Source organism: Micropterus dolomieu, linkage group LG10 (genome assembly GCF_021292245.1).
Source record: "Micropterus dolomieu isolate WLL.071019.BEF.003 ecotype Adirondacks linkage group LG10, ASM2129224v1, whole genome shotgun sequence".
Lineage (NCBI taxonomy): Eukaryota > Metazoa > Chordata > Actinopteri > Centrarchiformes > Centrarchidae > Micropterus > Micropterus dolomieu.
Window position 1 is genome coordinate 6,697,356 of NC_060159.1, and position 71,003 is coordinate 6,768,358.

The 71,003-nt window shown below is 41.2% G+C and overlaps 1 protein-coding gene and 1 long non-coding RNA gene across 3 annotated transcripts; one reads left to right on the top strand and one right to left on the bottom strand.

The window, feature by feature from the left end:
• The first annotated feature begins 17,578 nt into the window (after positions 1 to 17,578).
• On the top strand, positions 17,579 to 57,937 carry flrt2 (fibronectin leucine rich transmembrane protein 2). Of its 2 annotated transcripts, none has more exons than XM_046060779.1 (2): positions 17,579 to 17,952; positions 51,782 to 57,937. In XM_046060779.1, exon 2 carries the CDS (start codon positions 52,226 to 52,228, stop codon positions 54,206 to 54,208), a length of 1,983 nt encoding a protein of 660 aa, XP_045916735.1. In that variant the 5' UTR covers positions 17,579 to 17,952; positions 51,782 to 52,225; the 3' UTR covers positions 54,209 to 57,937. The 2 variants fall into 2 exon arrangements, with proteins under 2 accessions (XP_045916735.1, XP_045916736.1); XM_046060780.1 differs by lacking the exon at positions 17,579 to 17,952 and adding an exon at positions 48,908 to 49,414.
• Positions 26,401 to 29,574, bottom strand: LOC123977803. Its single transcript, XR_006826764.1, has 3 exons — positions 29,482 to 29,574; positions 28,121 to 28,300; positions 26,401 to 26,588 (listed from the first exon to the last, which is right to left on the bottom strand). It is a non-coding gene; the product is annotated as an uncharacterized LOC123977803 (long non-coding RNA).
• Positions 57,938 to 71,003: the final 13,066 nt, after the last annotated feature.

Genomic DNA, 71,003 nt, shown 5'->3' on the forward strand with positions numbered 1-71,003 from the left:
TCCTTTCTCACTTATTTCTAACTGTACTGACAGGGAACAAGACAAAGTACTTAACAAGTGTGAACTGCCTGAAGGGTATTACAGGACATGACTTTGCCCAACTGAAGTGTATCAACAGACGCCCTGCACAGTCGAGTTGTTGCCCTTCAACTTTGTGTCTTTCACATTTTCCACAAACTCATATGCGTTGTCCACCACTACAGTGATGGTAGAATTACTCCCTGCCCAGCTCTGTGGCAGTGAGGATTTAGCCTCACAACTTTGTTCATCGGCAGGTACGGGAGACACAGGAGGGCGCCTGCTAAACGGTGGGTGACCGACAATAATGATGCTGCTTTCGGTATCACTCTGTGTGCAGCTCGAGGCCGCCAACTGCGACGGCCTGTCTCAGCATTTCTTCTCCATCTGTGGGAGCCCACGCGACCTGCCGGGTAAGTTGGGGTTGGGTGGGAAGAGGCAAGGAATAAGGTGAGAAGAGGAGTGTTAAATGTGGAAGAAATGTTTATGTCCAAAGTTTGTGGATGGTCAGAGAAAAGATTAGCCTCTTGTGACGATCCTAACTTTTTACACATTCCAGTGCCATTCTAGTACAGTTTTTTTTCAGTTAGCATCTTGAGAAGCTGACTGTGAATGTCAGACCTGGTAACATGACATTGTCTTCAGGTTTCTCCTATATTTTCTCTTTGCTTGCCTGTCTTATCTTCTCTCTCGCTCTGTGAATCCAAATGAACTCTCAAACACAGAGATAACCTAGTAGCACAGTATCATAAATGGGTTTATTTATAAAACTATCAGCCGCAGGCATGTTGCTATACAAGGTAAACACATGAAGATCAGGCTTGACTGGTATATGGTATGTTGCCACAATAGGTGAGATAACATCAGGATTTTTAATATTAAAGCTGCAATAATTTATTTTCTGGCCTCTTGGGGGCAACAGAAAGGCAATGACATGTCATCACTTCATAGTTGTTGTATAAGGGCAGAAGTGTTTCTAGACACCTGATGAATGTCCAGTATTTACTCTATTTTAGCTCTGTTTTGGCCGCCAGCAAATGCTGAGGTAAAAATCAGATGCTTTAGCAGCTTAAAAACTCCACTATGTTAATCTGCTAGCTGCTGGACAGGTAGCATGTAGGGTTTTTATGCTGAAAACAGCTGCTGCTGTTGATTAGAGTGTGACTGAACCAAAATAGGGAAATTGTGGGATATAAAACCCAATAATAAGCTGAAAGATGCTAAAACGCTCCATGAGAGCTGAGAAGAACTGCAGAATTGGATTACAATTCCCCAAGTGTGCTGCTACAAGTTACCCTTTCACATTTACACATGGTTCATCCATTGTTAATATAAAAGTCTCTATGGCAACATCATTTTAAGCTAAAGCTGCTCATGGTGAATTCGCGTGCTCCTCGGATAGTCCCATTTCCCGAGTTGTGAAGTTGGTCTTCTGACTTCTGTGTGTGTTCTTGTGCTCTGAAGTCGGAGTGTGGAATTAACATGGACGCTACTACAAAGATGTGTTGGATTAACATTATCAGAGAGTATAAACAACATGCAAACGTCTAGTTCACTCTACATGGACAGCAAACTAACCGTTATAACCATATTAGAAATTACATGTTTGCGAAATATGTATATACAGTTTTGCACAAATCAAAGTTCTGTATCCTTATTTATGTCCCATGTACACTTTATTTCTCTTTTTATAATAAATACAGTCATTTTTACAATAAAGATTTAAAGAGGAAAAGAAGATTCTGACTATTCCGACACCACATGAATGACTCACTGCACACCCCTCCCTTTCTAAGCGCGCAGGAGAAGCTATGGTGGCCGACGCTCTGTCAGCACTTATGCTAAATAATACATGTGCTCCTCCATTTGTCCAAATTTCCATTCTTTTCTCTGTCTTCTAATACACTAGTCGACTACTACTAACGTTACTTGTTCTTGTTCTTCTTGTTACGGATTCAACATAGAGACAAAACGTGCTGGTGAATGTGTATTGCAACAGTAACACAAGTAGAGAAGTGTCATGAAATTAGTGTCTGACCTGAAGCAAATATCTAATGTTTAGACATTAGCTAACATTACCCACCAAAAGCTACAGGTCATATTAGACCATGTCAGGCTGTAGCAGCTAAACCCCTGAGTGTGATGAATTGAGTAAAGGTGTGTTGTAATGCTTACTAATTCATTCTTTCATTTGTAAGAGGAATAATGTCTTTACGAAGTTACGTAGTCTCACTTCAAAGTACTTCTCTGAGCCTTGGCTTTTAGAAAAAGTGGTTTAATATAATTGGGATAGCCTGGATTAGACCATGAACATACCATGAAGTCTTCAAATGGAACAGCTGGCCCCTTTTATTTCTTAAGTAAAGTATGAGCCCTAATGCAAATTCCAATATTATAGGCCTAGTCTGAGCCAGAACTTGAGCTTTCTAGCTGCGTTTGTCAATTATGTATGTGCTGCAGGAGCAACTTTGGGAGACACACTGTTGTTCTACAAGTAGGCTGACAGCTTTCAAAACCTGTGGACATTACCTCTTTTCAGCAAGACAGCTGTTGAAAGTTGAAAGTTAAAAAATTGTTTTGGCTTCACAGAACTATTCTGTCACTTTCCTCTGGTAATAATAATGTAACTGGGTTCGTGGTCAAATGCAACTTAAATGTTCTGTTGGGGAGCAGCCACCCCCATCAACACACTGAGTCCCGAACACAGTTTACCATAAATTCACTATTTTATTTAAGAAAGGTTAAAATGCACAGATAACGAACAGTCATAACACACTTGAGCTGTCTCCACATGAAACAATCCCACTAATATACTGGGTCCATTTGCGAACAATCAGTCCGTCCTTGTGATTCTCCTGGCCGAGATCATCCAACACCAACTCACAGGAGACTGTCAGGCGGCCCTGCGTAATACAATAGTGGGTGCAGTTAGGAGAGCACACCTTCCTTTAAGTCTCACACTCTATAGGCTATTTCTTTACGTTGTAACTTTTGCCTAGTGCTCTCAAGGCTTGGTTGTTAACACAAATCAAACACTGCAAGTATAACTCAAACAAACAAACAAACCAAACAAAATAAACCAGCCGAAACTCCAAAAATGACTCAATTGCTTGCAAATGACCCAAGTCCTACAGGAGGTTGATATAGCTCAGGAGCGTCTCTCTATTCTCTCTCTCTCTCTATATATATATATATATATATATATATAGAGTGTAGGAGAGGTACTTATCTGGTGTTCCTCCCCCTCCTGCATCGATGCCAAACCCCCACATAACATTGGGGGTGTCCAGTCACTGAGCAGACATGATAAGGGGTGTAGCTCCTAGCCCTACGCACCCACACCCATGTCACCCGACAGTAATACCTGGGTGAACTAAGTAAATTAGGTGAATTTTCTTGATGAAGCTAATAAACGCGTCCAAAAATGAATAGTCAGTAGAAGGTGATTTATTATATCATAAATGTTTTCTTCCCCAAATATGTTTCAGTGTTCAAACATCCTGCTGATGATCAGTGCACTAAATCCTTTCATTGGCCAATATTTGCAAATTAATTTGATAATTTTTCATTAATCCTAACTACTTTTTAGTAATGTTTTCAGTTCTTTTAGCTGATTAAAGAAATTTGCTAAGTTAACAGTTTGGGAAATCACACAAGGATTTCCTAGCAGTGATTTCACAGTAATGTTTAAAATAAGATCCAAAGCATTTGCATAATTGTGTTTACGATGTAAAAATGTACAATAATAGCTGCTTTCACAGGAGCATGCACACCCGGACCATGTAATTTGCTCCTGTGCGTGTGCGTGCGTGTGCGGCAGAGGCTGGTAAATTGTTTATCTGAGTACAAAAGTGCAAAATGGTCGACACCACTTTGGACAACACCATGAGCCAATGAAGCGTGATAATAAAGCAACAAAGTCGGCAAGTGAGTGGAAATAAAAAAAAGGGGGCTTGAAAATCAAAGCAGAAAGCCTAAAGAAACCAAAATAGGCGGCTTGTGGAGAGCCTAATGCATCCCTGCAATAAACAAAATTACAGATCAGCTTGGCTTCTTTCGTACATTTCTGGAACCGCAAAACCTGATTTCCTGTTTATCTAGATGGAAGATAGGGGAGAGTTAAGGCGTAATTTGAATCCACATTTCATCCGACTTTAACAAGAGGTTTTTCCGGACTTGACATCTGTGTGGTGACAAGCACATGGCCAGTTATATGACTCATGAGTGTGCGCGTGTGTCATACTGGGTTAGGGGTTATACTGTGTGCATACTGAGCGTGCGAGCCAGCATCTGTCAGTGTGGGATGTATGGGTGGATGTGTGTGTGTGTGTGTCTGCATTTTTAACACTGACATTCAAGGTTTATTGTAAGAGCGTGTAGACAGGAAAACCTGCAGGGCACTTTCTCATAGTTCCCCCGATGAGCCTTGCTGTGATTAAGATGGAGGAGTGTGATGTGAACAAAGGAGGAAAAGTTGTTGGGAGTCAAACTGAAAGGAAATATACTGTGGAGGAGATGGGAGATCAGATAGAAAACAAGCATGTATGAAAGTACATCCAGAAGAAACGCTAATCAGAGCAGACGTGAACCTGATGAATGAGGTCAAGGCAGCGATAACAAAACACACTATTTCAACACTGGAGAGCTTGAGTGACCGGTGGATTAGCACATAAAGGCTGTACAGTGATGGTACAGCCATTCAGACCATTGTGTTCTTAGCCATCCACGGTGATACTTGTCCTTGCCACCATATCAAAAGCTTACACTGTCTTTAAAATAAAACTTTCTGCTTTTTAAGCTAGTCTTACTCTAAACTGAAAGCTGTTTTTCAAATAAGTGAAAGCAACAGCATTTTTATTTATTAATCTTCCTTAAAGCTTTTGAGATGATCTCAAGAACTTTCACTTATTTTCCTTGTTGGATGTTTTCCAACCTCACAGGATGGCATGTTGTGAAAATGGTCCAAAGGCATAAATCTTGCACATAAACCTCCTTAATTAACTGTCTTCCACAGAGGAGGTTAATATTCCACAAATTGCAACCTTGGAGTTCATGTAAAAAATAATCTGCAGAGGCAAAGTCAGAGTTAATTACAGTGCACAGGACCTCACAGAGCTGCTTTTGTTGTGTGACAGGGGTTTACGCAATCATTCAGAAATGCAAAAGGTGAGCTTCCCTCAGGCCGAGCCTTTGACAGCTTCAACTCTCACTGCTATCAAAATACATCTAATTTTTTCCTGAGTGTGGGCCCACGGCTAAACACAAGGCAAAGTCGCCCAGACTCCCGCATGAAACATTATACAATAGCCAATAAATTTTGAACCTAAGGCTTGGCCTTAAAACCTAAACGCATAAATGTAAGACGACCTCACTTGTCAGGAAACACCCTTTTAGCACCGGCAGGATGGAGTGGGTGTGTGGGAAGGGGTTGTTGAAGTCAATCAAATAGACTTGGAAAGGATTAGGCCTTTCCAAGGAGGAAAACAGTCGGTACTTAGTGTTCATCAATAAGTGGGTCTGAAGCTGTATTGATGTCCAGGTTCAGAAACACTATATAATCTATTACAATATAATGATACAATTATTTTTATAGAAGCTGTTTTAACCTTTTACCAAATACGTTTAGCCAACTGTTTATCTTAGCTGACTTATCTTGCTTGCTAACTACTTTTCATGCAGTCTCTATGGCAACATCACTTTAAGCTATTACAGCTGTCTCAGGCCGGTAGGAGGAGTGAACGGTGAAGTCAGTCTACTGTAGCTGGCAGCCCTCTGGTTATTAAACAGACAATAAATATACTAAAATTTTGAGCCACTCCACTTTGTAATCTTATTTGGATTTTTAATTTTCTCCTGAATACAAATACAAGGACGTATTTTTTTAATCATCGTAATTTGAAAGCTACTCCACAGTCTTTCCACGTACGCCCTGGCAGCTGCAGAAGTACCCCCTGGGGCACAAGTACCCCTGGTTGGGAATCACTAATCTATCCACCAACTGAGTAAACTGAACCTGACTCGTAGCTTCACCCTCTGGGAAGATCGACGAACAGCAAATGACATCAAATCGCTCCGTGCCACATGTTCCATGAACTTGACTGTATTGATTGGTTTATTAGACACAGCTGTCTTTTAAGACTCTAATATGGGAGTGGTGCAGTCGTATACAGCCACAGGGCAGCATTCTCTGTGTGAACAGCAACAATAAATCTGCTGCCCGCTCTTTATCTCAGCAACGCCACAGCAGTTAACAGGATTGGAGAGTGACAATGTAGCATAATTACATTAATCTGATTACAAATTATGCTAATCCTATTACAAAAGAGTGGTAATTGAGTAAAATAGAGATACTTTTTGACAGTTGTTTGACACATTTGAATAGCTAAAGACGCACTGATTGTTATATTTCATGGTTGCAAATATTGTCAAAAACTATTCAGATTATAGTCTGTAAATGTGACAATTGTCATAATAAATCTATTTACCTTTTTGTACAGTTTTCTCTACCAAATCCCTGCCCAAATAACATTAATCTAACCCTCCTGTGCTGGAATGATCTAATAATCGTGGTACCGAGTAATGTGTTAGCAGGTAGTAGCGATGAATTTCATTCTGAGAGTGACCTTGCTCCGTTTCAGCCAGCAGCTGCTCAGTCTGTCAAGCTTTTCTCCCTGTGCCACAGCAGCAGCTGAGGAGCCATTTTGGGGCCTGATGCATTCAACAGCTGGTGGTGCCAAGCCCAGGATGGGCGTAGGAGGAGGAGAGAAGAAGGGGAGCGCGAGGTCGTCTGTCTATCGAGCCGTGGAAACATGGGACACAGAGCATATCGGACGACAGGCGCGCAACCACATGGCAAAACAGGAACACTACTTCACTCGGATCACTCTTCCCGGAGCTGACCTAAAATCACATTTAAACAGCAGCTATAATCGTCCCATTACTCAAACTACTGTGTAATGCATGCCATGAGAACACTGCATGTAACTTGCCCATATGCTGCATGTTTAAAGAACGCCAGAGCCGGTTTCGGTTCACGGCACTGTTCCCAGGTATGCATTTGTGCGAGCGGATTTTTGAGCCATGAGCTTTACAACAGCAATGAAAAAAGAAAAAGTGGATGGTATCCCATTCCTTCTTACGATCCCAGGATGTGTTTACATAAAATCAACCTTGGCGGTGTCAGGTAATGGAAAAAAATCTCTGCCGGTTTGACTGTTTACACACACTAGAGGATATGAGAGAGGGAACCGTTTAGGAGACAACCTCTGTCTTGAAATATCTCAAACCTCTTTGCACTTCATTGCAACTCGCTCACTCTGTAATGACGATACCCATCCACAGTCAGATGTTCAAAGCTTTTCCCCCCTTCTTTTCTGATGCTGTTTGGAGTGTTGTGGTGTGCGCAGAGCATAGGTTTGGTTAAAATGAAGCAGAGTACGCCACATGAAGGTGGAGTTTCCTGTAAAGTTATTTTTCTCACATGTAAATCATCCCACATCTCTGAACTGACATTCAGGAAAGAAATTCACTCTGCCTTTATATTTCGCTCAATCCGCGCAACCTGCTGTGTATGTTCAAGTTTCTCTGTCTCCTTACAAGTTATGCTTTCTGTGTACTCTTTGTGCTGTCTGTCTGTGTGTGTTTTAAAGAGAGTCTGCAGAGATGACAAGACAGCTGAACAAATGTAGAAAGAGATAAACATTTGGACAGGACACACCAGGTGTATTGCGAGTAGTATCCAGACGGCGCCGTGACGAATCAGACTGTGAGCGGTTACAGTTTGATTCGTTTTGCATAATTTCCTCTTTGAATTGGATACAATGCATTTCAGAATATGGATGTAAATTTAGGAAATTGTCAACATCTATCAAAACAATTCTGCACAGTTTTTGTTTGATAAGATCATGTAAATTTCTCAATAATCAACTGTACATGCGTGCCATTATTTTATCACATACATCCCTCTGTGTGATTATCCGGGGCTTGGCCTCCCAATCAAGAGATATGGCCCTGCTCCTGATATAAGATACATCCATTTGTTACATATGTGTAGACCAAGATGCATTTATCTACAATACGATATAGATTCATGCATATAAACATCCACACAATCTGTTTAATCTCGTCTGTTGTTTATATCTTAAATCAGTTTTATCAATTAGTTGTTTTAACCTGAGTTTAAAACACTTAATCACAACAGATGCTGTGAACTAGCCTCTGCTAAATGTCTTATATTTATCAGTATTGTCCCTGTTAAAAACACAGAAATATGATTGAATAAAACTTGGGTCTTACTTTTGTACTTTTGGCCATCATTTTTATTGGTTATGATGACTTTATTCTCACCAAAGTGACTGCTTAGATCTGAGTACATAGTGGTGTCACTACAATGGAAGTCAGACAGGGCAAGAAACATGAGCAGTCAGATGATCAGAAAAGTTTTAAACATTCCAACAGTTTAGTCATATTATCTAAACCACTTTATTTGAAAGTCAGCACACCTAAAAGTCTGGCAATAATCTCTAACTGGATGATTATACACAGTGTATGGTAGGTGAAAGTTGAACCAGGAAGTAGGTCTGTAAACTCTAATAGAAGTTTACAACAAATGGTTAAAGACAATGTGAATAAGAATGAGGATAATTTAACATGGATAAAGCCTCATTTCCACTGCATGGTACGGCATGACTTGCTTTTATTACTATATACTTTTCCTGAGTTAATTTTCCACTGCAGATAGTACCCCACACTATAGGCAGGATTTTTTGTGACACGGTTAATCTGCACTTCGTCAATTGACCACGGCATGGTTTTTGCGAACTGGCAATTTTAAAAAGTGTTTTAAAAAGATTGCAGTCACTATTGATGGCGGCAAGTGACGACTTTAATGACAATTCCCTCTGACCAACAAACAAATGGCCTGCAGTGCTTTGACTCCACCTTTTATTAACGGTTCAGCTTGCACCGAGGTGTTTTTTATGAAAACCAGAAAAGAAGGGTTCAAAGTGAGTCGAGCCATGCCGTGCCATGCCGTACCATGCTGTTCCATGCTGTATTGTGCAATGGAAATGAGGTATTTTAGTCTATAGTGGCTTAAGCAGAGTAGTGCTTTGAGCTAAATGCTAATGTTTAACATGATCACAATGACGACATGTTGATGTTTAGCAGGTATTTGTTGTACATCATAGTTTAACTGAGGCTGTGAGAAATGCAATTAGCTCTGCAGGTATCTGGTCATAAACAAAAGTATTGGATACAGAAACTTTGAGTGCAAACAGGAATTTATGAAACATTCTTTTTAAAAGAAAATAAATTACGATTCTGAGCAGTACCTGACTGACAACACTGCTCATCCTTGCTCAGCCTATAAAGTGTCTTCACATCTATACATGAATCTACAAATATAAAACCTTCACTGAACATGTTCAGTAATTGGCATACTGTATGGGAGGCAAACCTAGGTGTCATGGCTGACCTGTAAAACACAAGTACAAATTGTACTTAATCCCCTGCACAATGAGTAATAACGACTCATATATGATTGTGTATTGAGTAGGTTTTTATTATAGCCCCTTTTAAATTGTAGCTTGAATTAAAAAGAGGGCATATACAGTAGATAAGAGAAACATAATTAGTGCAATAGAAGCCAGTTGGAGCTATGGTCTGCTCCCCATCTCTTTAATCAGTAACAGTGCCCCTAGAGCAAATACAGTACCTATTTTATTTCCTAACATGGTGTGTATTTGTATGGACCATCAAATTACCCCTTAAAGCAATTACTGAATCGTAAATGCTGTGTAAAGCATTTTTCTTGAACAAAATCCTTCCCATTTCCTTCATTTGGACCGATAACACAGCCGAGGCAAATATTTTTACGATGATTCGCTGCGATTAGCCTGCATTTCCAAGAGGTTAGACGATGCTGCCATATCCTTATTTGACACACTATACACCTCCTCTGGTGCACCCAAGGTGTGCCAATGAATATTTCAGCAAGTCAAAATGGATATTACTCCTGAGTCAGACATGCTGGCACAGGCTGCGGCGCTACAGGTGGGGCATTAGTGCCAGGCACGCTCAGAGCACAGGGGTAATGTATCGAGACATTATGGGCTCGGGTCACTTTATTTATTTTTATTTTTTTCCCTGTTCTGATAAGAGAAGGTCACATGTGGGAGATTTAGCTGCATTTAAAGAGGAGTTCAGAAAGATCATGGCAGCTTTTGCTCAGCTACCCCCAGTATCTTTAGCTCTAACAGACAGATGCAACACCGACGTCTGCTTTCAAATGAGTTCGGATCCGGACACTCCTTAGCATAACATTTGCACAATATGCACAATATTGCTTTGTATTTACTAGCATGTATGTTCCCCTCTTAAGGATTGTGCAGAACTCAATTACTTTATGTTAATCTAGATTTTTCAAACATTTCACTAAGCACTGAAAATCAAACTGCATCACATTCACCCACATGTATGATTAAAATATGGTATAGTGGGCCTGCTATCACTGACTTAAAGCTAGATTGCAGGTTATTCAGATTGTAGCTTCAGCTGCTTATGTTTCATCCAGAAGGTTTCAGGCAATAGAGTCCTCACATGGCTCATCATAAGATAAGCTCTGCTTACAATTCTTGATTTTCAGCTGAGACCCCTCTTTCCACAATTATAAAGCCGTGCACAGGAATTGCCTTTAACCAGTCACTGTACAAATACTTTGACATAAACCATGCATGAAAGAGCTTACATCTTCCCCCAGCAGTATTTAATGAAAGAGAATGCACAAAGGAAACGTGATGCCGTGCTTTTATATAAAACCCTGAAATCAGTGAAGGTTTAACAAGTGATAACATTGGACTTGGTAAACTGTGTAGCCAGAATCTTATAAGGATGTGCAAACCACAGCAGCCATTATTTGGACATGAGAGGCATATTATACTTGGCTGCTGGCTCTGAATTTGCAAGAGGCACTTTGACTGCAGCTACAAAGGGGCTATGAGACCTATTCATGGTTTTACTCATCCCTTTCACTCTCATTCATGACAATACGTCTTATCGTCGACTATCCATCTCCTTTCATGTCTGTCCTCAGGGATCAAACCAGTATTATAAGTAATATGTCATACATCATGTGGTTCTGCCCATTTATTTTCCATATGACTATGTCAGTCAGGCTCAAAAGTAATAAACCAACGCGCCTGGTAAAGACATCTGCAAAGTAAATAAGGCCTCCTTTCTGACACCACAACTGTGTGCCCATGACTGCTGTCGCCATGGTACCGCCTGTCAGGATCCTTGTCACCAGTGTCGTCATGGCAGTGTGGGTTGATGTTAATTGCTTCTGTGGGTGTGACATTTGGTGGTCGGGCAGAGTGGGAACTCCATGAGCAGGGGTGTGGTAAATGCGTCAGTCAGCTACTGTTTAGGCAAAGTTCCAGGACAAAGTCAGAGGGCAGAGGATGGATTATTATTTTTTTAAGTCTTTACTTGTAAAGTACAACTTAGATTCACAAACTTGTAGTTCAGTTCATTATTTTTCTTTCTTACTGTACTTTTTTATTTTTAACCATGCTAACGACATGGCTCTTGGGATGACAGTGTACGTCAGTTGATCTGTCTACCACTTTGTGTAGATTGAAATATCTCAACAATTTATGGATGGATTTCCATTAAACTTTCGTATAGACATTTGTGGTTCCTATTTATCCTACTGACTTTGATGAATTTTTCTCTAGTGGCACTATGGGGTTAACGTTTTTTTTTAATTGAAATATTTCAACAACCATTAGATGGATTACCACAAGATGTGGTAGAGACATTCATGTACCTCCAGCTCCCTGTGTATTTGGTACCCCTCAGTATGAATTTTCTTAACTTTGGTAATACTTTAACTTGTCATGACCAGAGAAGAGTAAAAGAAGTGGACGTAGTCACCCATTGGTTTGTGGACTGCCATTTTGAAGCCTCAAGTATGGCATTTTGCAACCAGGCATGACCACATTTGGGCGAGAGGATGGAGCTAGCTAGCTTGGTTAGCAAGGTGTTTACCAGGAGGATTATTTTGACCATTGAAAAACAGACTTAAAACAAAATGTACTCACCAGAGAAAATAAACAGCCAACCCCTATTAAACTTGTTCAGCGGCGCTGGTTAGCTTTACACAGGGCAGTGGATGCGAGTCACTCTAGCCTGATTGACAGGTCGGCATGGTAGCGACTTGTCAATCACAAGGTTGTCCTACTTACTAAATGAACATCATGCTGTTTTGAAGAAGACTTAAACTGACGACTGAGACCTTAAATTTATTATGAAAGATAAAGTTAACCTTTTGTCATGGCACTTCCATTAGCCTCAGCCGTAGGCTATTTTGTGTTTATTGCTATTAGCAAATGTTCACATACTAACATGCTAAACTAAGATGTTCAACATATACCTGCTAAACATCAACATAAGGGTTGCCACCCATCCTTTAAATACGGAATTGTCCCGTACTTGAGAACTAAATAGTGCATCCAATTTTGAATCGATACGTTTGTCCCGTATTTACAATTGGCACACCCGCAATGCCATTGTTGGTTTGATTAATACCGTCAGGTTCAGGGCCAGTCGGAGTCAGATAAGGGTGGGTCTCTTGGCAGGGACTCTGGTGGAAACATTGATTTGTTTTTTAAGGTTGAAGTATACAGTCAGACACAAAAACATTCATTTAATGAGAGATAAGAGAGAGATTTGGGCTGTTTAATACACATTTAATTATTAAAATATAGCTCCTATGTGAAGAATATACACAACTAGCCAAAGTGTTATGCTTCAACAAATCTAAAGAATTGCATCCTTCAATACAATAGAATTAACAAGGCTGAATAAAAAATAAATACATAAATATATTTACTAATTATATTAAGAAATGTTTATGGTTGTTGGTTGTTGATGGTTATTTATGTGTAGCTTCATTGTTTGGATGGTATTACTGCAAACAATGACATATGTTTGTCAAAATCTGTGTAAACACCACCCTTTACAATTATTCAAGTTCATTAGCAGTTTCTCATCCTGTCTATCAATAGCCACATCATAAGCATGGCAGCATCCGCTGGTTATGTGGAAAGGATATTTTCCAGAATGACCAACAAAGTGACAGCAAGAACAGGTGCTCTGTGGAGCTCATTAGGAGGGAGCTCTTGATTACTCTCAACTTTGAGCAGTCCTGTTACTGTAGCTGTGAAAGACAAACCGCTACTCAGTGCTGCACCAGTATTGTACTTCTGACAAGAAAACACTTATAAAAGGAAGTTAACCTAGCATGCTCCAATACTGCACACAAGTCCTGCTACTTCTGGTCCACTGATGTTCATGATGTTCATGGAAAATCCTTTGCAAAAGTCTTTTTTGAATTGAATATCAAAGCATTTGTTTTAGCCTATTTATAGCTATGGATATGTTGATTCAACAAAAGTGTTAAGTCAACAAAATACAGTTCACACATCAAAACATGTTTTAAATAATGATTTACCACCACTGGCACACCTGGTTGCCGGGCTCCAGAGGGTTGCGGCCCCTTATTTTTCTGTACTGAAGGTGGCAAACCTAGTCAACATCTTCACTGTGAACATGTTAGCATGCTGACATTTAGCATTTAGCTCAAAGCACTGCGCTGCTTAAAGACCCTAGCAATAGCAAATGTAAGCATGCTAACATGCTAAACTATGACGGTGAACAAGGCATCATAACATCAGCATGTTAGTATGCTAACATTAGCTTTTAGCTCAGCCTTACAGAGATGCTAGTGTGGCTGTAGACTCATCTTGGAGGAGCCTTGAACTAAATGTATTCATCCAGAGAAGTAACGTGGTATTAAAAGACAAGAGCCCCTTGTAAGCAATTGATAGTGGTTAGTTCGTGTTGTGGGGGAGCCGTGGTAGAATGTGAAAGACATTTTTCCTTTCACCACTCCATCTCCATCTTTCTTTATGTTTGTTCAATTTGGTCTGTTTCTCTCTCAGGGGAAACAGACCTGAGAATGGGACACATCTGGGGCTGGACAGGTCTGGTCTGGACTGGTCTTAATGTGTAATGTAGTGTAGTGTAGGTTGGACTGGGTGCTGGAGAGAATCACTACTGTTTTCTTTTTCAGAAGCGTGCCCTGAGCAGGTTTACATTGTAGCTGTGCCATATGCTCTACCTAGGAAATGGGCTTTATTAATACGCACGTCAGGCTTTGGTGACTTATGGGCTATGTAAGCCAATGTGAAGGTGCATTGTCGGCAACTTTTCACAAATAAAGACAGGGTAAAGGGTGGAAAAACATGGAAAGAAAAACATTCTCTAGGGGCCTCTGTGGAGCAGGGGACCGACTGGTTTCAGGTCTGTCACGGGAGAAAGGGCTGTTTTAGCTGAGCCTCTGCGTTCCAGGTGTTGCTTTTTAATTGGCAATTCCGCAAGCAATAAAGCATTTCACTTACTTTCGCTTGTAAAGTGCTTTCATTCCATCTCCAAATGATGTAATTACCCCGCCGTCCCAGGCGAGAGGGCTGCAGGAGAAGAGAGGCATTTGCTCTCCATGCTGCTCGCTCTCTCAGCAAGAAGCCTGGTGAAGGGCTTCCTGGAGTATGTTTTCATTTAGGAATCCAAACACCATAAAGTGAGGTAGTGGTTTGCACAATAAACGTACACTTTAATTTAATTTTGAACTCCCCCTGCGCTGTGTGTGTTTGATATTTATGAAAACAAAAAAATACAAAAAACATAGGTTCTCTTTGGCGTATGTTGGGCGGCAGGGGACTTTTGTCCTTTGTTCCTGCACACAGATGGCGATTGATCTTGTTGGTCCAACATTTTCATAAAGCTGCCGGAGCTTTTTTTTTTTTTCACCGCAGTTTGAGATCGACATCTTCAAAAGAACAAGTCGATGCTTTAATGCATTTTGGCATTCATTTGTGCTGCGGCGCATTGCTTGTTCACAACTTCACCAGTCTGTCCAGTGCCAATGCAAATAGGTTTTAAAACTTCACTTTCTTTGCCCCTTGTAGGAGGTTCTTTTTTGTAAAGGACGAGAGGTCTACAATTACAGCTATGCTAATGAAGTCAGCTAACCCAAGGAGTGATGTTATCATATGAAATTTAATGGGGAAGGGGAGATTTTAAGAAACTTATTTTCCTGTTTATGTAGTGTGGAATTCCCACTGAGACACAAAAAGGTCAAAACCAAAGCCAAGTGTCTGTCGGCCAAGCGTGTGGAGATGTGTAACACTAACCTGAAGTCATTTGACTAAAACGGATCTCATGATCCACCTGAGGATTGTGAACCCTCAAGAACAAGTTCAGCCTGTCAGCTTGTGGCATGGAGTGAGCTCTGAAATCTGAACTCCGTTTGATCAACATCGCCCACAGATGGGTGAAAAATAACGAATTCCTCTGAAGCTGTATGACCAAATAACTCAGTGTGAATGTAACAACACAGAGGAGAAAGTCAAAGGGAAAGCATTCTTTTTAAGGCCTACCTGGCAACGTTTTTGCATATCAGACCTCCCCAGTGCCTGTCAGTATTCCAGCAGTGGCAACATTGCCAAAAAACACAAAAACAAGCTGTTCGCTATCACTGCCGTTCCCATGGGAACAGGCCCGCAGAGGGTGTGCCCGCTCCGACACTCATCTGCACAAACAGTATGCAAGCCTACTCCCCCAGCTTAGGGGAGTGGGGGTTGCTGCTGCACAGTCTCCACTAACCCTCCAACCTCTTTCTCCAAGAACCAGGGCCCCATACAGAACCCTGCTATCAGTGTAAGTGATTAGCTGGCCCCGCTTGTGAAAAGTGCCACAAGGGGAAAAAGGATCAAGATTCCTGAGATGTTGGGCCTGCAGTGCTCACTCGCACACTTCCCCCCCTTAATAAAGACCACACATTCCCAGCGGTGCAGAGCTCCAGCCGCCCAGAGCTGCAGTTCAAAGCTAGCCAGAGTTGCAGAAGTGAGTGAGAGAAGTAAACAGCAGAGGGGCGACTGGCAAAACAATAAACAAACACATGCCGAGGCCGCTTCAATTAGCCGCAGTTATTTTTGCATCAGTTGTTTTTTTGTTACTATGAGAGAGGGAAAGTCAGTTTGGCGATCGTTAAACGCGTCACTTTGTTCTCTGCTTTATTTTAAATTGGCTTGTGTTGTCAAGTTAGCCATCACTGGGAATTAGCACCTCTCCTCACTCCTCTGCTGCATCGCCACAGGTGGCACAAACACCGTATAATTAGTGAGTGTACCCGCAATGTTTTTACATCGGGGAAGCGCATGCAAATGTGCCACAAAACGTATCAAAAGCTGGTAACAGTTATGCATTTACATATCGGGCTACAGCTCTAAATTAAACTATACGGTCAAAAGTTCAGAAACAGAAACTGTAAGCTAAAGGTGTTTTTTTTTTTGTTTTTGCCATGTATAGCTTTTAAATATAGATGGATTAAATAAAAAAAAACATGAGAATGGCAGCGTGGGAATATGAAACCCTATGTATAAGAAATATATTGTTTGCATACAGTAACAGGGACACCTTACAGTATGATGTAGTCCCCTATGAAAAAATACAAACGCATGACAAAAGAACATGTGTGTTTAAAGCATTGACAAATTACATTTAAAAAGAGCAACAACTCTTTCCAGAAACAGTGCCCCAGTTACTCTGAATAATTAACAGAACACACCGTCAACTTCCAGTTTCCATTGGAAGTAGATTCTACCACAGAAATAGTTTGAAAACAGTGTGTTCAACAGTCCCAGCACAGACTCTGACGCCAATGTATCAAGTCAGCTAAAATGAATACAGTCTAATTCTAAAGCCCTGCAATAAAACCCACCTTCATGAAGGTTATCATGTTGTTTTGATTTTGAGAGATGTGTTGCCTAATTACTACCACTTTGCTGCACTTCATCATGCTTGTAAAGCACTTCGATGCAATCTGTCCTAAATGTGTGCCATGCAAATAAAAGTGTTATTATTCCTGTGATTGTGGTTTTAATTGCGTTCATTCATATCTCTGATCTAAGGCTGCTAAAATGTGAAAAACAGCAGCTCCGCAAAAGAAAAAAGGAAACGCTTTTCTCCCCGAAGAAAACACCCCACTCTCTAAGTGAGCAATAAATCTGGCACTTAGGAGAGGTTGCCCGTGTGTGTGTGCGTGTATTTGACCGTGTAAATGTACTCAGTGTCCTCAAGTCCATCGCCTCCAAAGCTGTCAAATGTTGCCTGGCCCCCAACATCCGTAACCCGTGACCCCTGTAACTCCTGTTTTGTTCTCGCCACTCCAGGCCCCTCAGATACCCCTCCACTGGAACTCCCCCAGATGACAGACTCCCCTCTCCTCTTCATTCTTACACACTACCCCGGTAGCCTTTGACCTCCCCGGCACCTCTGCCTCTCTGCGCGGCTGCCCTCACATTCCAGTAAAGGCACTGAAACCTGAGCCCGCGGTGAGCTCATCGCCGGGCCACGGAATCAACAGCTAAATGATACCCAAAAACAGAGGGAGAAGAGAGAACAGAGAGAAGGGGGAGAGGCTGGTGCAGGGCAGGTCTGGAACTGGTTCTGTGTGTCTGCTCGCCGGGACTCTTCAGGGGTTAAGTTACAACCAGAGAAGGCGAGGAGGACGAGGAAGAAGAAACTGCTGGCGTCTTTGAATTCTCCCTGCTTTTGTCTGCCTCGTTTTCTCCCTCTCGCTGTCTCTCCCCGGCCTGACTGACTGGTGCCTGCAGTTTCCTCTTGACACACTCCAGCAAGCCCGCCGCCCTCCATCCGCGCTTTCAAGTTAACGAGCCCCGCTGGTCTCGTCCTCGTGTCTGGGAGCCGGGGGTTGGGATGCGAGTGTAATGCCGCGAGGTCGAGTTCACTTCACTCTCTCTGTCTCTGTTCTTCCCTGACCCTGCCATGACCACCAAGAGTCCAAAGACGGTAAGTGTCCCTCTTTAAAGTGTCTGCCTGTGTGTGTGTGTGTGTGTGTGTGTGTGTGTGTGTGTGTGTCTGCAGTTTGAGGATTGTGTGGCTCTGTCTCTGCGTCTTAAAAAGTGCAAAAAATAACTTGTTCTTCTCCAGAAAAAAAAATTAATACATTTCCAAAGCCGTTCCCCAAATGTGACATCTCAGAATCATTGTGATTCATGTCTCATATTGTGATGAGCACCATTAAGATGCTTAATCACTGCAAACATAATTAAACCAATCAGTGTTTCTCTCAAGCTGAGTTCGGAGGATGGCTGCAGTAACTTAGAAAAAGGTTGTTTTTTTTTAAGCCAAGAGCATCTTCAGCTGAAAGCAAAGATCAGCTTTTAAAAGTTTTAAGAGTGCCATTAGATAAACCTTTCATCCATGCATTATTCATGGCTGCCATGTTTCTTTCTAGTTCACTGCCTGTTGTTCACTGCGTCTCTCTTTGACCTTGTGCACTTGTCTTGTCAACCTTTGGGGTGATGATTTTAATGGGAGGCCTGGCGAGACACTAAATAAAAGGTTGAGTACATATTATTTAACAAAAAAAAAAAATAACATAATAAAAGCGTGCATTTACATCCACTCTCTGGCGCTGTTTGAAAATTTCAGAACAGCGTGAGGGCCAGTTTACATTCAGAAACCTGCCACCTGCTCTTCCCTTTTCAAGCAGAAAGCAATTTAAAATAATTGTGAGCGTTCCCAGCATTAACTTTAAAAATGTCTGAGGTGAAACAGTAACAATTATCACTAACATCTTTTGCAATGGTCTCATTATTTAAATGGGTGTGAAGTGCTCCATTGCTCCTCACAGGTAAACACACCACGCTTCCTGGGAAATAATGACATCTCCATGATCAAAAGCTTGTTCAATTTTTTTTTTTCCCGCCACGGAACACTGCCCCGAATGCACTTAGTTTACAAAGCTTTTTTATTACCAGCTTTTTCAGTAACACACTGCTACCGCACCAGATCCCAAACCATGACTGCTAATGGACGTGATTAATGAGTAAACATTACAACTTAATAGAAAGAATAACAGCACATACCTCACCAGCGTCTACATATCAAGTCTAACATTTATTTATCCTAATAAATCCAGTTAGTCATTATTTTCAAGCAATATATTGGGCTTTTAGCTGATTTTTTTTCACACACAGAATTGTTTTTGATTTCAAAATGATCCGTACAAAGTGATTTGTGCATACAAGTCAAGGGTGAAAGCTGTAGCAAACTCCCCCTCATCAGCTCCTGCCATCATGTTCCAGATGTGTTCATTTAAATTTATTTTAAAGCAGATGTTAAGGAACAACAACATGGATATTATAACAATAATTTATTTAATCACTTGAACCGTCACTGTCTTGGCTTGTGGCAGAAATGGTCCCAACCATTTCTCCCATTACTTTTACCTGATTATTTCAACTCTTTATCCACTAACTTTAGCTAATTAACTATGCAATCTCCATGGCAACACATGAGTTTAAAGTGTTACAGCTGACTGGTTGGTGTGGTGTTCTCTTGTGCACTCAGCTTTCTGGTTAAAGGACTTTTCACACGGGAAGCGACACTTCACGCTGGTCAGACAGAACAAGAAATTCGAAGACATCACTGTGGACATTTTACACTATTCTTGGATGTTCTAATAGACCAAACGGTTCCTTGATAAATTAAAAGATGATTGGGCAATCACTCCAAATCTGTGAAGCAGCGAGCAGCCATAGCTGTCAAATAAATGTAGTGGAGTGCAATATGTCTTTCTCTAACGTAGTGGGGTAGAACTGTAAAGTATGAGCGTAACTGAGGCGACATTTCCCAATCTTTCAAAATCACTGCAAATTTCCTGCATCATCATTCATGCGTCAGTTCTGAAAAGGTATCACTTATGTGTCAGTGTCAGTGCAGGTGGCAGCTCAACATGCACCGTTTTTGGAGCGTAGGGGTACAAGTGCAGAAAAAAGAGCTCTTTCACCTATAATTGCTTTAGGGGACAGGCAGGTAGTCAGAAACGGTGCATATTGAGTATATTTGACAGCTGGAATGTGTTTTTGCTCAACGCAGGGCGAAGAAAGAGGCACAGACGGTCCATTTTAAGACATGAGAATCAAAATCATTATTTTCATAACAAAAAATGGCTCACTATGTCTCAGTACATTAGAGATAAATTATGAAGACAATAAAGGAGGATATGAATAGAATAAAAAAGCAATTTATCTTATTTAGGCACACCTTCATTACACTGGAATTGACCAGTGTCCTGGCAGGATATTGAGTCAATCCTCCAACATGAACAATCCTATAGTACTAGAGAGTCAGCTGACCGCAGCAGCCAACTGAAGGCATGAATCAAACGTTGTCTGGCGTTAGACATGGCCCGAGGGCAGAGCTCAGAAACGCGGCGAGGGAACAGAAGGAGATGGCTAAAAAGGGAGCGTAAGGAGAGCACTGAGAAAGATCCGAGAGTGAGGAGGGGCAGACAGAGAGAGAGAGAGTAGACCATAGACCGGTTCTCTGGCCAACTGGGAGATCCAGCACAAGGAGAAGCTTGTTCTTGCAGTGCTTCACCGTTCCCCGGACATGTAGCAGGAGGACACGGCCTCCCTTGGATGAAAGAAAAATAGACTCAAATACCAGAGGGTAATGTGATTACAGGCAAATAGGAGAATTAAGGTTAATTGGAGTTAAGTGTCTATAAAAAACGAGGTATATATACATCTGCACGTCAATGTATATTCTGCAAACAGGGCTTGAATTCTTACTGCCTCCTTTAAAATAAACACACAGCTCACTAGTTCAGAAAGAATGTTGCGAATGTATATTTTCTGAAGATAATGTTTGGACATTCGGAGACCAGTCATTAGATTATAGTCAATGGCAAAGGCATGATTTGATCAACATGAAGAGCTATGTAAAAAAAACTTGAAGCCGCCACATTGGTCTCGCTACAAGTATGTCACACGTGTCTGGAGGTCGAACGGAGGGATTCAACACCACCCATTATAAATACCAGAAGTGACTATTTTCATCAAACCCTCATAATCTCCCACACGTGACCAATGGCGGTCTGTTTTTGTGGGACCTGTCATTCAGAGAGACAGACGACCCTCGCAAAGGTAAACATGCTTCACCTCAGAGCAGAACCATGACCTCTAAAAGATGACCAGAGCTGAACATGCGAGGAAAAGATTACCTCCTTTTGCCATACTTTAGCTTCCAGGATATCTTTTTTTGGCAGGTACATTGACATTCACGATGTTATAGTAAATGCGTCTCAACATCAGGCTTGACAGATTATTTTTTTCAAATGAATCACTCAAAATTTACCAGCATCTTTGATTGCTCTTTACAGAGCAGCATAAAAGGAAAATCACAGCTTTGATTGCTGCAGTAACAATGTTCTGAAAAAGCCCTGCAATTCAAACCACTTAGGGATGGATAAACCCCATAAACAGCCATTTAAATCTGGCTTGCGTGCCCCTCTCTGTATGGAAAAGACCCAGGGACTGCCACACTGTAAATGACAAATTACATTATTACACTGTCACGTAACTGGGCTGGTTTGAGGTAAATTTGTTTTACATTATGAATTGTGGAAGACATGACTGAAACAAACAAGCGAACATGATTCTGAAATAAGAATATATTTCCATGGTGTTTGTTTGGACTTGTGTTGGTTATTTTGTCAAAATTGTACCTAGTGGTTGGGAATTTGTGGTTATGACTGGCAATGTGGGAACACATTGGGTCTTTTGATTGGTCCAATATCTGTGAGGAAGGGCACTCATTTTGTTTTCATATCGCTCCAATTCCAACGGACACATGGAGTTAACTACCTGGGGCCGATGTTGTTAGCCACTGATTACTTCCATCTGCCCCATCTGATTACTCTGTACAATACTCTATGACCAATATTGCCAATTTAGCGACTTTCCAAGAAGCGCTCTAGCGACTTTTTGAGCAGACCTTAACTATTGTCTCTTGAACCAATACCACCAATACCAACACCAATACCTCTCAGTGAATGTGCTCTGATGTGATTGTCTCTCTGGAATGACTGTATGCAGTGAGCGGATGATAGCAGCAGCACGTTAAGTCGACCAAACAGCATTAATGTGATTGAGCTGTGCGTATTGTTTGTCCGTGGAACTCCTTAGTTTTAGTTTTTATTCTAAACACATACAAAATACACAAATACAGAATTTGGCTAAAGATACAGCCAGTTAGTCAGTGTCTTTAGCCTACACGACAAAGAAGAAGGCTACGTCCATAATGCCACTTCGTAATCTAGCATTATTTAACGTGGTTTTAAGCAGGCTTTAACTACTTTCCATTGCTCTCTCAGAGCTAGCAAGCGAGGCTAGCTTCCACTTATAGAGTGACTTGCCAGCTAAATGGGTCTCTCAGAATATTTTAATTTTAGGGACAGATTCTTTAAAACAGTGAAACAATGTTTCTGTATCAATCTTTGTAGACTATACAGGGCAATGACGTGCTCCAGTCAGTAGCACGCCAAAGCATCTCTGAGCAATACTGACTCTCAAATTGTCAGTTAACTGCTGCCATGTACACCCACCTAGAGGTCTGAAGCTTAGACAGCGTTTCCACAAATATATGAAAAAATGATTTTATTATTAAAAATGTTTTATGAAAGATTAGGCCATGTACCATAGCCACAGCATCTTCACAGTTTAAATATCCTTACACAAAAAGTGAGGAGACTTTAAATGTTCTTAAAAACAGCTGATTTATCATCATAATTAGAAATCACTTTAATGTCAGCTTGTTAAGAAAATGTAAACACTTGTGATGTACAGTACTGTGTATGATAGAGTAGGCTGACACACAAGTTTTACGGCCTGTAAGCACAGCCATTCTTGTTTGCTTTGGAGCCGTCTGAAAGCAGCCAAAAAAGCAATGGCAAATGCCAGCCTGAGTGGCTGCCAGCAGGCGTACAGCACACAGCACAGAGCCCCACTCCATGATTTTTTGCTCCAACCACACTGAACTTTTGGGAGGCTTCATGCTGCTGACGCATTTTGGACCCAACCTACCCCGCCACCCTCACCTCTACCCTCATCTTTCCCCCTTATCTTAGAATTTACGTTCACACCTCATAAAAACTCAATTTGTTACTTAAGTCTGATCTTAAGGACTGAAATCCTTTCTGTCATTTACAAGCAATGTTGCATTTCGTGTTCAAGGCATCGTAAACCTATCAAGATTATATTTTGTGGTAATGACACCGCTGCGCAAACAGTGACTCATGGACTAGTATGATACCAAAACAGTAAGCTGCAGATTAGATGAAGAATGGAGATGTGTGTTCCCACACTTGAGCACCACAGCAATAGTGGCGTGCAGGCAGCAACAGATACATTTACCAAAGTAGGCCCTACTGTACTGTAGGTACACAACTTACAAAAAAGCAGTGTCTAGATAGGATACAGACATCCATGAGCTGTTAGCAGCTTCTTAAAAGAGCAATTTTGTCTTCAGATAGTTTCATTTAAGCAATGAACACAGAAATTAATACACATTTCACACATCACTGGGTCAAAATTGTTTTGGTCAACAAACCTGATCTTGTTGTGTCTGGATCAAAATACAACCCAACAGTTATTAAAAAATAATACTAACACTGGGTCAAAATAACCAATAGGGACTAGGTAAAGTAAACCCAAAAGTCATTTTTAGTGTGCACGCCATTAATGATGTCATGTCCCCTAAGATCCCTGATCTATGAAAATATACCATTCACATTTTTTTGTACTCGTTTTGATAATTCAAGGACATTTTCCTGATAAAACATCTTACTTACTGAAGGTAATAATTTGAATGTGGGAGCATTTTTACATTGGTGTACTGGCATCTTTACTTAAAATCTAAGTTTGTCTTAGTCGCAGTTAGATGTGATGTCACCATCATATGTTCTGGTTTATGCTTTGCAAGTGACGTAAAGGACAGTCTGGAATCTGATTTGAGTGGCTCGGCTAAGTCTTTAAAAATTTGATTTGTTTCAGATTTCAAACCACCAAGATGACTTCTACGTGTTTCTAACCCTCCACACTTGAGAAAAGCAATCTGATTCTAATCTGGATATGCCAAAAATCTGATTTAAGCTGCCAGTCTGAAGAAAACCGTAGTGCCTGTCTTTGCCATGCTCTCTATTTCTCTCATTCTCATTTTTTTCTCTCCTGTGTATGTGTCTCCAACCCTTTTCTTCACTCCCTTCTCACTCTTTCTCTCACTAGACACGGTGAGTTTCGTTGTTGCAATACCCAGACTTGTGACTCAATGATGTGGGTTGTATCAAAGGTCTAGTCAACACAATTCCCCAGCCACACTTCCAAGCTATACACATTCATGACATTATGCAACTCCCTGGACTTACTGTTATTGCTCACCTTAAAGTTTTTCTTTATTAAACTTTCCCAACCACTATAAAATCCACAATATCATGAAATGAAATAATGCTTTCATATGGGAACAAATATAATCATTCTCTTTATATGTACTGCTCTAATACCAGCTGATACATGATTCATTCTCACTGAAACAGTCAGGAACATTCATATCCAGGCTTTCCTGCCCGTCACAGGCTTGACAGCACTCACTGGAGAGTCTGAATATGTGTGTGTATGTTCACTTCTTTTTGGATATGTGTCTTTGTATATGTTCTCTTCACCTGTCTGTATAAATTTCCCATCTGTGTGTGGCCTTCTCCATCTTGCTTATTTTATATCTCTGTGTTGTATGGACGATCTTCTCTTCTGGCACTCTACACCATTATTTTCCTATTTTGCATGTCGCTTGCTGAGTTAGCTCACACTGTCAGCTGCCTGCTGAGTGATGCATTCCCCTTCTATCTCAAAGGCTTCACAGTAATTGCAGGATAATTGTTTGTCCAGTAATGCAGCATGCTAAAGCCCGGTCTCTTATTATGTTTGTTGAATTTTGTTGAAACAAAGCGCCGTCAAAGAAAATCTGAGATCTCTGCTTTGTGGTGAGATATTGTCACATGTTTCCAAACCAAGTTATTCAAATAACCTGGGCTGTATTTGAACAGGGAGAAATAATCTCTCCCAGGTGACATAAAGTTTTCACTTTGTTTCAAGAAAAATAAGCTTTCTTGACTGGAAACAGCCTCTGGCAAGCATCCAGCTCAGCCACATTCCACTTTCACATGACCTTCTCACAGACCTGGCCTAGAGCGAGAGCCGCAACGTCCGTCCCTAACCACACCTTCGTTTGACTGGCCTAGATAATTCAAGGCCCGCTTATCTTTTCTTCTTCTGCCTCCTCCTCAGTGTTTACAAGTTTGACTCAGTTCCAGAGATGCAAATGGCTTGTAAATTTTATTTATGTGTGTGTGTATTTACAAGTTTGTTTTACAAGGCCAGCAAACACTGGAAGCCTTTGAAATTTATCATTGCGTTGGGGTCGTGTCAGTTATTTTTCAGTCTGTAGCAGGTTCGAACACATATAGACAGCCTTAGTGTTCGGAATCAATCAACTTGCACTGAAACAACTAGGGGATTTTGTTTAATTGATTAGTTCCTTAAAGGATTCGCTTGACATTTCAGGAAATATGCTTATTGGCCTTCTTTGTAATAGCTAGATGAGAAAATTGATACAGCTCTCATGTCTGTCTTTAAAATACGAGGTTACCACCAGCAGCTGGTTGGTTTAGCTTATCAGACAGACTGGAAAAAGGTGGAGACAGGTAACAAAATCTGTCTACCACAAACTTTAGAACTTGCTATAATGAACACGTTATATCTCATTTGTAAAAACACAAGTGTTAAAATGGTAATTTGCGGTTTTACAGGGGTTTACATGTGGGATAAATTATTCTTCGGTTTTAGTGCGGCTTAAATAGACGAGATATAAAGTGCTAATTAGCAAGCTTTAATTAGTTTTACCTTTGGAAATATTGCCAGGCTAGCTGTTTCCAGTCTTTGTGCAAAGCTAAGACAATTGACTGCTGGCTGAAGCTTCATATTTATCCTACAGATAGAAGAGAACATGGTATCCATATTTTCAGCTCACTCTTGGCAAGGAAGTGAATAAGTGTATTTCCCAAAATGTTGAACAATTCTTTTAAGGCATACATCAAACAAAAAGTGAAACATTTATCTGTTTTATATGATTGTAAATGAAATATCTTTTTTGTTTTGGACACAAATCAGACTATCTATAGATTATTAAATAATGAAAATGATCATTATTTGCAACCTCACAATCAACACTGACTGCACCAGCAAGCCTCCATCTATTCTGCAGTAAAGTTCCTGGACTGGGTTTTTATTTACTCTCTGAACAACAGAGGAAAGCTGTGAAGCGGGCTTCTAAAACAGGAAATGGAATTGGCTTTTGCAAATGATGGTGCGTGTGTTTGTATTAAGGAGTCAGAGAGACAGAGCCACGCAGCACTTTAATATCCCCAGTAACGGTGGAGAGACGGGGCGAGAATCCCACATCAAACGAGACGGCATGTCAGCGGAGGGTTATGCATATATTTCCCTTGCTCTTCCCATCCAACAGGAACAGGCAGGCGCACAGGGAGAGCTGATGAGTGGAAGGCGATACACTTTTGATCAAGACTAGAAAGTGAGGATAGACGAAACCAAACAGAGCGGATACATGAGCAAATATAGAGATACAGAGTCAAAACAACTATAATAGAAACTTGCAAATCAATTATGTTATCAAGGTTTGGTGTTTTGTTCTTGTTCTGTTGTGGTGCAGGCGGGGACGTTGTTTTCCTGCGAGGGCATCTGGAGGAGATTAGGGTCCAACCTGACACTGCAGCCCCGTGAAACATGACTCAGGGAAGAATGGAAGCTTTTAGACCAGTGTCTGTCTTCCCACACGTTGTTCTGCTATTCTTTATTTGTCCGCCACCCAATAAAACACGCACGGCGTTATCTGATACCCACACGCTCACAGAGCAAACAAGGTTCTGCCAATCTCATTCTCATTCTCTGCTTCTTCTTTCTTTCTTTTTTTATAAACAAGCCTTTATTGGCGCTTTTTCACGCAAGATGTTTTTTTTTATCATGTAAGAAAGCAAAGCCTTGGAAGAACAAGATGTCACAGATGATATTATTAATTTCAAATCAGCTGTCCGTGCAGACTATACATCATTGGAAGAGAATGTAATTTGTAAGGTCAGCAAATGTCTGTTTTTGCTCTTGTGAAAGCAACAAACCGGAGCAAGATGGAGCGAAGAACAAGGAGCGTGAGGGAATGTAACAGAATAACACGGGTTTAGGCCCAGCCGAGACCAAATTACTTGCAAGAAGAAGTCCATATTCAGATCCCTTGCTTTGATACAGTCTACATGGCTGCGGGTTGCACTCTTATTAAATTCGGCCTGCGTTTCCACTTGTGGCTCAGTCGAGGCCCTCTGACAACCTTTATCCAGTTACATCTGGGGCCCGGCGCTCCAGGGAGCTCACATTTGCCTCTCTGTTATGGGGGCAGAGGGGGACTAATGCATGTCACTGATGCCACCTGCAGTTAGAGCAAACAGAGCTGACCGCCACTCAGCTGGGCACTAATGCAGCAGAAAAAGAGGTGAGTTTAGAGCATTAGGGCTGTATTACTACAGCGGCTGACCCAGGTCACTTAGCTGAAGCATATACAGTATACAGTATATGTATATATATTTCAAACATTGTAAGGGCTGTTTTATGCTGCAGTTAGACTTCCATTTTGCTCTGTGAAAGCTGTTTTGCTGCCTCCGTAATTGCCAGACTGGATGTTGCTGATGCCAATTGAATTATTTTTTATTGTGAGGGAATATGCGAGCTGAGGGTACTGACTTGATGCGTTACCGTAGAGGCACATCTGTTGGTTTGACAAACATTTTCTGAGCCTGTGCATGTATGTGAGAAACAGAGATTCAGGAATCGTACATTGTTTCCATCTCTTCGCCTAGTCAAAGGCAAGACTATATGGCGCTGTTCTGTTTGAGAGCGTGCCACCGTCCCTTCAACGGTTTTCAATTTCAACCCCCTCAGCACATCAGCAACGCAATTGCTTCCTACTGCAATTTATTACAGGCAAATTGAAAGATTCCAAGGTGTGAGTCAGTTTGTGTTGGCTCTGAATGCACAGGCTGGTTACTTACACTCTTTTTCTTTCTTTACATGGCCAGATCTCCGGCTTGTCCCCCCATCTGGGTTTGTGAATGCTGGAGTTCTTGTAACCAAGTCCTCAGGAAAGGGAAAGAAAAAAAGGAATCGCTGCTTTTCCAAAGCAAAGAGGGAGGATGGCAGTGGTCCCATTAGTTGACCCCCAGGCGAGCTCTCTGGAGACATATAGACTTACCAGCGTCAAAGCATAAGAATATGCACTAGGCAGCATCAAAGCACAGCACCGGGGCAGCTGATAGCTTGCTGTGACATTTTGCTGTGGGACACAGCACTCTGTGCCATCATTACCGTGGTTACCTCACATCATCTATTTATAATCAATTTTCCATTCCGAAACACGTCTCTGTCTCCCATATGGTGTCAAGGAAAGAAAGAGGTGAGGGACAAAAGGGTGGAGAGGGGGTGGTCATGTGGCTGGTCGACTGCCGCTAACACTGGAGAAATTACACAACAGGGACCGTTCACATAAATGAACCCAGACGTGTTAAAGTAACAGTGGTTTAGTGAGACTATTTATTTAAAAATGGTTTCTCAGACAAGAAATAAAACCACTCAGTTCCTACTGGGTCATACTTCAGAATGGTCCTCTTTTAAATTAGCCAGTAAACTGTGAAAGCTGCATCATTATTTGCAACAAAATGGCCTCATTTACAGGCACAAATATCACCAGCCAGTCAGTGAGCGTGTACTGTTCTGTTGCTTGCATTCAACCAGTATTTATCAGGAGACTTTTTACACCCTGTGTCTACACTGATTACTCCGGATATAGTTTTACACTTTTTTTTTTGTGGATTGAAAAAAACTGTAAAGAATTTGCTTTGCTTTGGTTAAATGTCAAAGGAGCCACTCTATCAAGGGAAGAGCACTGCTTAGACATACACGTCTTAGTATGCCCAGATGAAAAGCAGAAATGTAGCTGTGTGGGAGTGTGTGTGTGAGTATGTTCACTCCCTTCCTAAAAGGGCTTCTGCATTCTTGATGGAGGTGATGAACCCACATTGCGATGACATTCTCTCTAAATGTGTGTTTCTGCGTTCCTGTGGTGTTGTGTTTTGACTTTGACACACTGATATGCTAAAGGAAGTGGATTTCCACTCGGGCCCATGACTGTAATAGGAAAATATGACCAAACACAGAGACAATAAGGGTCAAGTGCTCTCCCTTTTCCCCCTGCGCCCTAATACCTAATGCTCATTCAGGGACACATGGATGAGGTTTGTGGCCTTGCGGTGCCACTTCCCACTTCCCACTTCCTCTGCGGCAACAGTAATAGGCCTAGAAGTTTAACCAGTTTCAGAATTGATGTAGGTTAAAGGAAACTAATGGTGGGACTAACCTTGGTGTTAATCTTTCTCATTTTTCTGCTCCTTCTGGTCCACTGACACCTTCAGACATGTAGCCCAAAGCAGCCTTACTGCATTGACATTTGCTGTTAATTTTGCTATTCAAATGTAAACATGGTGTGACAAGACGGGGCTGGAGAGAATGCATGTTACTTTTACCTATTACACCCATTACATTTACACTTACGATTGCCCCCCATTAAACAACAGCAGGTATGAACTAAAGCAATGAGGTCAAACACACAATTATTATCTGGAGCGTAAACCAATTGATCAAGTAATCAGTTAGTCAATTGACAAAAAATTAATCTACCAACTATTTTTACTAGATTGATTAATTGTCTTAGTCATATTTCAAGCAAAAGTGCAAACTATTTGCTGGTTTCAACTCAAATATAAATACTCAAAGATTTTGCTGCATTATATTCAGACCATTAGTTGGACATAACAAGCAATTTGAATATATCACCTTTGGCTATGGAAAATTGTGATGGGCAATGTTTTATATTTCAGACATTTTATAGACAAAATGAAAATAATCAGCAGATTAATCAATAAAGAAAATATTTGTTTGTCACAGACCTAATAACAGTTAAAATAATAATGAAAAAATAACTATCAGAATGGGCTTAATTTTCACAAGAAAATGCATGTGTGTTTGCTGTCAGAAATGTACAGTTAAAACTTTTGAAATAGACGAAATACTAAAAAAGTTTAGGTAGTAGTTGAAGTCACAGTCGAAATGCAACTACTGACAGAAGTTGAAATGGCAGTTAAAATGGAAGTGCTGAGCAAGGCTGAAGTGCCAATTTAAATGGAAGCCCTGAATAAAGTTTAAGTATCAGTGGAAGTTAAAGTGCTGAAAGGATTTAAAGATTCAGCTGAGATTCAGCCATTGAAAAGAGTTATAATTATCGAATTGGGAGTGATAAATTGAGCTGGAGGTGTTGGTTGAAGTGGAATGTCCCGAAAGAAATGACTGCCAGTTCAAGCGTATAAAGATGTTGGTTAATGTAAAAAAACAGAAAGCAGTTGGAGCAAATTGTGTATGAACAGTAAACATTTTGAGACTGGGAAGAGCTGAAGAAGACGCTGAAGTGTTAAGTGTAACAACTGAAAGCAGAAGTAATGTAATAATAATGAAAAAATAACAACATTAAGAATGAAAATAAACTCTGCAACAGTCCAAAGTAATACAGTGGAATTATCCCTTTTAAAATAGCATGTTATCACAGTTTATTATACAATTCAATTACACTATATTAATGTGTAAGAAAAGCCAAATTAAAGAATTTAAAGTAAACCAAGATGTAGTGAATAAAGGATCTAAGGTTACACTTTCCATCAGGAGGAGCAGTAGTTTGTCACAAACATAAAAACTAGGCAGTTACCAGGAGTATTGATAAGATATGATATGATTGAACAGACAAAATAATACACCAACTCATGCAAAAAAGCTAAAAGTCAGGAACAGAAAATCCACAGAATAATGACATCACAGTTTGGACACATTTGATTGACTGACAAGTGATCTTGGGGGTATTGCAGCGTAAGTAGGTTGTCTTCAAAGATATTACTAAGATAAAAATACAACAACAAAAATAAGGATGATTATTTAAAAAATTCAATCAAAATCCATCAGACATCTCACTGACAGACAGTGATGTCGATGCAAAAACCACAGCCCATCGCTTTGAGCGTAACTTTGATAGCTATTACTGGATAGTTTGAGAAGAGGCCACGCAAAACTTAAATCAAAGTAAACAGTGGGAAAAATGCATCACTGAAAACCTTTGCACTCTTAACCTCACTGGTAATTTGAAGAATCGAAGGATTTGTAATGAAAAACATTGCACTGATGAAAAGGGAGAAGGGTTAGGGGTTAGGGAAAAACAACAGAACAAGTCTTTAAGAGTGACAGTGATTCCATTTACAGTACATTTTTATGGCCGCAAAATGCAGGGAAACATTTGGAGAAAACAATCATGTATGTGTAAATCTACTAAATGCTGATAACAACAAAATTGATAAAAATTTGATTATCTCTTAAAGGTTCATGACTGAACGTGGCAGCCTTCCTTTCTATACAGACAGAATTAAGACATCCATCTTGTTTTACTATATAGGAATAATTAGAAAGCTTTAATGTTACTTAATACTGCAGGACAGCTTCAACACTAATTACCTAGTTATAGGGGATCATTAATATTTTTGACATGGCACTCATTATTTATGGATTGTATATGCATTAACAAAAACAGATTTTTCCTTCAAATCTCTCCTACTGGACATCATAGGTTTCATATGGCAATTGGCGATGATATATATACTAACTCATCTTAATGTTACAATTTTGACGATAAACACTGTAAATGTTCAAAATTCTCTGCCGAGTGAGACTTTTCAGAGAGATGAGTGTAAAAAGAGTTTTTAAAAAAGCATCAATTCAGCATCTGCTAACACTCGACGCGGCCGAGCTTCCTGGACTCGGAGGCCCCCCACGCTCTGCCTATACTCTAGAATTATGTGACTGGTTGATGAGTAGTTGTGTCGAGTTGGAAGGTCCTTGGCGAGAGGCCTTGGGCACCACTGGAAGACTATCAGAGTGCAGAGTCATTAGAAATCCCTCATTCTCACTCCGCTGTGTAAACGGCCCAGCGGCCTCCATCCGAACGAGCCTCGAGGAAGGATCACCTCCGTCTGGCTGAAATTGGATCATGCACAGCGGAGAGGAGCTGTGGGAGCTGAGCTGGGAGTGGAAAAAAAGAAGTTATGTGTTCCTATTTATTGACTCGGCTGCAGAGATCACTAAACTGTTTCAAGGGAGAGTAAAGTTTGGGGAGTTTTTTCCATACGCACTGCAGGCATTAGAGGAGTGACAAGTTGCCTTAATAAAAGCCTTAAATGACTATGGAGAAGAGAACTTGATTGTAAAAGTACTTAAACTCACATCAGGTGGCCCATTTATTTTGTTTGGTTTTTTATGCCTTACATAGTAGTATTTAATCTCAGAAGTCCCTGAACACAACTGTAATGGACAAAGATCCTTACTGTTAGAACAATTTAAAGTGTATTTAAAGGGTAGCATCTGCAGAAAACATTCAATCTAATATCAGAGCTGAAGCAAATTCATGCTGAATATAAAATGTTTCTATACATTATATTCTTCCATAATTTTTTTAAAATTTCTATTACTAATTTCATCACATTTGTTAATCCGGTGCCTTTAAACAATTTCCAAACCCTCCACACCTATGAATTACATTGTCTGTATTTAACGTGTAGAAACAGAAAAGGCGACCACAGTTTAACAAGCCTACAGTTCAGAGGTATATTGACTGATGTCAGCTGATGTTAGCTTAGTCCCTCTGACAGCAGTCACAGTTCACACACCCTCCAACTCTGAACAAACCCGGCGGATTCCTAAATGTAACATTAGCAAGGCAGCTGAAAGTGGCCGGTGGCTAATATTAGCAAACCAGCTAAAAGTGGACAGCAGCTAACAAGATACAACATGTAAATAAGACCGCTTTGGAGGTGCATTTTTTGTTACCGGGAGTCACTTCTTTTAATTTGGCTGGGGTTAGCTGCTTGCCCCACCTTCAGCCCCCACATCAAGCTAACACCACCCAGACTACTTTCTCGAGTTAATGCACAGAGGTGAAATTAATATCAGCCCTCCATTAAAGTCCCCGTGAGTCAGAAATCAAGCTGAACCCCAAACTGTTGACATAACGGAGCATTACTTAGACGAGCAACTCTAAAGTTATTTCTGATTTTAAATTGGTTACATTAGCACGACGGAGTATTCGGGCCATGTTAAGGGGGAAAAATTGAGGATGAAGGTTTTTTTATTTATTCAGCAAGTCAAAATGCTAAGAATAAGTCAACATGACATTAAAGTAAAAGAGCAACTGTCCGCCATGCCAGCTGCCATGCAGGCTACAAAGATGCAGCTTTTGCTTTCAGTAAGGATACAGTTTCACCACTTCAGAAACTCACTTTTACTCGCCAAGGGTGTAGCCTATATGTCTATGATGTAGACATATGGTTTATTTTCAAAATGCAAAATAAATTAAAAATCTTCATCCTCAAATTTCGTCAGTTTTATTGTACACATTCAAATTTTACAATGATGCAGGCAATGAAAAGCATCCTTCCACAGTGTCATGAAATGTTTTCATTACACTCACCACTTAACTTAATTGCGGCTGGCAAAGAAAGTAGTATTGTCACCTGAATGACATGAACACATGGATATGAAACTGCAAATTCTGAATTCTGCTTATTGTTATGCTCCATGAGTGAAAATGCAGCCTGTAGTGGAGGAGTGTACTTGTTTGATTAGTCCATTTCGTTTCTCTGCTTTTGTGAGTGTCAAGCAACCAGGCATGAATTAAGTTTTAGGTTCTAAAACAGAAGCACACCACCACATTTACCACAGTGCAAACTCTGTTCTGCTACCTCCCAGAAACCAGGCTCCTGCTAAAAAATGATATTGTTGCAATGAATGTCTAATTTAATCCATCATTTACAGTAATACATATATTATGTCCTTAGGGGACTTTATAATACCGCAATGACTGCGCTTACAATCATATCAAACCCACATCCACGCTGCAACAATAGCAGTGGAACTGGAATATGCAGAAACTGCGTGTAATTGCCTTCCACTTTATGTTTCCTTTTACCTCTTCCCTAGAAGTACTGAAACTATGTGTCGTAAAAGTGCTCAGTAATGGCAGAAGTGAAAGTAGTCCTCATTAAACACAATAATGAGCTGCGTGATTAAGTCACATGAGGGACAAAATACAATACATGTGTTGTTTAAAAATGATGGAGTGTGTTACTCAAGGCAGCCGCATGCTTTATATCCTGCAAGCTGTTTTTAATGGATTTCTGAAAACAACAGGATCTTGTGACTTCCGGGGTGTATAAGGCAAAAGGCAGCAGCAGAGCACAACAGCAGAAGCTTCTCACAGTGGCAAAACACGGCAGAGCTTTTAGACTTTTTCAGCGATTATTACATATTGTGGAGGGGGATAAAAATGCTTTAACACGTTGCCTCCGCACAGACCTGTACTCTTTGTTTAGCCACGTGACATGGTGTGTGCACGGCGTGAGTAATGCAGGACTTGGCCTTGGTACTACTTGAGAGTGGGAGCTGTGTTTTACACATGCTGTACGTGTGTTTGTTCTGCGTGTGTGCAGCGATGCGAACTGGACGTATGAGGGCATTTTGTGAAAGACACACAGAGAGAGAGAGAGAGAGAGAGAAGTGCCTAATGCTGTTTGTAATTAAATTCTGTCAAAAAGCCTTTTCATTTAGGTAGGCTATGTTGAAAGATTAGCAGGGCAGGGGATGGCTGGGCACTGCACTGCACTTTGCTCTACTTCACCCCAAAGTCAGCAGGAGCAGTAGCCAAGGAGGTGACAGAACTCTCCTCTCCTCCTGCTTTTACTCATATTACTCCTATCAACCACTACAATCAGTGATCTCAGACTTCTGTTACTTCAGCCTTTTCTCTTGCATTTGCGTCTGTCATCCACCTTACACCCAGGTATGCAGCGCTTAACGATTTGGTCTGCAAATAGCCAGATATATACTATACGTATTAATATCCTTCTTGCACAAAAAGACCGCAGTCAGTCATCTCTCATGTAATCTGTGGGAGACTTTTGTTGACTGTCTTTAGCCCTTATTGTAGCGCCTCCTGAAATACCATGCTAAAATGGCACCAAGTCTGGTGAGAAACACTGGCTTAAAAATGCACTAACCCACAGAGAAGGATGCACCCACTCTGTGTTTTTGCATCTTTCAGCCCATTGTCTTGGTTTTATGTTTTTTATTCACTCTTCCAGCTCTCGCTCTCTCCCCCGAGGAGCAGGCCTTAACCCTAACCCATGTGTTGTTGATCCATGCCACTCAGGCCTCTGTTATCTCAACAGGTTCTGAGATTCAAGCTCTCCTAGCAAGCATGCCTGTCCACTCTCTGTGTTCTGGTCAGTGAAAGGGCTAGGGGTGGGCAGATCAATACCTAAAGTATCAATATTACTGAAGTCTCGTTTTAGTACGCTAACAGCACCATGATCAAAAGCAAAAGATCCAGATACCATTGGGGAACTTCCTACACACACACACACACACACACACACATACACACACACACACACACAGATCTCTCTCTTGTCTTTTTTGTTGCATAATTCCTCCTAGTTGAAAGATTCAGTTTCCTCTTACTAGAAATAACAACATGCAGGGAGTGTTTGTGTGTGTGTGTGTGTGTTTGTGTGAGGTGCTGCAATGAGGATCTGGAGATGCATTCCTGATGTCAGCACTGATTTTGTACCCGTTGGCTGTGTGTGTGTGTCTTTCTGTCCATCTGTGTGTGTGCTTGTCGGTCTCTGAGACTGGTTTATGTGCTCGTCTGTCTGTTTGTCTGTGAGCCTATTGGTCACTGTTTATGTGTGTGTGTGTGTGTGTGTGTGTGTGTGTGTGTGTACATGTTTGTCTGTCTGCGAGTTTATTTGAATATTTGATGTTTGCATTTCTGTCTGTCTCTAGTCTGTGTGTCTGTTGATGTTTCAGTGTGTGTGCGCGCGCGCGTGTGTGTGTGTGTGTGTGTGTGTGTGTGTGTGTACAGCAGGAATAAAGCACCCCATTGATAAGAACAAGTTCTTCTTGTTAACGTATCAGTAGAGCTGGCCCTGAGCCAGCCAAGTCCCAGGGGCGTACTTCTACACAACCCCCGCTATGACACGGCAGTTACTATTTTGCAACCCCAGACACACACACACACACACACACACACACACACACACACACACACACACCCATAGGGCTATATGGGAATGGAACATGTGTTAACACTCTCTTTCTAAGAGATACATTGAAGAGGACATTGAGCAATGTTTCGTCTTACATCTCTCTAGCGGCTGCCTGTTCTGCAGTCATCTAAAATGCTTCCATGTGCAGTCTCTGCATTCCGACTACCTTGCTGAGGCATTTCCAGACTCTCCCCGAAGATACCAGATACCCAGGGGAAAGCAGATAGTCATGAGAAATACCTGCTAGCTAACTAACAGTTTTAAATAACAGGAGGGGGGATTTTTGCCATTCCCTTGGTCTTCTTTTTTTCACACATATACCAGCTATTGTTTTCCTCCTTTTATACACCCAGGAGATGGAACCAAGGCTGTTTTATGACAGTCATAATCACCACCCCTGCCTGCTGCATAGGGACATCAGCTCCGATCGGCTGTTGCGGGGCACACCTCGTTGTCAAATAAAAGTGTCTGGAGGAAGGTCGGTCGGAGAACAAAGAGGATCAGTGTGCAGAATGAGCACCTACAAACCACCCCACCATTCCAGCGTGTGCATGCTCTGCCTCTCGTCTATTTGTTTAACCACTGCAGACCACGGTGGATGTAGAGCCAGGCCACACACTCATTCTTTGACAGCAGGGACTATCACAGTAAATCTGTGCAGAACCACACAATTAATCACAACAGTGGGTCGAACAAGTGCCTCGGCGTGACAAATGCATGTGGGCAGTGCACGCTGGGAGACGAAACATAGGATTTAGTGTGAGAATTGCATACATCAAGACTGCATTTAATAAAAGCAGGTCACCGTTCAAAAGTAAGAATCATAAGGGGCCGTGAACATCTGTTTTTGTAGATAGATCAGGGAATGTGAGGGCGTTTGGGGATGAACACAACCACAATGATAGACAAGGGTTTAGTTTACTGCATCTAAATTTAACGTCATCATCCTCAGACCGTTTGAAGTGCAATCACAGAGAACATTTGCATGGACCGATTCACTAGCTTGCCCCCTCAACCCAGGATGTAAAGTGGAAATTCAAGAAACAGGATTTCAAGAGCCCGAACGCGCTTTTAAAGAGAAGCGAGGACTTTTATTTTCCAGATGGCTTTGATATAGATCACAGCGGTGTCACCACCGAAGCATGCTTTCCATTATTACGATTGTTTAAAAGCTTTACCTCTTAAAGTAAATGCAAAGTGACAAATCCAAAAGGGTTCAGACAAAGAGGGGATGGGGGGGGGGGTCATACAAATGGAATTGTCCCCAAGGGTAAACCACATAATATTCATATCAAACCTGATACATCTACCACTTGAATTTCTAACCATGCAATCAGGGGCTCTGCCAACTTGGTGAATACACCATGATCAAGCTGATGATAAGAGGGGACCAATAGGGCACTGTGGCTTTGTGAAAGGCTGTGTTCTCGTTAAATATCAGACATCCTGTGTCACTTCAGATATTAGCTCATAGCCTGTAAACGCCTGTTGCAGAGCTCCAAATCTCATTTGACTGGAACAGAGTTATCCCACGAATAGTACAAAGTCCACTCTTCCTTTGATGGTATTCTCAACTGTCTCATCAGTTAGGAAGTGCACATGAGTTGTGACATCTTCTTAAAAAATAACCTTTTCAGGTGGGTGACTTTGAGGAAGGTGGTGGCGGGAAATACACTCTTAGCTCAGCTTGTTTATGGTGCTGTTTTTACATTTAGCTGATGCTTTTATCCAAAGCGACTTACAATTGCTATCCATGTCAGAGGTCACACGCCTCTGGAGCAACTAGGGGTTAAGTGTCTTGCTCAGGGACACAATGGTGGATGTCTCACAGTGGGAATCAAACCCAGGTCTCCCACACCAAAGGCAAGCATCTTATCTATGCGCCATGACCACCAAAGGTAGTCATGTTTTTATTACCTATGCTATGGATGACGATGTCGGTCTGTCAGTTAGTCCACCACTTTGGACCAGACCAAAATACTGTTGGATGGATTGCAATGATATTTTGTACAGACATTCATGTTCCCCAGACTACTCCTACTGACTTTGGTGATCCCGACCTCTTCCAGTCTGCATATCGAAATGTGCTCGGGCAAGATATTGAACCCCAAATTGCTCCAGAAGGCTGTGCCATCAGTGTGTGAGTGTGAATGATTAGTTTCTTTCTGATGAGCAGTTAGCACCTAGCATCGTAGCCTCTGCCATCAGTGAATGGGTAATGTGACATGCAGTGTGAAGTGCTTTGAGTGGTTGGAATACTAGAAAGGTACTATACAAGTACAGCCCATTTACTGTTGTCCTGTCCAGTACTCTGGTTTATGACCAGATACCTTTAAAACTAATGGCATTCCCATTAGCCTCAACTGTGTTTTTTGTTTAGTGAAATGTTTGCACGCTAACATGCTGAATTCAGATGGTGAGCATGATACAGATATGATTTTTTTTAGATGTTTTAATTAAAAATACAGTGTCTAATCCATCCTAACACTGTTTATACTGCAAATAGGCACAGTAACATCTGTGGACATTGACCAAATCATGATCATAACTTTTTGTTATTTTTATATGGCTGTTCATTTTTTTATTCATTAAAAAACTCATATTGTATGTAAAACATTTTATTGATTACACATATACCTTGTCTGTATAAAGCATTAATTAAAACATGTCTTTTATTTCATCGTGACAATGTATGCAAGTTGTTGTAAGTGTAATTTTATTGTAAATGGACATCTGAAAAGTTTGGTGGAGGCTCATAATTCCAAACCTGTGTGGTGAATTGAAACAAAAATAATGGATTTTTTTGGTGTTGGTGCCTAGAGGAACTAAAAAATGCAACATTGTACCTTTTCCGTGGCTTTTTTTTCTGTGTGGGACCATCAAAGGCTCACAACAACTTATCTCAAGATTTATTAAGAAAAACACGTTTCTCCTGTGGGTCGCTGACATTGTTTCAACTGTGCATGATGTTAACATGACAACCATGCTGTGTTGACTTAAAACCTGATGGAGCTGCCTGACAAGACATTGTTGTCAACGCCACTTTGGTCAACATATATCACTCTTTTATATTCCCTTGCTGTGAAGGGTAGTGCCAAAAACGCCATTTGCGTCTGTTCACTCTGTCCCCTTCTTTTAGTGCTGTTATTCTGGGCAGTGGGTCTTATAAATAACTAATAAAGACCAAAGCTATGACGCATTCATCTTAATGCTAGGTGGCATCAGGGACAGGTGCGCTGGCTTATTCCTACCTTTTGTACGACAGCGCAATTAATCTGCTTTGTGCCAAGTTAAGAGCATAAAGTATGCTGTGGAAGGAGACAAATGAAAAACCAAAAGGGAAAGTCATGAATTTTACAGTGAACTCAAAGCGATGAGCACCTGACCTTGGCTACCTTTACATTTTCTTCTTCCTTTCTCTATTTTTTTTTGTGTTGAGCAGCACTTCCTTAAAAAGAGGAAAGAGACATGAGTGAAGTCGCCTGTTCCTGAAATAGAACATAAACGAGGATAGGCGATGCTTGTGTGTGCTTGAGAGGGGAAAGTGGGGAGATATTAGCCATATGTGATTCATTTACAACAGCATGCTTCAATTAATCTGGGCAGGGTGGCAGGCGCCAAGGTTGGGCCCCATGCCACCTGAGTGAGGGAGGAAGAGTGATCTGCTGCCCTGTGAGGGATGAGCAATGAAAGCAGATCCCTCTGAATCGATACGCCTGACATTATTGCTCACACCAACCTCATCCCCTCAACTTTCCTCCTCTCTTCCTCTGTGCCTCTTTGTTCTTTTCCTTCATGGGATTTAAAGACGAGGCCAATAAAGGCTGAACAAGGAGCTCTGATTCATCAGGCGTCCCAGAAGCACCCTGAGCGAAGCGGCAATTCTCATGTAGGCGTCCACCTAGAGACACCCTCAGGATGTTTTGTGAGACTGTTCTCTAACTGGGGCAGCATGCTGTGGCAGTAAGTGAAAGCACGGGGGTGGGGGTGGGGGTGGGGGGACCCAAACTGGCGAGGGGCAAAAACCACAGTGACCAGATGGAACCGCAGATTGTTTTAAAGGGGCTACTGCCTCAGCAAAACCATATGGGGCAAAAATGCTATTTAGCGAAATCTCATTTATGTTTTTCACGACATGGTGAGCAGCACTGGAGGATCTTGTAAACAAAAGATAAAGTACTAAGGCTGTCAACACGTGATGGAAAAAGAAAACAGAAAAACACCCAGCAGCCTCATCTGCATCTGTGTATCTCCGGGGCATGTTGTTATGAGTTGTTTTATTTCAATTTGTGAGCAATATTCCAAAATAAGATCAAATGAACACTTGCCAGGCCTTAATACCATTAAGCATTAAGTTACAGTAAAGCTTGCCAAGGCTAATACTGTGATTGTTACTAGAATAAATCACCTGAAAATGTTTTTTTTTGGATGATGATGATGAATTAACCAGAGGGAAGAAGTGTATATTAAGGCATGGGATGAGAATATTAAATTACGACACTTGATAGGAAAAGACAAGCAATGGCATCAGTATGGCAAAGGATTAAACACTGTAGCTTAGCAGTGTCTGACAGTATAATTATATTTTTAGCTGTCTGTTTTGTAAGATGTTTCACCTGGCTTCTGATGTAATCTGGATTTATCCAAATTCCTGCCTCATGCATCGGGGGGATTTTTCACACTGAAAGACAAGGGGAGGGCTGAAATAGATAATACGATGCTTTTCAAACAGCCAATGCAATGTATGCTTTCTCCCACACTGCAGGTTAAAATGTCTCTTTGCTTCCCGGGCAATTAAAACTTTCCATGAGGAATAACGATTGGCATAGTATTTAATCTCAAAGTGAAGACACAGGACTGTAGAAGTCGAGCGAAAACGCACAACCTTAATGCCTCATCCCCAGAGTGTGTGTGTGTGTGTGTGTGTGTGTGTGTGTGTGTGTCTTGGTTAATCTAACTCGCCAAATTAAATAAAAATGATGATAATAATAAAGACGATAACAATAATGATGGCCTTTTTATTTCATTCCCCGTTAAGTAAATAAGGTTTAGAATTATAATTACGTACATGAAAATACATTAAATGCACTATATTGTAATTATCTCTAATTAAAATCTAGTAATTAATACGTGTCTCAGGTCATGTGAGTGTAAATTGTTGTGAGACAGTCTGCACTCAGCGCTAATTTGAAATCATGCAATAATAAATCAGCTGCAGGGGGAGGCTGTCAGAAAGAAAAAGGTTCAGGGGACCGTGGTGTTTTGGTGTTTCAGGGCTTAGTTAATTAGTTGGAGGGGAAAGCCAAAGAGAAACACAGATTGTCATTCAAGCACAGGCTCAGCCTTTAAACAGCTGTCCACGGCTGTAAGGTCCTGATTAAATCAAGGTGACCAGAGAGAACTGTGCAGGGTTACGACATTCTTTTTCAGATTGGCATATATCACACTGTGTATTTCTTAATTTGTTGTCTCTCTCTTGTTTGTCTTCACCTATAATGTATGTATAATGTAAAGCGCTGGCTCATATGAAGAATTATGTAAGAAATAAATGAAGGGGATCGAAACATGCACTTTAATCTTCTTTAAATTAAATTAAGTTGAATATCCTCAGAAAACAAATAAATAAAACAAGGTTAAATGAGGAACATTTGATATTCTCAAAATTCACAAGGCATGTAGCACTATAAACATGTGTCATTAAATTAGCCAAAATGCCCTCAGGACAATCTTGATAAAGATTCCATATTAAATACTTGCATATGTCTTTACAGTAAAACATATATACTTGTGGCGATTAATAATAAGTTTCTTGTTTTTTAACAAAATATCCTACAACAGGAGATCCTGACCTGTTTTGGTTGTGTCCAGTGATCTGCAGTATTGCACTTCCATAAAGTTGGGGGACTCGTAACAGATAGATTTTTTAAAATAACGGTGAAAATTGAAGCAGCTGAAGCGAAGACCTGACTTTCGGTCTGTAGTATGGGTCAAACGCCAAACACTGGATCCTCCATTTCCTATCATACAACTCAACTGCGTCTTCCATTAGACCTTCCCGGCCTGCTAAATGCCCACATCCAAAGCTTGTAATGCTAGCTGTCTCTTATAATTTGTAGTTTCCAAGCTGAGATAAGTCTGATGACATCACATGCTACAACTTTGGAAAGTTTTAAGATTTTCTACAACTGTAGAGTTAGACTCTTCATGACGAAAAAACTCAACTTTCTGTGTAAAATTTTTAATATTTCATATTCCACTAGGCACGGATCAGTATGTGGTATTTGCAGTTCATTAAATTGGTATCATGGATCATAATCCTTATTTTACACAATATACAATCTTAATAAACATTCCATGTTAAATACTTGCACATGTCATGTTTTTTTTTTTTTTTATCATCTTATTTGTTATTGGTATTGTTTTGGCCATTCTGATGAAATGTATGGATTTCAACAAGATAGCCTGGAGCAGTGGTTCTCCACTTTTTTCTTTTTTTTTTTGCTTGTGAACCCTCGACACAAAGCGGCGCCTACTTGCGACCCCAGAGTGCACGCCAGTGAGATAGATTTTTGTTTCACACTGTTTCATTGGAACAATTTCCAACCCTGAAGAGGTGAAATAGTCAAAAGTTTAAAAGAAATAACAGGAAAGATTAGAGAAAACTCAGAAAAATACATTTTGTGTGATGGAACTAAAGCTTATTCAGAAGTAAATGTAAACATTATTTCCTGGTTAGCTGAATAATGTGCAGCTCAAGACAGCGCGGCTTCTCCACAATGCTAACTATCATGACCTTTGTGATTAAATAAGTGTAATGCTCTTGTCTGAGGCACTGTGATAACTGTTAATGTTTTATTTTGAGATCTTCAGTCTTTCGTGGCCCACACCTCACTCCCCCATTTTGAAGATGTTACAGAGTCTGGCAGAATGGATTAAACATATCTACTTATCTTGCTCACATGTGTCTCTGAGCGTGTGATAAGACGTCTGTGTCATTCCAGTAGTCATCACTGATCCACTGTTATGCGCACTGAATCAGGGTCTGGGTAAAGGTTTGTTTAGTGACTCATGGATCTACAGTATTTGTACAGTTTAGCCTGGGAGGCAGGAGCCCCCTTCCACCCACCCAGAAGACTTCCTCTTTGCTCAACTCAGGAGGGGAAATTTAGCCCAGATGTGACTTCAAACAAATGAAAAGCTGCAGGGATTGGAGGTGGGATCAGGCCCATCTTTCGCATGACCCCAAGACCTGCTCTTTCCTGGCATCTGTCTATTTTTCTCCTCTTCTGTTCTTTCTCTGATGATCTCTTGTAAGTTGCTGTCTCGAGGGTCCTTTTACTTTTACTCCTAAACAGCACGGCTGTTTTTTAACAAATGTGCTGTGTCCTTCTTATGTATAAAACGATAAGGAACCCTGTTTCACAGCACATTTTCACCAAATAAGGTGAAATATATTGATTTGTAAAGTTCTCAGAACACACACATTTAAGCCTTTTAATACTAAAAACAACCATGCATAAAGTGCTTCACAGGTTTTGGAGATAACGCAGCTAAGTAAAAAAAAAAAAAGCAATCTTTTTTCTAATCTCTTGCATAATTACACAGAAAGAAACATTTGGCATTTTTGTATTTGAAAGACAATTCTTGGGGACCGGCGATGTTCTCAGTTCTCAGTCACAACTTCAATTTACATTTGCAGCTGATGCTGATGGGGATGTCATTAGTTATAGTCATTAGTTTCGTGGTAATCTATCCAGTAGTTGTTAAGACATGTCACCATAAAACACAAATGTCAACCTGCTGGTGGCACTAGAGGAAGAGTCAGATGATCACCCAAATCTGTGGGCTTCATCTTCTGGCGATGATGATTGGCTGTACATTCCAGAAATTCCATCTAAATTCCATCTTAATTTAGCTGTGACTAAAATCAGGTGCAACACAAAGCTTTTTTATGGTGAAACAGAAGGGATATTTTCTTATCCAGGTCATTAAAACAGCTATGACGGATTCTGGAAATACAGCTGTAACTGCTGTTAAACGTGTTGAATATCACAAAAAGAATAAACCTGAAAGGCAAAGGAAGGCCAACCCTATATTATGTTTTATTACTTTTATTATTATTAGTGTTATTATTCCTACTGTTAATGTTAGAACTGAATACTGTCCCGCCTCCACTTGCTGCTCTTTTCTTCTGTGCTTTTTAGAGATTGCCCGGTATTCGATTTTCGGCTTAGCTCTGACTGAAATGTGTTGGTAATACATGAAAAGCACAATTTAGGGCCACGCTTGACCATGACATACTGCTACGAATGTACTGAACATCAAAAACTGGAGATGTAAAAGAAAGTAAGACCTTCCGAGGGTGGATTGCTCCTTTAAGCTATATTATCTTCCAGAGCAGAGAGCAGCACATGTCAGCACAAAATGGCCACCACTTATCTCAACAATTACACGTTGCTAAGCAGTTGTCTGAGGTATTAAATCTTAGGAGCACAAGGATGACACGGCAGCCACATGTCAGAAACAGAAGTAATCCACAATCCTCTCTTCATGTCCTCTTTAGAGCGATTTTAAAGCTCCCCACCTCTTTTCTTCTTTCTCTTTCCCCCCACTATGTTCCCCTCTCACTCTGCTCCTCTCTTTCCCCCATCCCTCCCTCAGCAGAACTACAGGGGCTTGCTTGTTGTCAAGTCAGTGTTTTTACAGCCTGGCATTAGCACAGGGCAGCATTCACTCAGCACACTACGTCCACTTTGCCTGCCCTATAATTCACATGCTCACGTGAGAGCGCGCTGCCTTCGTTCCTGCTCATGAAATGTCCCTGATTGAGGATCGGTGGCCTTTTGACAGCCCAAGAGAACGTTTTGCTCTTCTTATAAAAGCAACTTTAAGCCTTACAGGTACATATTTTCTAAATTTTAAATGCCACATCTAGCACCCCATGTGACATTAGGAAGGCTCAGATGGAGCCGTGCTGTATTGACTTTTCTTACATGACAGCCAGTGGTTGTTTTTTTAACTTTAACATGGAAGAAAGGTGGAGAGGTAAATGTTGTTTGCCTTCTAATTAGAGGGCTACATTTAATCATTTGGGAAATACCATGTCCTCTTACAAAGTGTTTATTTGGTATTTGTTGTGTGTGCTGTATATAATGTTTTTCAGTATATGTCAATCATGATGTTTGCACAGAAACAGAGCAATAAAAAAAGCCAGAAATGGAAGAAAAAAGGAATTTTGGTCTAGAGGGTGAGTTGGTGCAATCCTCTGGCGCCCTTGTCTCCTCTCAGCTCTCTCTCTTTGAGTAAAATATACAGTACGTTGTTGGCTAACTAGTTTCCTCGGCTGTGAAAATGTTCCATTCTCTTCTGGGAGCCCTGCTGTGACATTAGATGCATGTAGATTGCTAATCGACAGGAGTAAACATAATTACATTGCCTTAGAAATTAATGAACGCATTGATCGCCCACTCTAAACATTATCAGCATATTTCTCTTTAAGCTACTGGAATCTCAAGGGAAGGGCCTGATTACATCATGGCTTCAGCGAGTTGCGATATTACCGTGGCTTCCCACAGTAAGTTCTTTCAAAGATCTTGCCAATTCTTGTGGGGAGGTATTTAAACACTGATGTTGTTGGCACCTTTGAAGTGCCTTTCAGTGTCCAGATGTAAATTCATGCAGGGAGAAATGGGATAAGCTAATGATGTCTCCGGGGACTAGAATGAATATATATCCAAGGGATAAACATATCTACATATCTGAGTGGGCTTTAGCCCCCAACCCAACCAACCCACCCTCCTTTAACACTGTTTGCGGCCTGAACAGGAGCAGATGGACAGAGCAGGCTTTGATGTGCTCTGGGGTCATGTGTATCTGTAGTTTTATCAAGGTACACAAGCGTGCAGAGTAAATATGCCACACCAAAATCCTGGGAACATCTCTGGGCAAGGCAGAGTAGGGGGATTTCCACTTGGAGATTCAGATGAGGGTGTAGACTGAAATATTTCTCTGCACTGGTGCAATATAGACCTTAAATATACACAATATATCCTCTCCAAATGCAAGGCTACCAGAAGAAGGCATAATACAGATGTTTAATGTTTTCACTTACAGAAGCTTTATTTACATGTTTAACCTTGTTTAAATCTGATGCAATCAATATGATAAAGCTATTTTACATCTCAGGTTTTTGCTTGATAACAATGACCAAAATGAAATTAACATGCCAGACAAAAGAAGGGAGCATATTTGCCCGTAACCCCTCTTAAACTCATTTAAGTGTCTGTCATTTTATCCCCATTTGCGTGCCAGAAAGAGACATCCCATAATGCGGCACTGACCAAGAATAGAGCGCACTACTGCAAAACATGTCCATCAAGGAGAAAATAAAAATAGGCAGTTTCCTCTAAATTCACTCAATCAATAATTCATGCCATACACAGAAGCTTGATTTATGAAGGAATTAAATGTTGTGGACTGGGCCTCGCAACGGCCGTCCATCTCGGGGACGTGGCAGCCAAAATTAAACATGAAAGGCAAATACTGAGAACAACCAAATCATCTCATGGAGAGTTGACATATTAGAAGACTTCAGTGGCACACGGGCTGGGCGGCCTGATCTGTAAAAAATGACGTTGGTGATTTGAGCAGGAGACACAGAATTGTTGCAGTATATAATGAGTTACAGTATATACAGGTATTTACTTTAGAAATGGGTCACCAGAAGTCAAAGGGCTCCATAAATACTAAATACAAAGTTTGTGACTCCTGTGTGCCTTTCTGACCCTGGCTTTGGGTTTCACCTAACATGGAAAACACAGAACATGACAGTTTTAGTTTTAAGTCAAACTGAAATTGTAATTCTCCTCTCTTTTGGCACTAATTTATATTTCCTTTCCTTTGGGATTAAATAAATAGTACTGATACTGCGGCTATGCTAGCCTACATAATTTAAAAATATTTCAAAAGAGGATAAAACTGTTTTGGGCATATTTGTGGAAACAGCGTTTCAGCTTCAATACTCTGGGTGGGCATGTCCCATGGCAACGATGACTGACATTTGATAACCAGCACTGCTAGGAGGCAGGCTGTCAGAATCCATGTTGTGCTAGCAGGTATATAGCCTATAGCCCGCGAACATTGATATAATATATGTTTTTCCTCTTTTTCCAACATGCCCAAGTAATGTGGAGTCTTAGCTGTCTGTCACTTTCCAACATTAAACATTTGGGAGGAATATATTGTGCTTTTAAGTTTGTAATTCACTTGGAAAGTGGGAACTATGGCAAGGGAGTAGACGCTAGCTTTGTAACGTTAGCCACATGACATTGTCAATTGGTACCACAAGTGCATGTCTTCAAGGAACACTAAAGTAGGAGGCACTGTCACTGCAATAAATATATCAAATAAAACCAAAAATGTAGCTCTTTTTTTTCTACTCTTTTTTGGTAATTTTGTTAACAAACACGAAAGATAAAGCTTACCGATATCTCAGTGAAGTGAGTTTTAAAGTGAGTAAGACTACATAGTGAACAGCAGCAACAGTGGCCACAAGTGACAATGACAGCAGCACAAGTAAAATAAAAGTCAAAGTCAGCATGTTGATTTGATAATGCAAGTTATACAGCAATATCTATGTAAGTTAATAATCTATCTAAGTTTACTAACATTTGCCAACCTAAACTAATGGTCATTCCAGTCGGCCTAACAGCAAAACCTCAGAGTATAGTGAATTGGGCAAGGGTGTGTTATATGAGTTAAACCTTGTATTTAGTTGTGTTATTTCTTCTTTTAAAAGTGATTTCTCACTTTAAATTCACTTCAACTTTTATTTACTTTATAGTGTGTGTGTGTGTGTGTGTGTGTGTGTGTGTTTAAATATTTTATTGGTGGCCGAAGTTTTTAGTTGTGTAAAAGAATGAGCGCGCGCGCATGGAGGTAGGGAAAAGAGTTCAACTAGATGCAGGCAAATGCGCCTGTGTGCGCGCGCGGATGTGCTCAGCAGTGCACTGCTGAATCAGTACAGCGCGAGGAAGCAATGTTGTCAGATGAAATTGCCTTGGCTGTGTCTAAATGCTTCAAATCACTAGAAGTAAGCACGGGAAGTGAAAAGACGAGGCTGTGCTTTTTACTCGGTGCTAAGCAGTTGTAATTAAAAAGATTCCCGAAAAGAAATAGGACCAGTGGTCTTTAAATCTCACCGCAGGCCTGCAAATATTCCAGCAACACTATGGCCAATAAGGCCCTTCAGGTATGTGTTATTGAGAATGTGACTTCAGGACGAATTTCTGGATTTGGTGATTAAAATGCAAATGAAAGCTCAGACATTGTCGCATGGTGCGGTAGGTCAGGAAAATAGCATGTAGGGATGAAGTGTGTTGAGGGACAAACTATTTTCTGCAGAGTGAGGGCAGCAGGGAGGATCTGTGGCTTAAAGCCATCACGGAGCTGCTTGGAGGAGATGCATTCTTTATTCTGAGGAGGGGAGGAGGGACAGGAGGGAAGAGAGAGAGGAAGAGAGAGAGAGAGATAGGGAGAGAGAGGTGAGCAGAGCACACACGTCGCACTATCAACTGAATCCATCTAAGAAAACAAGTCGCATGGAGTCCGGGTCTGAGCTGCGTAGACACTAAAGGCAAGTTTGAGCTCTACTAAACAGCGCACCGGACGGACGCAGCTGGCCGTCATGGCCCGTGGCGGATCAGGCGGCAGACACTTCGGCGAGTGCGTCCTCACCGTTCGGGCAGAGTGTGGAAGGGGGAAAGTGGGCTCTGCGATCACCCTGCCGCCGCTTTCTTCAACGCGCTGCAGACGGTGTTGAGTTAAAGCGGAGGAGCTCCGTTGTGAAGCACAAAAAAAGTGGTGGACAGCGGTGCGGACGGACGCGCAGCCACAACCGGGGGGACCCATGCAGGGAAATATGCTGTTCCGTAGACTCACCGGGTTCACGCTGCTGATCGGAACCGACTCGCACCAGCGTTACCGAACGGACCTTTACGCACGGTCATACAGCAGGACCGCATGAAGGACAGAGGCTCAAAGAAAGGGGAAAAGTTGAACGCGGTAGCGGGGTGTGTAATGGATAAAGGCTCGCCAAAGGTACAGTGGCTGTTTCTCAATAACACAGGACATAGTTGGACAAAAATGTAGAGGAAATTTGCAGGCCTAAGTTGTATACCAATCGACTACTTTTCAAATAAAAGTCCTAATTAAATTTACAATCGGCTATGTGAACGTTTTCATAACCAAGCCTCTATAAAAACAGATCCACAATTCTATTTTCACCTCTGTAACTTATAGCCCTTAAAGATAGTCATAAGGTGACATTAATTCACGTATTCACAGTGTCTTTACAACATGAATTATCATTTTTTTGGACAATTTTTCTGTAAATGTTTCATCGAGTTAAAGATCAGCAAAGCGCACCGCTCCACATTTTTCCATTTTCACCCCGGAGAAAACCTGACTTCTTTTTATTTATTTATTTTTTTGGGGGGGTGGGGGGGGGGGGGGGGTAGTTCTCTCAATGCACTGCACGGTTTTCAATTCCCCTTTGAAATAATTCATTCAAATGAACACCGCTCACTGGGCAGGCTTTGAAGTATACCCGATCCGCCTCTTATCGCCTCTTAAATACCCGATCCATTTTAAACTTTTAATTGCGTTTCTGTCGCTAAATCCAGTTCTAATCGGATTGTCGTGGGCACATATCACAGTGTTCATCTGGCGGTGAGAAACTGTGCTCCCTCGGCTGGAAATTAAATTAACAAAAACAAAAAAAAAAAAGAAAAGTAAATTCTTTCTATCACTTTCCCTCCGTGATCTATCCATGTCCACTATTTATCAGGTCTGTCAAGTAAAGACCAACTTGATATCCTGCTTCTTTTTAAGGTTGTTATTTGTTGACATTTTATTTATGCAGCTATAATAATCTTGATGCTGATGCCTTCTGCTGTTGATTCTGCTGCTGTGGCAGCACATTTTATCACCTCATGTGGTTGCTTATATCCCCCCATGCTTATTTGATTAAATTTAGCTCTTTCAATTTAGAAAAGTAGATCACAGATGTGTGTCAAAGGATTGTTTCTCCATCTCTGCCACAAAGAGCTCATGCAGGCTCGTCAACAAACAACACAGGGAATTTAAAGAAGCCAGACTAGAAGGGCAAACAATGTAGATGGATTTCCTTTACTTGCTAATTTTTATTTTATCTTATTATGTATTCCTTTCTTTACAAAATATAGTTCCCTGTCATGGCTGCCAGACAAAACAGATCTGCAATTTGTTTAGCTAAAACGAACGAATTCTAGATTATTTTCTGAAATATGGGACTACGCCTCTTCCTTGACAAACCCCGCAGGACACCTTAATCCACGCTCATGGCCGTTCCTGTGCTTAACAACCAGCCCATCTTTCCTATTATTGTGTGTCATCCAACATTGACTCAGGGTGGAGCTTCAGTTAAGATTAAAGCTACAAATGACAACCAGTATATTTCAGTCATGTGGGGGAAGAGGGGGAAAAATGTTTGATGGGTCATAAAACTTGGAATAATGGATCTAGGGGTCTACTGTAATCCAATGGCCTTGTGCTTTACTATAAGCCTCTCCATGCTGAAAAATGGCCTGTATCGATCATTTATTGCAGCTGGAGGGACTAAATTATTTTCCAATCCCATTTCATTTGACAGCTTGTGTATGTCACTCCGGCTAGAGGAGGAGCTGATATGCAGGGTCTCTATTCCTCGACTGCCTCTCCTTTGTTTTGTAATTCCACTCTTCGCTGCCTTAAATCTTGAGTTCGATGGTGTGTTCAGGCCTGCACATAATAACGAGCTCCTCCTAAGGCCACCGGCAAAACAATTGCCTCGGTTTACTGTAAGCACTTGTGTGTTTACTCGTGTACCTCTGCCCACAATGTCTGCTCAAGCAGACAGAAAAAAAGACAGTCGTAACTTCTTTTCTGTTCTGTATTCTTTCCAGGAAATATCCTCTGCATCCATGTTGGCACACAAAGAGATGGTGTCTTCATTAGCATTGTCTCTTTTTAGCCCGTTTTCCATTAAGTAGCATTAATGTTGCTCAGAACCTCAGTGAATCCATGAGTGTGTCCTTGCAGTGCTCTATTCCCTCCTTTGATAGAGCGGAAGGGATAAAAGCCTTCTTTATGTCTGTGAAACCGGATGTGCAAGAGCTGTTTTGAATATTTATCAGATGGTTTGACTCTTTTTTTTAATAGCCAACGCATAATTTGACACGAGCAGTGAACGAAATGTTTTGTGACTCTGTCTTGCTGTTTGGGAGAGAGGGAAAGAGCGTGAGGGAGGGAAAAAAATTTGGTATGTGTGTGCATGTTTAAATATCAAATAAAGAAACAGGGGAAGAGAGGGAAAAGAGAGGCCCCCTTTCTTCCGAGAACAGGACACCCCTAAATATACTAATCCAGCATTTCTTTGTTTTCCCACAGGTCTCTGGATCCAAATGTCACCCCCCTTGGACTCTGCCCTGGTCGGGGACCAGCAGTGTGTGACAGACAGGGGAGTGGAGCCTGTGGTGGCTCTCAACTGCGTGGCTTCAAATTGGCCCTGGCTGAGCTCTGCATGGAGCAACTAGTGAAGAGTCCTGCTATGGTCTGATGTCTCAGCATGGATGGAGTCAGTCAGAGGACTGGCCACCACTAATGAGACCATCGCTCTTCAGCTGAGGACTAGCATTTACAGGATTACTCCCACGGTTTCCTGCTCTTTTCCCAGCTAACTGCATCATTACCAAACACTCCTAGTTGGACTTTTCGTGGGTCTGGTTTTTGGTGGATATATACGTCATTGCCTTTCTGATTTACATATTTGGTTCATTTTATTCAAGTTATTTTTTATTGTGGGTTTCCCTTTTCCTGTTTTGTTTTTCCACTATGGAGTTTCTGGCTGGACCCTGGAATAAAGATTGGGCTTCATTCTTGCAATTTTGGTTGACTGTCATCCTAAGCCTCCAAATGCAATTCAGCCCGGGTGCCTCTTGCCCGGAAGAGTGTCGTTGTGACAACCAGTTTGTGTACTGCAATGAACGCAGCCTGACATCAGTGCCTCTGGGGATACAGGAGGGTTTCAAGATCCTATACCTACACAACAACCAGATAAACAATGCTGGCTTCCCTGTGGAACTTCACAATCTGGCCTCCGTAGAGACTGTGTATCTCTACGGTAACCAACTGGACGAGTTCCCCGTCAATCTGCCCAAAAACACCAGGGTCCTGCATCTCCAGGAGAACAATATCCAAACGATCTCCAGGGCAGCCCTGGCCCAGCTGACTCGACTAGAGGAGCTGCACCTTGATGATAACTCCATCTCCACAGTGGGGGTGGAAGAAGGGGCCTTTAGGGAGGCAGTAAGCCTCAAACTCCTCTTCCTCACCAAGAACCACTTAAGCAGCGTTCCCATTGGCCTTCCTGAAGACCTGAAAGAGCTGCGGTTGGACGAGAACCGCATTGCTGTCATTGCAGAGGAGGCCTTTCAGAATGTGACTCGTCTTCAGCGCCTCCTGCTGGATGGGAACCTGCTGACGGACGAGGGCATTGCGCCAGGAACCTTCCATGAGCTGGTTAACCTCCGTGAGCTGGCCCTGGCCCGCAACTCGCTCACCTTCCCCCCTCCCCTCCTACCCAGCCAGTCACTGGTCAAACTCAGCCTGCAGGAGAACCAGATCAACCAGATCCCTGTGGCAGCCTTCGCTCTCCTAAATAGGCTTGAAAAACTGGATATCTCCAGCAACCAGCTTCAGACTCTTACACAGGGTGTGTTTGATGGCCTGTCAAGCCTAAAACATCTCATGGTGCGAAATAACCCCTGGCGTTGTGACTGTTCTGTGAAATGGGTGGTGGTGTGGCTGAAGTCTTTGCCTTCCACCATCAACGCCCGGGGGTTTGTGTGCCTGAGTCCAGACAACGTGCGTGGCATGGCAATCAGAGAGCTCACCCTGGATATTATAGAGTGCCCAGTTGATGCTGACCAACCTCCCTGGCCCACCCTCCGCTCCACACCCCCTCCCCCACCCACAACCACCCCTGTTACCACCATGATCTCCACCCTCATCACCACATCCATCCCTTACTACTTTGACTCACCCTCCCCTCCCTTACCTCCGATCCATAACAACCCCTCTGGGGCCCTGCCTCCTTATGAGGATCCCCTTCAGATCTCCTTCCATGTGGTCAACTCCACCAGTATCGAAGTGAGCTGGGCTTCCTATTTCACCGTCACAGCCTACAAGGTCACGTGGGTCAAAAGGGGCCAAAGCCAAATAAACGAGGGAATGCGGGAGAGGACGGTGAGCGGGGAGCGGCGGCAAATTAGTCTCACCAACCTGGAGCCTCGGTCTGTGTATCGGATCTGCGTGCATGTGCTGGACACCCTTAACTCCTACAGGCCTGGAGAGGATACTATATGCTCTGAGGCCAGGACCAAGCCTGCCATGTCTACTAAGCCTCCCGGTAGAGAGCAAGCTCCACAGGAAAGCATCAACTCCACGCTGCTAATGGCTGGGATCATAGGCGGGGCGGTGCTTATCATCCTGGTAACACTGCTCAGCCTGTTCTGCTGGCACATGCACAGAAAGAGCCGGTCATCTTCGACCAAGTGGAAATACAACCGGGGCAGGAGAAAAGACGACTACTGCGAGGCTGGAACCAAGAAGGATAACTCCATTCTGGAGATGACTGAGACCAGTTTCCAGATAGTGGCGCTGAACAATGAGCAGCTGCTCAAGGGAGATTTCCGCATTCAGCCCATCTACACACCCAATGGGGGCATTGGATTTAGAGACTGTCACCTGAGTAACAACAGCATAGCCTACTGCAAGAGCAGCAACGTGCCCAGTACAGAGTTCTGCCACACGTGATGCCGCAGCAAATAGTACAGCGACATTCACACATGCGCACACATACCAGAAACACTTAACAATACACGCATAAATATACACACATACACCATTTGTGTAGACAACAAAAAACATAAAAATTCTAGTGAAATATAACTGTACTATATATATTTCCAAGTTCTGTCTACGATGTAATTTATACTGTGGATAATAATGTGGGATTCTCTGCTATCTTTTTTATTCTTAGAAAAAGAGATACAAGTGTTTCTTTTTTTATAACCAGCAGGGTTTTGAAAGTTGTTTTAATGGTCAGTACTGTACATGAACATGGATTTGTACAATCACGGCACCCTGGGTGTAGCTTCTGACGAACGCTGTCTGCCTTGGAAATGTTGGGGGGCTTAGAGGGCTGGGATCCTTTGCTAACCACAGAAGCAAAACATGGCCTTTTTGTGCTTTGAAACACTGCACACCCTCCCCAGTACAACAGAACAGTGGTAAAGACAACACAGCATAGAGGAAATCCAAACACTGCTGATTAGAGCGCTGTGGAAATATAGCACCGGTTCACCGGTGGCATGTTGTAAAAAAAGAATTGAAGTGCACTTTCTTATTAATGGAAGCAAGGCAGGAAATGAGCAGAGGCTGTGATCCCATGTACATGGTTGTGTAGGGAGAATGTCATCAGTGCTGTTGAAAAGCCTGGACTGAGATTTCCTAAAAGTGCCTTAACACTAAAAGCATCTTTGTGCTGTTGGTTCACAGTAGAACAAAGGTGGGCTTAGTCAGGAGACACTTTTTTGGAAAACTCTGAAAAGGGACGTGTCATTTTCAGCACATCTGTTAGGTTTTTTTTTGTGTGAGGAGGTGCAAAACATGAGTTTAAAAAGCAACAAAGGATAATTGTCCCTAATGAGGTGCATGGGTGTGCTGAGCCTCGCAGATCCTTTTTGAAGAAATTCCCTAATTTGTTCTGCTTCTTTTTTCCCCGGTTTTGGCAAGTGAGACCACAAGGGGGCAGTTTCCCTCAGCATCGTATGTGGGATAGAGGAACAGAGGGCAAGACAGACAGACAAACAGACAGACAGACAGACAGAAAGAACAAAAAAGCTGCATAGATCACTTTACCTCCGCCATTCCCCCGGAGTCCATTACTCAGACGACATTACTCATGCTCAAACAGCACTGTTTGGAGTATTATTGCTCATCGAGCTACTTAATGATGTGGAATCATTTAAAACTAACAATGTTTTCTGTGTTTGGTGGCTAAATGATATGGATTTTCACCGCTGTGGTCTATCATGGGGGGACGACCTCGGTTCCTCCCTGTGTGTGTGTGTGTGTGTGTGTGTGTGTGTGTGTGTGTGTGTGTGTGTGTGTGCGCGTGTGCGTGTGTGTAGAGAGCGTGATGAATTTGGAGAAAAGCACACACATGACCCTAATTATACACCCACTTATTTCAACCCTGTCCCAGCGTTCATTAGGCTTTTTGATAAATTAGGAAATTACAACAATAAGATCACACTCCGCCCATGATCCTCACAATGTTGTGACTGAGCAGCTCATCTAGCGTCTCATCATTTACCCCTTTTGTGCGCACTTATGAGACTGTCTTCTTCATTTATGGTTTGCTCACCTGAACAATGCACCTGCTCACTCCACAACATTAGTTTCCGCAAGAATGATTCTCACCCAGACTAATCTAATTTTCTGTCCCTCGCTCCTTCGTCTGTCTCGCTGGCATTTTGTCTCCCTGTCTGTCGCTACACCTCTGATCCTTGCATGGGCTCAATTAAAACAGTTTTCCTGCCCTCCAGGAGCCCAGGCTGTGGTGGCAGCTCTTTGCATGTGAGGTGCCAGTGAGAGGTCTTCATTATGCACTTGTTAAAGGAGACTTTATTTGATTTGACAAGATTTTATTTTGAGGGGCCAAGCTTAAAGAATTCCCACCGCCGCCCTTTCCCCCTTTCTTCATAATCCTCAACCAAAAAAGGGAGAAAAATATGTAGACCTTATTTTCACTTGGCTGCGTGGAGCTCACGCTGGGAGAGAGTGTGTTAACTCTTTGTGAGGCGCACATATTTACAGCTACTCTACAACACAAACTGGACCGAACGTTTAAAGTCAAATTGTTTTTTAAGGGCTTGTACTAGAGTTATTCCGGTTTCGCGAGATTATCTCTGAGAGGATTTGCCTCAGCTGATGGAAGATCTCAAAGTAGGCACAGTTACTGTAATTCCAGCAATAGCTCACATCACGATCACACTGTCGACTACTTAAATTTACCACCAGTTAAGCTAAGCTAACTGGCGTTAGCTTCATTACCATAAAGAGTGGTATCAATCTCGCATAGCAACAAAATGTATTAATTGAAATGATCTCGACTCCCTGGCAGATGAAGTAAACTTAAAGTAAAATAAGATTTTAAGACTCAGTACTTCAATACATGCCTTGTTTAGATCAAGATTTTTGAATGCTGGGTTTCTTATTACCAAGATCTTCTGTGGTTATCAAAGCATCTCCACTTTTTATTTTAACCTTTTTCTACTAATATCCACGGCGGACCATAAACACTTGAACATTTTCATCAGATATTGTTTCGATTACTCTTTGTTATAGATGGAAGTCCTATTTTAAGTCACATGCCGATCAAACGAGGGGGAGGTCAAACTGTTGCAACATATAGTATCTCCCCTGTCTGTGAATGTGTAACAGAGGAGAGATATTTGCCTTACCTTTCATGCAGGACTGAATGATTAGCTAGAGAGAGAGAAAGAGAGAGAGTAAAGTGGGAGGAAAAAAGAAAGTGAGAGAAGAAAAGATTAGACATAAAAAGACGGCAACTAGAATGCTGAGCAGAAAGCACATTTCTCCAACAGATCGCAGCCACGGTGGCAACAGCAACAGTTTAGAACAACACTAAGCGTGACACACACTAGCTAAGGAGAGACTGTTCATCCATAGTGCCAGACCTTAAGTGGTGCATGGCTAATGCTTCAGCCACACGGGGAAGGAGCTTTGGTGGATGTTTTGCAGCGTACATTACTCTTAATGTTCTACTTGCTTGATGAAAGAACGCAACTGCAGTGCCGTGACCAATGGAATTACACAAAACGCATTACGGACTGCTAGGGTTGCATTATTACTGTGTCAGGGTGCCGAGAAGTAATTTCCCTTAAAGCTCATTGAATTACGTTGAAATAATTATGTTTAATCTCGGAGAGGTCAAATCAGACAAAACACAGGAGTGGTTGAAACAGAATACATTTAAAGTCATCTTTTCTTCCTGTAGGCTGCAAATATATTAGCCAGTGACATTCATTCAAGGATTTTTGCATGTACTGTATTTAGCTTCATAGCCTTTCATTTTTGTCATACCAGGGTTTGGATTGTCAAGTATTTCTTCAAGCAATCAGCCAGGTGGCGGTTGAGGTACAGTATGAGCAAGGACACAGAATGGTTCTCATGTGGTTTAAAGAAAGAAGGCGGGAAATTTACAGTGCATGTAAAACGGTTATGATGGGATGCTTCTCACCAAGACGCTGCAGTGTTATGTTGGCCATCCACACTAAGTTTTCTTAGGAACCAAAGTTAAATTTCTGTTCTCATGATGAAATATTGATGTTGTTCCATGTATGTGCCTTGAGGTTGAACTTACAATGTAAAGTCCTTGAAACCTTTAAATGTTTTTGCACAAACTGTAAATACTTAAGTGAAGCTTTTTGAAAATAAAAGAGCCATTGGATTTGAGCGATCACTCCTTTTTTATTTTAGAAAGCCATGACCTCTATCCAGTGAACGTTTGGATTCTGTTGTGCTTCAATGAGTGATCCTACATTCTTTGCCTTTTACACTTTAGTTTTGTTTGCTGGCACAAGCTGTCAAACTATCAGAGGAGAGAGTTTGTAGCAAAACACGGGCCTCGCTAAATAAATCTATTTTGGATCAGACACTAGTAATTCTGGGTCACCGATTTATGCTGTACCACACCATGCCAAGTTATCCTCTTATTTCTATACGGGAAGCTTGAGACATCTTAGCGTAGCGACCGCAGCTTAGCGTTTATCTGGGGAAAATCCAGGATACTCTCTCATTCTACTTGTATGGCACAACTAAACCCCAGAATGGGCTCTTTCTCCAAATCCCTGTTTTCTACCAAAGTCCAACATTTTTTTCCTCCCCATGACCACATCCCCTTTGTAACCTCCAGCCCACTAAAAAACCCACATTAGCCCAGTCTTAATTCACTATGACAATTAACCACAGGGGTGTGCCACTCTGGAATTCTGAGCGGGAAATTGGTATTTTTCTCAAAATCCCCAAATGTCAAAACGTGATTTGTTACTGCAGAATTGTAGTCTTTTTGGGCAGGCCAAGTGGATGAAGAGAACTGAGGTTTTGGCACTAAAATCATTTACTTTGCTACTTTCTCCTCCTTGTGTGTTGTGTAACAAGCACCATGAACGATTCAGAGTATGTGATCTCACCCCTGTGCGTTGATCAGGACTGGGTTCAAAGTCCATTACTAAGTTTGTGCGTAAGGTTTTTCTATTAGCTCATTTCAAGCTAGTGTTTTAACAAATTGGGCAGCGCCATTAAAATGTCTCTCTCTCTCTCTCTCTCTCTCTCTCTCTCTCTCTCTCTCTCTCTCTCTCTCTATATATATATATATATATATATATATATATATATATATATATATATATATAATCATTAAAAGCATTGGCAGGGGGCATTTCTGTATAATGAGTACTTTTTACTTTTTCCATGTAAGAAATGGTTTGTGCGGTGCAACCTGTTTTTAATGTAAACCCTCACCAAGTAAACACTTACATTATAACCAGGCGATGTTTGAACTTCAGAAGCTCCAGTCCACTAAGTTAATTGTCATAACACTGAGAAACGGTATCATAGCAGTGTTTTCCAGCACAATTTGTGTCCTTACATTTTTAAATATTGTGATTCATTTAAAAGAACGTGGCTGTGTTTGACATATTCCATATGGCAAGAACTAATGAAATGTGGAGTTTTGCCTTTGAATTGTTCACTGAACAGGTGTTAGTTGCTTTTTTAAATCTTTCCCTGCCAAAAGAACATTCAATTTTCTGTTTAGTACACACTGTCTAACAGCTTCACTTTGTGATCCCCATTTAAGCATCTTCTAATCAGCCTCAATATGGGGGAAAAGTCATTAAGGGATGTAATTTAAAGCAATGTTATTCCAGGTATTACAAACATCGACATCTTGTAAATTTAACATTGAACTGGCTGGTTGTGCTCTGTTGTTATTCCCACCTTTCACTGCCCCCAGTAGCCTTTAATTAAAGACTGAATGCAGGTGAGGCCTTTGTGTATTTCACAGTACTTCAGGCTAATGTGTGTGAGGATAGGTCACTGGATTTCAGCCCATTTGCTGCCGACAGTGAATGCCGTGAACATTAAGTATAAACCAGACTAAATCAATTCAGGATCACCTGGCAGCACTTTGAAGTTATATGAAACAAGAATTACTGCCCCGCGGTTGTGTGATATCGCGTTCACAGGAATGGGACGGGTGGCTGGACGGACAACCCGGCAACATAATAAAAACAAATGCATTGGAAAATTGGTCAAAACAGGCTCTATGGTTTGCATTTATTCCTGTGTGATGGTGATAGAGAACATAGCCTTGCAAGTTCTATTTTCCTTTTCCTGTTTCCTGAAGGTGCCTACTCCTTTTGATGCTAGTCATTTTGATGTGAGTTAAAAAGAGACCAAAACACAACACAGACCCTATAGGAATTCCTCTGACAGCATTTAAACACTGAACACAGGGGATATTTTACGCAATCATCAATTAGGGTACTGTGTAGAGATGCAAATTAAATGTGTCTTCCCAATTTTAGATTACAGCGTTGAAAATTACCACGTGAGGGTAAAATGCAGCAGAATCCTTGCCTGTTTTTGTGTTTCAGCAGCAAAGAAAATGTTCTTTGTGCCATGGAGATAAGCAAAAAAATTTCTCTACAAAAATACTTTAAATCCTGCCTGACAAGTCTTAGATCGGAAGTATACTTGCTTTCAAAAGAAGAAAATCACAGCACTCTCTTAAAAAACAACACAATATAAACAGTTTTCTTCTCTTTTACAACTTATGAAAACTGACTCGCCAGCAGTATGGTGTCGTAATTGGTAACAAAATGAGTACTGCTGTCTAACTGCCTCAAATCCTCCCAGGCCTGGAAGCCATTTACAGGTGTCAACACAAACAAAGCAACCCCTACTGTATACAGTATGATGCAACCCACGAACAGAGTCCTGTAACAAATACTAACATTATAAAGCTTGCAATGGTCAGTCTGTGTTGACACTGTCACAGAGGTATTGATTCAACTACTTGGTCATTTTCAAGGCAGTAGTTTTGCCATATTAGATTCAATTACATTGTAGTTTTAGGGTTAGGGTTAAACTAAACTGACACATATTTTAATAACAGTGCAGTCAGTGCAATATACCACCACTAAATATGAACATACAGTTGAATTAACACCTCTCTGACTTCATAAAGGTAGCTTTTCTCACATAGCTGTTGTCTTAGATTGTGTTAGATTTTACATTTGTATTGCATCCAATTCCTGTATTTCTTTATTTTAAATGTTTTAAGGAGACTGTGGAGGTACATGAATGTATCATTCTGCCAACACATGCTTAGGATTTGTGTTTCCAAAAGGAATATGATATATGTGAATGAAGCTGCAGAAATTGTGTTACTGACACACTCCACTCCCTGCAGTGCATGATAGACCGAGCAACAGACCGTGGGGAGGTGAGATAGTAGCAAGTGTAGCAGTGGTGGAGGAAGTTTTCACATCTTAAAAAGATAAACACCACACTGTAAAATACACAGCATTCATAATCTAAGTAAGAGTAAGAGTACAGCATTATTATCAGCTAAATTAACTAATTATTAACTAATAATTAGGTGTTAGCGGGATATATTTTCTATTACTAGTAGCTTATTTCTTATTTCACCTTTTGAATTGTACTTTATCCTCTACCTTATTTTAGTGTTTACTCACTAGCCTAGGCTACTTGAATCTGCTCCCTTTCACTTCGACATATCCTCTGGAAGTGAAACCAACGTGGTAGATTACGAATGACACGTGCACTGGTGTGTTCCCTGTCACTTTACTTGGTCCGTGATTGTAAAATATCAACCGTGTCCATGTTTTGTAACGTAATAGATCAATCATCTATCTCTGAGTTCTCTGCAAAATGCTAAATTGGGATGGCCAAATATACCTGGGCAGCAGTTAATATACCTGGGTGGCCCGCCCAAGTAAAATCTGCTAAAGTTTACTGCTAAAACTATGTCCAATACTGACTCTGTTTCAGCTCTTTTGGTCTCAACCAAGTCCTGAGGAAAATATCAGGCCCTTTAGCTGCTAAATGCTCCACTGTGTTCACTAGCTAGTCGCTTACTATGTCTATCTGTGATTTGATGCTGAGCATACATAGGTAGCATACAGCTGTCTGCAAAAACGCTGCTATGAAGGGGTGAGAGTGAATCAAAACAGTAAAGTGGAGGGGAGCTGTAGAGTCAGGTGATAATTCTCTGTAGGTTCATCACTACCAGCAACCCCTTTCAGATTATCACATTGTTTTCACACTGCCATTTGATACAGTTTTACAAAAATATCATTTATAGCCACTTTAATTACAGGGCTTGATGAAATGTAGTTGCATTCCACTGGAGTGTAGCATGTCAGCTTTAACATTACACAATAAAAACAAACTGGTTATAAGAAATACAGTGGTTTCCTGAAAAACTACTGCTCTAAATGTGCATCCATACGATCAGCTTTAAATATGCATTATGAATTCCCTCATCATAAATGTACCTGGTGAGTGACATGCTTGGTGCTATGAGCTAAGTCAAAGAGGCCACAGAGCAGATCATTACAAAGCACTAATGAAACTGTTATAATGCACAGATATGATACATTGCTATTTCCTTCATCTGTTTTAAAAAGCTGCCTAAATAGGTCTTAATGAACTGCATCCATTACTGCGTGGCACTCTGGCTGAGCAGACTCAGTTCATTAGTTGCATAAAATATCAAGTTGCGCTTTCGCTTGTTTTTCAAGCTAACAATGTATATGGCTTCACTGTCTGTGACACATTTTTCTTTTGTATAAAATTCACATTTAGTTGTTTATTCATGAAGCTACACAGAGTGAAACTTGTGCATATTTGTATGCTAATTGGTGATTTCTCCATCTAGCATATATTGCGGTGTTGCTGCAGACTTAGGCTGTTATCAAGGGAAAGGATTATTTCTCCAAACACAACAGTATAGATAAATAATTGGTACAGCTATAAAAAAAACACGTCCTCCATGTCTGGTTTCCTTGATTGAAAGTACTTGTGCTTTCACCAACAGTTACTTGAATTTTTATAAATATACAATATTAATGTTGTAGAAGGGAGAACTCGATGAGATGCTCAATAGAAAAGATTCACATTTGCAATAAATACGGTTCTGGTTGCAAGTTGTTGTTCCTGATGAAAAAGTCATTCATGGCTAAACTGAATATGAACTAAGAATTTTCAATAATTAAAATACCACCTGTCAAGGAAACTTAGAGCAAATTCCCCAGTAGCTGGCCAGATTAAAGTTTAACTTTCTCCCCTGGACCACATGGAGCATGGTACCGCCTCCATATGTTGGGCCAGTGGGACAGAGCAGCTGTGACCTAGAGCTAGACTCACCGTCTGGTAAGGCCCATAATGAATGAAGATGATGATGAATAGTGAAGGCAAAAGGCTCAAGGCTTTCTGTAGGTGACCAGGGGGAAACTGGGATAATAGTTATTCTTTTTTTTTTTTTTCATGTGAGGTACGCGTTTAGACTGTAAGGCTGCAAGAAAAATTCCAATAATGTGCTTGTTTTTTGTGCTTTTTTAAAATTTTTAAATGAAGGTATTAAAAAATGGTTGCAGAGTGAAAGGATGAATACTAGATGGCAACAAATGACCAAGATACAAAAAAGACATGGGGATAATTCTACATTTGAGAATGAAAAGTCTCCATGGAGATGCAACATGATCCTGTCATTCGAAACATATTCATCCCACAACAAGGCATGTATTTATGACACTGACAATGGCTTGCTCATTGAGGGTCAAGTTTTCCAAACATGAGTTATGTGGAACCTTGATAATAGACAATGAAGCCTGCACACTACCAAAATGCCAACTTACAGTATCTCATAAAAGTGAGTACACCACTCACATTTTTGTAAGTATTTCATTATATCTTTTCACTACTTTACATTGTTGCAAAGTATCATTTCTTCTGTGTTGTAATAAAATATTTTCAAAAATGTGAAGGCTGTACTCACTTTTGTGAGATACTGTATATTCCTGGGCATAAATAAGTATTACAGGTAGTCATAACTTCAAACAGACAAACATTTACAGCATTTAAAATAGTGTTATTTTTGTTAAATCAACTCTTCTTTTATTATTAACTCAGTGTAATTAGATAACATTCATTCATCATCAAATCATCTAGGCCTAGTTCTCAATTTAAGAACTTACAATCAGTCCAGTCTTGCAACCTGAATAAGTTGACCTAATGTCCAGCTGATAGTTCACCTACTGTAACTCATCAGATTAAAATACTAAGAAACACTGATAGCAAATTAGCATGTACTTCCCAGCATGCACTGTATTTGAGTAAGAGTTCAACATGAAGCCTACTTTTTTTATTGACAAAATTTACACATTGGGGGTTTGTTGTTTGTCTTATACTTATGTTTTATATGTGTGTTTGTGTTGCATTCTTGTAATGATCAGAGAAATCCTGTAACTGTAATATAAGAACAGGGTGAGGACTGTCCCGAGTCATAAAGTCTCATTGGGTCCTTGTTCACATCTGCATTCTTTGGGCTGAAGTCATAAATAAATACCCTCTTTAGTGAAAGTATAGTCTGTGGTACTGCAGACTCAGAACAAGGCTTTTATGAGCAAAACATTCTCTCCCATTTGTGATGAAAAGACTGTTTGTTTGTTGCCTGGCAAACATCTGCAGCTGATATAACAAAGGAAAATAGCTTTTGATGTGCACTCTTTTATAGTCAGACTGAAATTAGAATCCATTTTTGCTAAGAAATAGGTAAATTTATCCGTGGTAATTGTTTTATATTTGGTCCAAATTCCACCAGTTTAAGTTTAATTTATTTTTCTGCTGTGATAACGCCCATTCTGGGGGCTGTGAATTTTAGGTTCAGACTCGCAGTGTTTTACTCTGTATGTTAGCTACCCCATGTTGTGATTCGAATCATGGAGTAATGTACAAAGGGCTGCGTTTACAGGATTCAGGTCGGTCAATTGGATCCACAAAAGAGAGACAGTTGAGTGGGAATCATTCCTAAAATGAGCAAGCCAAGCAAGATTCAATTCATGGACAGCGGGGAAGAAGGGGTGTTGAGGGGCTTGCAGCACTCTTTAAAAACAGGCATTATAAAAACCATCAATCGATTAGGAAGTGTGATGCAGACTCGCAGGTGAGAGAGAGCTCATGTGGTCTCCAGTCTACACTGCAGACCGGAGTCTGTTAACAGTGACAAAGAGACAGATAGATCTGTGTTATATACGCTCTCCTCTTTCAAACGTCTGTATCCTCACTGCACTGCATTATTATAAACTATGATGAACTGGTCGTGGGTCACACTCTCTCTCGTCCAGGCGCTGTCTCTCCTTCCTCTCTCTGCAGCTCTCATGCATTAGTTCCTGTTGTTGACTCTGTAGTTGCTGTGGCTGTTTAAACATGCAGTACGTTGATGTTCAAGTTTGTTGTCTGCTGAGGTGTGAAACGGTCTCAAATTGTGGTAAATTTCTTAATAACTAGTAGATATAAGTTATCCTGGCCATTCAAATGAATACAAAAACATGACTATCACACACCATACAGCATGACATCATTATATAGACTGACCTTCTCTCTGCACCCCCAACTGTGACTTCAACTTGAACACATTTTGTTGTTGTTTGTTAAATGATAGAAGCAGAAATAAAATGTAAAAATGAACTAGCTTCAGCTTCTCAAATGGAAGCTATTTAGCCAAGCTTGCTAGCTTGCTGAGTGGCATATAAAACAGCTGGTCCTCCCAAATGTGATAAAGGAACAAACATTTTAAATTGTTATCAGTACATACCAATGCTATGTGGACATGTTGCAAAACGGGAGAGAAAAACGTATACACAAAGGCTGTCAGGGAGATCATAGTTACAGTATAGTTACTCCTAGTAAAAATGGTTATAGACTCTTATAGGTTCAGCTATGATTAAATGAATTTTAAAAAGTTTAGAAAATTTGTGTTTTAGCTGACCCTTAAAGCTGCAGATGGTAATAATTGAATATCCAATACAAAACCTTCCGCGTTCTTCTCTGCTGCTGTCACTCCACTAAGCCCCTCTCACCAAACCCGCAAGAAGGAGCAGGTTGCCATGTGAAACCTCATCCCTCATAGGGCTCGCTCTCCACGACCCCAGTCTCTAATGCTATGATTAGTCTACTGAAAGACGCCGCTCCAACACTTCGCGCCCTGGAACAGCTGTGAAAAATGTCAGGGTGAGATGCGAGCACACAACTGTCCCCCCTCAAACGGTATTCCTAACTGTTTGTCATCATGCATCTTTGCCACATGTTGATATGTGCGCCAAGACATTGAACATAATGAGCACCGTGTGGAGCCACGACATGATCACACGCGGTTTGTACTATACTTTGTTGGTGGCAAAAGAGAGATGGGCAGCTCTTTCATTACTGCTGGTTGTTTTTCAGACACTGTGTTTGCAAAACGTCTGAAGCCGCGCGCTGAAGATATTGAGCTTGACTGAGTCCGAGCATGCACAAGGAGGGGGGCTGTGCAGCGTGTGCATAAGCAGTGACTGACACTGTGTTAGAGACTGCTCATGGCTCTCATTGGTTGTTTTGTTCAGGGAGCGGTGGATTCTTGCAGATGGCATTAAGGGCAGTACGAGGAGCCCGAGGAACCTGATTTTTTAAACAGATCGTCTGTCTCTTGTATTACTGTCAGGACATAGTGACAGTTTTAGCAAATATGCATAAAAAGTTAATTTAAAAAGAATTCCCCACTGCAGCTTTAATTTAGATCAATTTATAGAGATGGAGAGATGCCACGTGGCATATTATCTTTCGCTGTAGACTAATTGCACGGCAGGAGTAGTGTATTTCTGTATAATAATTACAGATTAGCTTTGTTCATTTGCTGTCAAGTAAGTGCTCCTGGAGTTTGGAGTAGTTTCTAATGAGCTCTAAACTCTGTATAACATTTTAATAGAATCCACGCAAGCAGGAACATGTATGTGTGGTAGCTACAGTAAGTGTTTTCATCACAGAGAAATTCACGAGTCTTTTAGTTTTGTCCTTGGATGCAAGAAATAAACAGGAAATGCACTGATGTTTCCACTACTCTGCAAATACCTGCTAACAACATAAAACTCTTTGTTTTCAAGACTTCAAGTGCCCGTCTCATTCTCTTGAACTCCCGTTCCCAGTTTCATGTGTTCTCCCTGAACCTGTGCTACTTCCTCTTAGAAGGAACAAATTATTGCAGTCCCAAACAAACATTTCAGTCTAAATTGGGAGCTCATTAGAATCTCACACATCCACTGAGAGCACGGAAAAGTGAGACATTATGAAATGATTTTTCTATATCTGGACTATAAAAGTAGAGTGCATTAGTATTAGAGAAGATGAACGTTGCTTCTGAGATCAGCAGCGGGGTGAGAGTGGCGTTGAATTAAACAGACATGTTTAACAAGCTGTTAACAGCTCTCTCTATCTCACTCCCCCTCTTTTTCTCCCTCTCTCGCTCTGAGTAGTGGTGACAAAAACCAGCCGCGGCCTGAACGGGGGCAAGATCCCACGAGAAGGCGGCGAGAAACGGGCCACTGTGGATAGGTGGTGACAGTTCGCAGAGCGAGACTGGAGAGGAGTCCGCCCTGGACAAAAAGCAGAGTCCCCTTGTCTTACAGCTGGGGAGAGTGCGGCTCAAAGCTGTTTAAATGTTATGGCGGGAAGGAATGGTTCTTATGAGCCTCGGGTCCGGAGTGCACATTACATGTTAATGACTTGGAACACAGACAGCAGAGCAGAGGCTCAAACTGCCAATTAAGCATATGCTGCAGACGCCACTGGTGTTCAGACACAACCATCTGATAGCGCTCAAGCTTGGCCTGCAGATCTGAATGTCTCCATGGGACGTGGAGGCACTCCAATGGTGAGTCATTAGCCACAGGCATCCCTGAAAACCACTGAGGAATATAAGCAGCTGCTGATTGGATATCACTCATTCATCTCCATCCTCTGTCAATGCTTTATTCTTTTGCTGGGCTCACCACTGACTCTCTGTTTCTCACTCATCTGTTTAGTCTAATACTTGGTGATGATGTTTGTCTGTGAACAAGTAAACAAACTGTACTCCGGCGATTTAGCACTTCAGTTGTTCTGTGAAAGTGCCGCGCAGCTGAGGAATGGCTTGTTATTAAAGTGACATTAAGTTAAAGTGTTATTACTGAAGTGTAAGGAATTCTACACTTATTAAATGCACCGTACTGTATATACAGAGTTTTTCACTTTTTAATGTTTTACAGTCAGGGACACGTGTATAAGCTTTTGCATGGAGGTGCAGACTGGGGCACAATTTAAAGAAATTTAATTTTTTTACATTTGTAAAATGTGACCTGCCTCGGTTTCTAGTATTGACTCATTGTGAATGTAATCATTTTTTAGATGAAGTAAAAAAACTCAAAGTGAAAAGAAATTAAGACCAAGGATAAAACACAAAACAATTGATTGCATAATTCACCCACTTCTAGTCAATATTAAGTAGAGGCACCTTTTGGCAGCAGCTGCAGACTTGAGTATGCGTGGATAGGTCTGTCTCACTTTGCATGTCTGGATACAGCAGATTTTCCCCATTTCCTTTGCCAAGCTGCTCAGGCTCTGTCACGTTGCATGAGGTCCGCGAATGAACAGTGTGTCTCATGTCCAGCCACAAATACTGGATTTGATTGAGGTCTGGCATGGCTACTTCAAGCAATTTGGTTGTTTTGAAACTGATTCTGTGTGGTTTTGGCTTTTTGTTTATCTTCTCAGAAGTTCTCACGTATGATTTATCTGTGTTTTGCTTAATTCAATTGATCTTTTCTTTCACAAGCCATCCAGGGCCTGCTGCAGAGACGTATCCCCAGAGCATGATGCTGCTACTACCAGACTTCATGGTGGGGATGGTGTATTTGCTGACACTGAACATAGCACTTAGGGCCAGATTGACTAAGAAAATGGAGCAACTGTGTGCTGTGGTTTTCATTGAGTTTGTGACGGTAATCTGCATGTATTCAGCGCCTGATTTACTAAGGCAGCAGCTCATTACACAGCCAACTCCTACTGAATGAGTGCTCATAGGTGCAGTTCAAAGGTGGGATTTCTGAGATCAGAAAAGAACACAGATGCCACCAATGGATCCACCAGTAGTCACTGGAGTGGACCCCAATAAAATGTGTGTTTTTTGACAAATTGTAGTGGTGTTTAGGGATGGGTATCATTAATATTTTATAAATACTACAACTAAGAATACATTGACAGTAGGATTAGAACTGAGTATTATAAATATAACTAAAACTATACCTAAATGTTGTTGTAGAACAGCTTGTGAGAAATGTGTAAATATCACACTATATATATACTTTATACGCTTTGTATAGGTTTACATGTTTATGCTTGTTGAACAGGTGTATTTATTAAGTGCAGGCTTTTTACTCGCAAAGGTTGTAGGTTTTTTAGTTGTCATCATGGTATTAGCCTCACTTCGCTTCTTCACTATGGCCTCACTGCTCTCCTGTTCGCTGACTTTCTCCATGTGTGTTTGTGTAGGAGCTCAGCCGCAACACAGAGATCAGGATTTCTATGACTTCAACATGGAATTGTTGTTCCCAATGTAACTGTAACTGTAATTAGCATAACTACAGGTAAAACAGAGTGTGTCGATAGTGAGTTTACTGCATTGATTACCTATCAACATCACTGCAGCTTCCAGCACACCTGTGGCCAGTAGCCATGACAACACTGACACAGAAACGCTACTTTGGGGTTCCAGGGACCCTGCAATGTCACGGCTGTATGGGCAGTAGCTGGATTTGTGGTGCATTTAAGTGCAATAAATTATATTTGTTTCATGAACTTGCCTCGGAACACTGTAAAACACTTTCTCATTTCCACCATAAAAAACATTGAATAGATTTCTGATATCTGAGCAGGAACGCAGTTCTCTCCAAACTTTTACTTCCAGAACTTAATTTCCACCACAGTGGATTACAAAAATCCTACATGCATCCAAATAGTCTCTGTAGCTGCACTGAAAGGATAAAACATCATAATCATATAAAGCGCTGTCTAGCTCGTCGCTCTCACATAGGCGTTTAATTGCGTTGAGCGCGGGTGACAGTGATACATATGATACACCATTTTATACTCATTAGACCATTCAGTGACCCCTTATGCCCTGTATGGAAGCATCTGCATTCATTAACTGAGATGGTAATCAAAAGAATTTCTGCTCATCTGAAAAAAAACAACATCTCACTGAATCTCAGTGTCGGAGACAAGTAGGCAGTGATCCTCTTCTCTCAGGCTGCTTGGGATCTTTGTTGTACAAGACACAGACCAGGACCTCATATTGTGCTATTGTTGAAAGTTCATTTTGTCCCTGATATGCAAGCAGCAAAATCAACAGTGACAATTCAATTTTCCACGTTCCATGACTGTTCAGCCAATCCTGAGCCTAAACCACACACATCTGCTGATAAGCGTCTCCGCACACCGAGGAAAGTTGGTGCCAAAAGCAGTTTGCACAGCATCTCTTTGACCTTGGCATGATTGCCTGTGAGGCACTTTAATTTAATCAGCTTCCCCAAGCTTGAAGCTGTGCTCATTGTTAAGGAGAGCAGGACCGGGGAGCGCTATCCACACACACACACACACACACACACACACACCGGCACATGAAGGCATACTCCTCCTCGTGCTGAGGCAAGGTTAGCGACAGACCAAAGCTCCAGGGACCTGGGCCTCACATCCACACAAAGGCCAACAGACAGATAAGTTTGCTAGGCATCTCCATCAAACAGGCCGGTCTCTAATTATGTCATCAATCAGGGACAGGATGACGGGCAGGTACTCAATTAATGGCCATTGGAATGCAGAGCAGGGTCTTCGGGCACTGTGCCATCTCTGTCATCTTAGGCAGGCAACAGGACATACACATCAATGCACTTGGAAAATGCATGAGGCTTGGGCTAGGACAAACACATGCAGCCATTGTACAAGACCCAAAGAATGTTAAGACTGCATTCTTGCATCACTGCTGCTGAATTAATCATCTACTTCTGTGAGAATTTGTAAAGGCATGTCCTGAAGATTATTAAGCCATATTGGATAGTTAGTACTGTGATGCCCTTCTTCTTTTGTTGTCCTGGTTGCAATGAAAATTATTTTATTGATCCATCTGTTTTTCTTCTAGGAAGGATGGAGAAATTATGCATTGTCACTGTTTTATGGCTTTAAAAATTGGCCCAATACGGTAGCTATGGTCTTTTTAAAAAAAATCTCATATCGGAACATTTTGACAAAAATACAGGAACCTGGCACATTTGGACTGTGTTTGAGAATTCACACAATATGGCAATTGGCTTGATGGGGGTGCTTCAATTGTACCACATTTCTTGACCACTAGTGTTTTGATTAT

Coding starts and splice junctions, on each gene's coding strand:
- flrt2 (XM_046060779.1), top strand. CDS start 52,226: ATGGAGTTTCTGGCTGGACCCTGGAATAAAGATTGGGCTTCATTCTTG.